Genomic DNA, 72,089 nt, shown 5'->3' on the forward strand with positions numbered 1-72,089 from the left:
TAAACTAGTTGGGAATTCTGCAACTAGTCCTCGACAACAGCACTAGAAACTTGATGCATAAAATATGTAAGACTCAAAAATTCGGATATCGAACCCAAAGGATCAGTTGTATTCTCAATTAGTCGAGTTTCTTAAAATAACAATTGAGGTGATTAAAAAGAGGGTTTAAATGTTTTTGTTCTTTTTGGTTTTTAGAAGAAAGAAAATAAACAAATGCAAAGAGATGTTTTAGTGATGATAAGAATGACCAAGGGTTATGACTCACTAGTACCAATTTTCCGCTTATCCCAGTCCTAATGAAATTCCTTTGCTAGTTAACTATCGATTCCCAAAATTAATTAAAGTCTATGATCAAGGTCAAAAGATGCTCTTTGTCTTAAATCAATACCCCATTGGTCATGGATCTATCAATTTAAGTCAAAGGATAAAATTAATTATATGGATGATTAATTAAAGATTAACTAATCTATTTGAGATTACCCAAACAGATTGATCATGAAATTTGGTGCAAAACATTCTCTACCTAGATCTATCAATTTCATGCAGATGATCACTATTATGTAATTGATTAAGTATTAGAATGGTCGATTCCAAACAAATAGTAAAAACAAGGAAGAGAATTAATTAACATAAAACAATGAGGAATTCCATTAAGAGCAAGGAGAGAGTACATTTGGACAGTTACATCATAACCCCCGGACTAAGGGAAATAGTCGCTCATGATCAAAGCAAAACTAGAAATCCTATATGAGATAAATATAGGCATACCAATATGTAGGAGTGATGATCACGATCCGTCCTAATGGTGTTACCCACACTTGACAACTCTTTAAAGCCTTCTAGGTTATCTCAAATTCGAAAATGATAAAAGTGAATAAAAAATTAAAAATTACAAAGTCTAGAGACCTATATATAGTTTTCTAAAGATATCAGTCCAAAAAGATGCACTACGACCATGGTAAATCCACCATGATCATGGTCAAAGTGACGACTCTCATGAATTAACCACGACTTTGAGCCATTATGGATTGACTATGGCCCTCATGGTTGACCATGATTCTCATGAATTAACCACGGTCATTGTAAATTCACCACAACCCTCATCGTTGATGTTGTTCTAGAGGGTTGTTATCATCTTATTATGGTCATGCTACTTACCACGGTCATGGTAAATGCACCATGGTCGTGATTAACCTCAGAGTCTTCAAATCTTCATAAAATCATACAATTTCCAATTCTTTTAATCAATCGAGCAGTTGTACTTCTACAATACAAAACTAGTGTCCAAACGTGAGTTCTGCCAATATAATGCATGCAAAATAACACAAAAACTCACACAAAATATCACTCAAAAATAATTTCTCACTAAGTCTAGGATTTGAGAGGCTAAGTTTGATAAGAACATATTGGAGATTTTGGTTCTAAAGATGCCAAACTAAGTGTGAAACGCCCAAAATAAGGTTTAAAGCTATGTGAAGGGTTCTATGTGGAGCTTATGTATGTCTATGTTGTTACCTTCTATGTATGACCTTTAAATAATTGTTAGAATTTTAAATTAGTACATAATTTATAAGGTAGTGATTAGACTATGGATACTTTATTGAAGAAAATATTAGATTATATTGTTGTTAAGATGTTTGTACTTTATGAGGTGAATATATTATGGTTGAGTTGATGATATATGTTATGGTGAACAACTCTGATGTTAGCACTATCCTTGTACATTTCAAAATGAGTTAACTCAATCCTTTTGTAAGATTTTAAGAAAATGACTACTCTAGGAGGGAGAGTTAGATGTTAGAACTCTGATTCACTCAAGCGACCTAGGGTCTCACTTAGTCGATATCCTCCTTACTACTCACCCATATGTTTCCTTTTAAGTTTGATTGGCATGTCAAAGTGACCAAAATGATTTATAAAAGGCTTAGTTGACTCATTTAAGAATGTGAGGGATGATATGATTATTTGGGTGAGAACAAGTATTTGGAACCTTAAGTCAGACCATTGGAGATAGTGGGTATGAAGTTGTCCTATCTAGGACCACAAGGGACTCCAAGTATGTTTTATCATTGGTATTTTGTGTGTGTGCACAATTGATGTATAGTTGTTGTTGATTATGGGTATGCACGCAAGTTGAGGGTGCTTAGTGAGCTCTCAACCTATTGTTGGGGTGTTTCGTGGTGGCTAATGAGAATGACCCTATAAAATAGATGAGTGGGGGAATCCTTATAGATGTAAGGCCATGCAAACCTTATAGAGGTAAGCCAACACCCACACTTCTTTATTTTTGATACAACCACACTTCCTCTACAGGGTTAGCTGATGGGACTCCTTAATGTGGATCATGCATTGTTTTGATGATGTCGAAAAGAAATCACTTGATTGTCATCATAAAAAAGGGGGACAATGTGAATGTATGTATACATGATTTTGATGATGCCAAAGATAAGCGCTTCTCAAGTTTGATCCAAGTCAAGAATTCAAAAATTCAGAAAATAACTTCCAAGAGTCACAGCTCTTTAGAAAATAACTCCTGAGAGTCACATCTGTTCAAGAGATTTTTGAATGGTCATCAAAGGCCTATAAATAGGTGACTTGGGACACAAAATGTATGAGAGAGATATTTCAAGAGAACTTCATTGCCAAATGCTCTCTCAAAGAAACTCTTCGGCAAACACTTGCAAATCCATTAAGAGTTTCTCCATGGACTTCAATTGTAATATCGTTCTCTTCAAGAGAGAATTCTTCTTTCTTTCTTCTCATTCAAAGAGATTGATTAAGTGATTGAGGGTCTCTTAAGTTGTAAGGATTCTTAAACACAAGGGATAGGTTGTCCTTGTATGGTTCAGACTTTGTAAACGGATTTTTACAAAGGGAGTGAAAAATCTCAAGTGGGTTGCTTGAGTACTAGACATAGGCACGGACTTTGCCGAACCAGTATAAAAACTGTGTTTGCATTCTCTCTTCCCTTTTCTCATTTATTTTGTTGCAATCAATTTTGTCTTTCATGTTCAAAGAACATTATTAAATTGATTGTTGCTTCTTCTGCATTTTTAGCCAATCTCTTTTAGAAGGGGGTTAAAAGTTTGTTAGTGGGAAATTAATTCACCCTTTCTTAAGATTTCTGAGGCCACATGTCTAACACTTAAATGGTCAAATTATGCGACCATGGTAGGGGATGAAGCAAATGGAGGTCACTCATATGATGTAGAAAATGTTGAGACAAAGTTCGTCCAAGACCTAAATGTTTTAATAATGACAAGTCACTACGAAGCAAAACTAAAGTTAGGAGTGTTCAAAATCGAACCAAACCAAGTGTTAAAAAAAACTGAAGGTCTTCGGTTTGGTTTGATTTTTTTCTTTCCAAATAGCATGTTGCGATTCAGTTTGCAATTTAACACATGAAAATCAAACCACATTCTTTAAGAGAAACTAATCAAATGACATCCAACTTAGATTTCTACTAATAAAACGCTTAACCACTCCTCCCACTCTCTCTTCTCTCGTGAAACTGAGGAAGTGTAGCTTAACCTAAAATTGGAAACTCTATTATGAGCCCTGTAGTGGTGTGTTGGTGGCTCAGTGTGGATCCAGTTTCTTTGTCTCCATCTTTGGTAAGTCTTCATCTACGTTTATGAGTCACTTTATGTCCCTCTCCCTCTCTGCGTCTATATTGTCTCCATGCGGCTGTGCGGCCTCACCATATAGTGTACCTCTTTTCACTCTTCAAAATTCACTATATAGTGTTTGGCTACTTGCAAGTTGCTTAAGTGAAGTTATTATTAATGCAATAAATATAGTACTGGTTCTGTAGGCCTTTTCTTTGATTTCTAGGTCGCTTTCTCTCTGTTCATAGTTCATACTTCATATGATTTAGGCATTGACACTTGTCATTTTACTTATGTGATGTCTTTAAAGCATTAAGTTGTGAATCTAGTATATATATATATATATATATATTAGTGGTTTCTATTTTGCAGTGTAGTTTGTGATTGGTGTAAATTAAGCAAAGATTTCCAATGGTTGGTTAATTGTGACAACATTTGAAATTCTTGAAATCATTTAGGTCGACAAAGTTTTTGACTTAATTAAGATCTTTTAGTTTTAAATTTAAACAAATATAATTTTTCTAGATATTTTCTTTTACCTATAACCTTTAAAATGTTATTTTATGTGCCATTCAACTTGCTAGCACATATGAATTATTACAGTGTTAGTAATTCACTTTGTAGTTCTTATATTATTGACAAACAAAATCCTTATAGCTTAAACATTTTTGGCATATTATATCTAGTTAGATTCATTTGATATCAAGTATTTTATGCCCAAACAGGATTGAATTTGAATTACTATTGGGCCTTGAATTTTGAGTTTAAACTCTTGTATTTTTTATTTATAAAAAAATTATGTTTATGCCAAAATAAAACTCAACCTCAAGTTCCTGGATTTTCAAATCATTTGTTGTTTCTAGGTAAATATTAATCAACCATTACTATGGAGGTAGTCCCTTCCCCATCACTGGTTGAGTTAAATTTGTTTCGTATTTAATATATGTATCAAGTTCATGTGTTGTCTAAGTTGCAGGCTAAAAACACTCAATGTAATGATCAAATTTCAAATAGTCAATCTAAAACAAAGCTTCAAATGAACCCATAAGTGTGGAGAGTCAAAAAGGAGACTCCAATGTTCAAAAACCTCAAAAGAAAAGAAAAGTTATAAAACAATCAACATCCAACAATAATAGAGATCCAGGTAAATCAAAGTGATGTAAGCTCCATTGGCGCTTGTAAGCCTAGGATCTTCTTCATCAATGGTTCCTTTGCTTCTTGGAAGATGAATGACAGCAGAATGGAGAGGGAAGAGAGAGAGGAGACGCCACTTCAAGGAAAAGATGAGTCTAGAAGAAGTTCACCACCATAGGAGGCCATGGATAAGAGCTTGGAGAAAGAAGGAGATGAATGATGGGAGAGGGAGAGAAGAGCACGAAATTTTGTGCTCTAAAAGAGCTCTGAAATCTGAAGTTTAATTTTCAAATGATCAAAGTTGAAAAAATGCACACACATGACCTCTATTTATAGCCTAAGTGTCACACAAAATTGGAGGGAAATTTGAATTTCTATTCAAATTTCACTGGAATTTGAAATTGAATTTGTGGAGCCAAATTTTGAAGCCAAAATTTCACTAATTATGATTAGTGAATTTTAGCTATGGTTCAGCTCACTAATCCAAGATCAAGTGCAAGATTCTTCACTAAGTGTGCTTAGGTGTCATGAGGCATGTAAAGCATGAAGGACATGCACAAAGTGTGACTATACGATGTGGCAATGGGGTGTAGCAAGCAAATGCTCATCTCCCCCTCTAAAATTTAATTGGATTGGGCTTCTCACAATTCAATTAAATTTATTTCTCAATACACGCATCAAATATTCACTTAATGCATGTGAAATCACAAAACTACCCCTAATACAAAAAACTAGTCTAGGTGCCCTAAAATACAAGGGCTGGAAAATCTTACATTTCTAGGGTACCTTACCTATATTATGGAGCCCTAAATACAAGGCCCAAAAATAATGAAACCTTAATCTAATATGTACAAAGATAAGTGGGCTCATACTTAGTCCATGGACTCGAAATCTATCCTAAGGCTCATGAGAACCCTAGGGCCTTCTCTTGCATCTCTGGCCCAATCTACTTGGAGTCTTCTATCCAATGCCCTTGTGGGGTAGGATTGCATCACAAAGCCTTGTAGACCTAGATCTTGGGCATAGGAACATTTTACAAGAGATCCTAAAAGCAAAAAAACCTAGAGCTATATGTAATGGGTGTGTCAAGTCTTATGCTCCTGATGGTCATGTAAATGGTACAAGTAGTCTCATAACCATTTGTTAAAACAATGTCCCAATTATCCAAGAGAGTCTTTAGATCCTTCTCAAGAAACTCTTTCCTCTCAACAAATGAAAAAATATGGGAAAGGAACTAGTATTGTTCTTACCAATGTTCAATTTGATGTTGATGTACGTAGACAAGCTCTAGCTAGGATGGTTGTTGTGAACAAGTTGTCTTTTAAATTTTTCGAGGGAGGAGGATTTCACTTTTTCATTAGTTTCTTGCATCTTAAATGCCCAATTTCGGGTAGGATTACAATTGCTAAGGATTGTTGGAATCTTTAGTAATTGAAAAACAAAAGTTAAAAAGTATGTTGAATCATTCCCATCAAGGTATAAGTCTCACAATTGACTATTTGACTTCTATGCAAAATTTAAACTATTTTTGTCTTATTGCACATTTCATTGATGATAATTGGAAGTTGTATAAAAGAATTCTAAATTTTTGTCAAATTAAGAATCACAAGGGAGAAACAATTGGTAGGAGAATTGAGAAATGCTTGAGGGTCAGTTATTAGGTAAAGTGTTCACCATTACAATTGATAATGCTAGCTCAAATGATGTAGCAATTTCTTACCTAAAAAGTAGAATGGAAGATTGGAACTCACATCCATTAAAAGGAGAACACATGTATGTTGGGTGTTGTGCACATATTCTAAATCTTGTGGTGAATGATAGATTGAAGGAATATCGCTCTTCAATAGGAAAAATTAGGAAGGCAATTTGATATGTTTGTGCATCACCTGGTTTCATGAATATGTTCAAAATTTGCATTAAGGAAGCTAGGATAGTTGACAAATCTATTGTGCAATTGGATGTTCCTATTAGGTGGAACTCCACCTACATGATGCTTGAAAATGCATTGAAATTTCATAAGGCGTTTAAGAGATCAGGTGAGAAGTGTTTTAAATATGCGTCTTTGCATGGTGTTGTTCCAAATAATGAGGGTTGGAAAAAATGCAAGATGTTTTGTTAGATTCTTAAAAATATTTTTTGATATTACTTAGAAAGTGCTAGGGACTAGTTTTGTAACTTCTTCTCAATATTTCAATGAGCATTGCACGATATTAAATTCATTTCAAAAACGGGTAGGGAGTTTTGACAAATTGCTTGGAATCATGGCTGGAAAATGAAAGCTAAATATGATAAGTATTAGGGGGAACATTAAAAATATGAACATTTTCATTTTTGTTGTTGTGGTGCTTGATCCTCAGACTAAGTTTCAATTTGTTCAATGGGGATAAAAAAAATTATGAGAAGGAAGTTGCTGAATTTTTGTGGAACAAGGTAGATGAGACATTACATCACATGTTTGAAGTGTATATGCTTTCTATTAGTAGTGGACAATAGGTTGACACTTCTACACAACCCTTTTCTAAAATGGGAATGGAAGACTTTGATGCACTCGAAATACAATTTGCTATGGAATTTGAGAAAGACACGAGTCTTAATGAAAGTATGAATAAAAATGAAGTGGATTCATATCTCATGGAGGCTTTGGAGAGGAAAAGTAACACTTTTGACATCTTGATGTGGTAGAAGGCGAATTCTAACAAATATCCTATTCTTAGTCACATTGCTAGAGATTTGTTGGTTATGCATGTGTCTATTGTTGCTTCAGAGTCTGCTTTCAGCGCTGAAGGTAAAGTGTTTAATTGCTACATGAGTTCTCTTTCACCAAAGACAATTGAAGCATTAATATGTACAAAAAATGGTGTCAATGCTCCCCATGGTCAACAAACTTTGAAGAGCTCATAAATGACATTGAAAAACTTGAGCAAGGTATTACTTTAATGTATTTTTCACTTGTACAACTGTTTAATTATTATTGTCTAATTTTTCATTCATATTGATTTTTAGAAATTGGTTCGATCCCACCAATAATTGAATAGAATTCTGATATTGAGTTTAATTAGTAGCTACACTTGGAGTTAATTCACTTGATATGGTATGATATATAATTTATAAATTATGTTTATTTTCTTAAAATGCATGTAATTGTATTTATTGTAATTGATTATGCTTTATTTTATACAGGATGCAACTCTTGGCAATTGATGATTTTATGTTATGTTGTTGCTGTTGAAGATCTATTATTGTGTTATTGGAGATCTGCTTTTCAAGTTTCTATGGTTTTAGGCAATGTTGTAATTAGCCTTTTGTTGTTGGATATCTACATTTTTAAGTTTCCAAGGTTGGAAGCAAGCATTATAAATATTATGTAATGTTTTTTACTTTTAAGTTGAATGATTTATTATTTAAGTTGAATGATTATTATTTAAGTATTATTCAACTTGAAAATAATTTTATTTTACTTTAAGTTCAATTGTGGAACTAGTTATTAATCAAGTTTTGTCTAATTAATAACAAACTTTTTAAGCATGTTTTTAATACTCACTAGCTGAATTTTCAAACTACAAAAATCGAATCAAAGCAAACTGCAAAATATTGGTTTGATTTGGTACTGATTTCATAAATAATCTAAACCAAAAAAAACCTCACCGTACATAATTTTCTTATTTGGTTTGGGCTAATTTCACACCAAAAGCTACACTGCGAACACCCCTAACCGAAGTTACTGTAATTAGCTACTAATGGTTGCTTGACGTGTTCTTATTAAGACAAGACATATTCAAAATCATAGCACAAGTGTGAAGCATAAGCTTACAATGGAAGCTTCTCCATGACATAGTTTCTGCAATCAAAAGCAAGACTACCAGAAAGAGATTTATTCAAAAATTGGAAAGACAATCATGTTTTCTAGGACAAAGTGCATATATCAAAAGCTTTATATAATTAGAGGCATGATGTTGAGGATAGTGTAAAGGCAAATATCACAAGAAGGAAAGATGAAATTCGATTTAAAATTTTTTGTAACCTTTTTTTTATAAGAAATGTAATCGTCTCATACAACATAAATACAAAAAACAAGATTTTCACAAGCAAATAGAATTAGATGACAACTAACAAATTTTGTAAAACAATTTTCCAAAACAAAATCAAATTCAAACCCTTGGACAAATTAAATGGCTAAGATAAATAGATCAAACATAGGATTTTATATTGGTTCGTCTCTACCACTAAGATTATATATTGTTCTTGGCAACCCACAAAGTTTCACTAACTTTAACAAAGTTACAAATATTGTTTACAACTACTTCTGGCTCTTACAACAAAGTTTATCGCAAGCTTTAAACAACCCAAGTTTTCTTTTACTACGTACCAAGCAATTCCTGGCTCCAGCAAATCAAAAGATTTGATGTTTGTTTGTGTTAAAGGAGAAAGAATAAAGGCATATTGAGATTGAAATCGTGTGTCTAAATACAACACGATTCTAAGTTTATATAGGCTTATTGCACTTATTACAAACAAATGAAGGATATTTGATTTCCTCTAAATTAGTGATTATGTGCCTATAAACTATATTTATTACCATGAATGCATAATATCAATATTCATTCTCAACATTCACCTTCAAGCTAGAGCATATAGATCATATGTGTCAAGCTTGTTATAAATATAACCAATTATCGGTCCCCTTAGAGACTTAGTGAAGATATCTGCCAACTTATCATTGGAGAAATTGGGGTACATTTGTTTCATATTGAGGTTACGAGAATTTTGATTGAAAATATCCTTTATGATTTTTCCATAATGTTCTATTTTAGTTTGGCCTATAAATCCTTGAGCTTGACTTGATTTTATTCATTTTTTCTTCCATAAACTACTTTCAGGTTCTTATCTCTTCATTTTTTATTTGTTGTTTCTCTCATTCTCTATCAATGTTGTGAGTGTGTATTGATATTTTTTTCTATTTTATTTATTTATATTTTATTGTACGTTTATGCTTATCATTTTCTACATCTACAACTTCATATTTCATCAATAAAATAAGTGTTTTAATGCATGATGCAAATTCCAAATCACAATTTGCTTTATTCTAACATTTTAATATATTTTAATTAATGTGTGCTTCTAAAGTTTTAAATTAACATGTATTCTAATATTATTTCTTCATTTCACATCTTTAAGAAAGACTAAATTATAAAATGTGAGTTTTTTTTAAAGTTTCCTTAAAAAAGTCTTCTTAAAACTTGGTTTTGCTTATAAACAAATATTTCAATATCTTTGTAGGATTTTTAAAAAGATATTATTCTTATTTCTATATAATAATGAATTTTGAATTTCATATGTTATATATAATTTTATTATTTTTATTAAATATTGGTTGCCAATTATGGTTAATATTTAATGGTATACTTGTTCAATATGAATTTAGTAACATGAGATGAGAGGAAAAAGTGAGAAGGGAGAGAGCATGGAATGGAAATACCAAAACACAAAGGCATTCATTGAAATAATCTATGATCATGAAACAGGGACAATTGCAAGGGTCAACATTTAAGATGATAGTTTAGGAAGATATAAACAATGAGTTGCATAAGATAATCAAAACACCCTAACCTTATGGTGTAGATAGACTCAAGGGAAAATTTAATCGCCTACGTCTTCAACATTGTGAATTTTCAACTTTGTTATCGCGTACGGGAGTTACATGTGATAATGAAAATAACAAAGTCAATGCTCCTGGAGAAGTATAGAAAGATCTGTACACAATGAGTTAAACTTTATTTATTTAAATAAATAATATTGTTATCATTTGTTATATTATTTTTGTGTATTTGTATAACTATGATATTCTTGGTGAGATATTTAATTCTAGCAATGCAACCATAAGATTAAGTCAAACTTCTACTCAAGAGCCACCAAACTTTGATGAAGAAAGAGAAATAGAGGGCAACTTTCTTTCAAAAGGTGTGCACATTGGAATCAAAGTAGATGTTGTTGTTGAGGGTGATTCTCAAGATCTTGACACTAAAAGGAAAGGTAAAGGGTCTTCAAGTGAGCATCGTCATCGAGAGATGAGAAATTCTAGACTTGAGACATTAGAAGTAGCTTTAAGTCAATAGTCTGAAGCAATGAGTGCAAGGGTTGAAGCATCAATAGCTAAGGAAAATTGAGATAAAGCACAAGATACTAGTCCAATAATTGATCCTTATTCTGTTCACGCATTCATGAAATTGTTGGACTCCATAGAAGATATTTCTGATAAAGTTTACAATAAGGCTTTGGATAAGTTTACTAATAATGCTTGGAGAATCATGTTTATTCACATGTCGACAAATAGGAGGAACAAATGGTAGCATTTCTTAATGAGTAGTGTTGGAAGAGAAAATGGCTAGCATCTCGATGAGTAGTGCTGGAAGAATAAATGGCCAACATATCTTGATTAGTAATGTTTAGTGAATAAATTTATGTCAAATTGTTATGACTTTAGTATGAGTTTAAGCAACTTATTATTTTGTGTGGACTTGTTTATTTTGCAAGTGTTTGGTTGCTGGTAATTATTATTTCCTACATTTAATTTTACATTATTCCAAGTGTTTGAATGCTTTATATTATATTATTATTCATGTTAGTTAACATTATTTATTGTTTATTTTGAACAATTTAATATGTCTATAGACACTTCAAGTGAAAGTAGCAATAATTCTTATTTGAATGGCTCGGGAGATTTAATTATTGTATTGTTGATCAAGGAAAATAAATAAAATTTTATTACCAAGACACCGTGCAAGGCTTTTATGTTGATCGGAAAGATGTATACTCTTGAATTCTTGGTAAGTCATGAAGCTAGATGTTATGAGAATTTTAGAATGAAGGATGCATTTATGATTTTTACTGAAACTCTAGAGTGTGTTTGGATAGATAATTTTAATTGAGGAAAGTAGTTTACAAGAGAATTTAAATTTCTTTAATCTAAAATTCATTGTTTGGACGTTTTTTATGAAGAATTTAAATTTTTGGAATTTTGAAAGAATTTTAAACAACTAAAAATGTGGAATTTAAATTTCCTTCTAAAAGCTGAGAAATTGAAATTCTCTTCTTGATAGAAGAACCTTCTAAAACGTTTGTGTATTTCCTTTATAACCTTTGTCATACCCTAATTTCATTCGGAGACAATTGCTTGTCGACATGCGGATTTTTGCTGGTCACGTTGAGCTGCTTAAAGCCAATTGTCGCGTGACCTGTAAGATTTCACGATGTTTCGGAAGGAAATGAGCAAAAAAACTCAAAATGGGGGTGAAAATATCAATTCAGGGGGTGTCCTTCAGCACTGGGCCCATCTAGGTCCATCAGGAAGCTTCAATAGCTGCTCGCCTGGGCAAGCATGTTGCTTCTGGAGGAAGCCTTCAACTCGCTTGGGAGAGTTGAGCGGCAAGCTCCTCCCCTATTTTGGCTATAAAAGGGTGTGGAAGGCTGAGGGGAAGGGGTTCAACACCCTTGGCAAGCATATTTCACTTAAAATTAGTGAAAAAAAGGAGAAAGAAGAAGAAAATCAAGGCCGAGGCGCTTCCGTAATGCTTCTGTGATCAATTCCGTGAACGTTCTTCACCGTTCTTCATTCGTTCTTCGTTCTTCATCCGGTTAGTGCTTGCTTTAAGGATTTGAATTTGATTTATGGACCCTTAGGGGTCCCCTTTATACTTTGTGCATCGTCATCTCCTTATTCAGTCATCAGTGATCTTTTTCTTTGTTTAAAGCAAGTTTCGACCGATCGTTCATGCCATAATCTCGTTTAATTGCCGTTAAAATAAAATTCAACTGATCGTTTGTGTTGTAATCTCACTTGATCGATCGTTTGTGTCTTAAACTCTTTTCATCAATGTAAAATAAGTTTTAACCGGTCATCAACTCCGCAAGTTATCTTAAAAAGGGATTGAAGATTAATGAGTCAAAACCAAATAAAACCAACTCATAAACTTCTTCATTTCATAAAAAAAATCAAGAAATCGTTCAAAGGTCCAACGCCTTAACAATTCTCTCCTCTCAAAAATCAAGAGGTCGCTTCAAAGTCCAACGCCTTAACGATTCTCCGCCTTTCAAACTTGAGAAGATCGTTTCAAGGTCCAACGCCTTAATGACTCTTTCTCCTCTTTTCAAAAATCAAAAGATCGTTTCAAAGGTCCAACGCCTTAAACGACTTTTGTTCACAATTAAAATCAATCTTTCAAAAAAGATAAAAAAACAAATTAACCAACATTTAGTTCTTAAAGAATTACGTAGGTCTGATTTCCTCATCGCAATTGAGGAATACGTAGGAGCGAGGGAAACACCCTTGTCGACCCCAAAAAAGTAAAAAAATATAAAAAGGGAAAAATAAAAGGGAAAAAGATAACATAAAAAGGGAAAATACATAGCTTTGAAGCCATGATTTGTACACTTGATTAGAGGTTGCCGTCCCTTGTGACGAGCACGTGGGGTGCTAATATCTTCCCCATGCGTAAACAACTCCAGAACCCTCATTTTCAAAATATGCAGACTTTCGACCTTTTCCATTTTGGTTTTTCCGACGTTTTTTTCGAATAAATGTTGGTGGCGACTCCACGCGTTTTCCTTCAACGGAAGACGCATCATTTGGCCCATCCGAGAGGCCCTTTTCGCTCCCCCGCCGAAGGGCAGGTTGCGACAACCTTCATCCTCTCTGCCACCTGAAAGTTCCCAAAATCTCGTTCTAGAACTCATGACTCTTCCCTCACGCCGATGATCCTCTTTTTCAAAAAATACCATTTGAGCTCGCGGAGCGTCGATCGGGTGCGAGCGTAGGGGGACACATAGAACTGCACCCGTTAGTCAGCGGAGCAGCCATCGCTGTCTATCACGTGATGGAGGTGCTTGTCGACGCAGAGGGCCTGGGCCATGCCTTGCACCATTGACTGAATGTTGTGGTCGGGTATGGTGTTGTATGTCATCGTGTCCCAGTTCCCTTGCGACTCTCCATACCGCATCAATATTCTTCTCTTTGGAAGCACACCAACCATATATTCTCTTTTCTTTACATTCATTTTTTTTCACCCTCACAATTTTAATTTTTTTTATCCAAACACAAAATTTTGAAAATAAAAGAATTTCAATTGAAGTATTTGAAATTCTTAGAATTTAAAATTTCTCAAAATTTAAAATTCCCTCATCCAAACACACTTTAAGAAATTTTGAAAATTTGAGAGATGGAAAAAGTTAAGCATAGAGGAAGCCATTGTGATGTTCCTAATCATAATGTGTCATAACTTGCGTCAAGGAGTTGTTGGCGAATGCTTTCAACACTCCTTGCATATTGTAAGCATATAGTTCAAAATTGTTTTGAGAGAAATATGTAAGTCAGGAATGACAATTATTTGCCAAAGAAATCAGACAACTCCACATCCTTATATTGAATGAAACCTAAAGTATTTTTCTTATTTCAAGGTAAATTTTCTCTTCATATATTTAAAAAATTTAACATTTTTCTTTCTTTTTATACTAATTCTTATTCATGTTTATGCAGAATTGCATTGGTACCATTGATGGTACACATGTTTTAGCTTAGGCACTTGCATCTAAACAAATTGCTTTTTGCGGGAGAAAAATCTTGGTAACACAAAATGTGTTAGCAGTATGCGATTTTGGTATGTTATTCGCATTTTCTTTATTTAAACTTTAAGAGTTATTGAATAAATGCATTCTTTATTTTACAAATCAATTTTATCTTGTTGACTTTGGATTTCCAAATATTCTTGGTTATCTTGTCGCATTCCGTAGATAGAGGGATCATTTGTGTGCTTTTCGTGACGGGCAGGACAACCACGAGGTAAAAAAGAATTATTCAATCATAGGCATTCTTTATTAAGGAACATCATTGAAAAATGTTTTTGAGTACTAAAAGAAAGGTTTCCAATTTTGAAGTTGATGCCAAATTATCCTGTTAGAAGACAAAAACTTATTCATATTGCTTGTTGCACTATATATAATTTTATCATATTGCAACAAAGCATAGATACTCTTTTTAACCAATATGACAAAGAAGAGTTAATTACATATGAACAAGGTTTAAGTGTAGACCAAGAAGGTGTTAATATGAATGCTAATTATGTTGTTGAAATGACACAAGTTCGAGAAACTATTGTAAATCAGATGTGAGAAAATTATTGTAGGTAAAAAAAATTGATTTGATTTCTATTTTGTCATACTTGATCATGATTTATGTGTATATTTGTTTTGTTTGTGAGACTTAAGATTTGATATTAATTTTTATTTTTTAAAATAAATAGTATAACAATTTTAATAATTATGATTCAGGAAACATATTATATTTTTTAAAATTTATAGTAAAATCATTTGATGAGATTTTATTGCAAATAATTAAACCAAACATATTTCTAAAAACAGAAAAGAAAAAATTAAACCAAACATATTTTTTAAACTTGAAAATTTAAAAATGAAAATTATTTCCAAAAAATAAAAACAAAAAATATTTTGTCAAACCAAACAACTTAATATTTCTCATTTTCGTATTAACGTTAGTATTTTCCATTTTTCCTATTCCGGTAGTAGGTATAACATTGCCGGGAAGCCAAACACCGCCCGTTCCCCCGAAAATTTCAATTTCAATTTGCAGCTTTCAGTCAGGGCGCCACTCCAAAGAGCACAAACCGCTCGGTTCGTCGTGTCTCTTCAACTCGGCTCTCGCGAAGCATCAAAGCAACGCATTATGCGACGTTGTATGATGCATCATCATTCTCATGCCTAGCGCAAGGCGAAGAAGAAGAACAACAACGAAACACAACGCTTCTCGTTCTTCACATGGCTTCTCCTTCGCATCGCTCTCGCATCGATCAGGTCCTTCTCTTTTTCCGTTTCCGTTTCCCCAACCCTATACGACGCCGTTTCGACCCCGCATTACCTTCCTCGCATCACAAAATCAAAACACACAAAAAATGTTGAATTGAACAGTTTTTGAACCTTGCTGCTTAACTGTGGTTTACGAATTATGATTTAATTTTACTAATTGTGATTTTTTCGCTTGCGTTTGTTTGTTATTGGATTTATGTGGGCAGTTTTACGCTTCGAAGAAGAGGAAAGCAGCGTCGCCTGTTCCTAAAGCCGGGAGATTCGAAAAAGGTGCGAGGCATGGGGCTGATGAGTCTCCGAGTGCCAAAGGCACTTTGGAGGGTTACTTGGTTTCGTCACAGGACGGTGGTGGTGACGGCTGCGGTGACGCAAACACTGTTAAGGTTAAGAGAAACTTGACATCGGAGATTGGTGGTTCTCTTGACAATGAGCTTAATAAGCATACTGTTTCATTGGGTCAAGGGTGTGGAGATTCTCAATCTATTCAGCCGAGTGAAATTGGACAGGGTGTGGCGAAATCGGAGAGGAAACAGTTTGCTGCTGACTTTTTGTCTTTGTATTGCAGGTAGTTTACTCTCTGTTTGAAAAAAATGAATACGGATTAGTGGGTACCTCCACTTTAGTTCATGGAGGACTGGTGTTGGTACTTTGTGGTTTTAGTTCTCTTTTGTGTTGTTTTACTTGTCTATGTGTTTGTTTATTAGCTTTTTAATTATGCTATGTGCAGTGTATTGCATCCGAGTGTGGGTTTGCCGTTGGAGATGAAAATGGATGATCACAAGAGACATGGTTCACCAACATTAGTAGAGGGAAATAGTGTTTTACTGCGGAAGAATAATGACACTGCTGGTGAGCTATGTTTCGGTGGTGAAAATACATTGTTGAGTGTGAAGATCGATGAAGACATCAAGTCTGGTGTTGTTGGTAATAATAATTCTATGGGATGTGTTCCTGGCTCTTGTACGAAGGTTAAGCTCAAACTCATACCGCTTTGGATTTTTTTGTAGCTAGATTGATATTTTGATTGATTTAGGGTATATTTTTTGTTTGATGCTTTGGCTTGTGAGAGACAGGTTTCTGGTGGTGGTGATACTACTGGCTTTGAGACAGGCTTTAGGAAATGTAATAATACACCTAAACCATCAATGAAATTGGCTGAATACTACAACACACCGGGGTCTTTGATTGTTAAAGCAAGTGTTAGGGAGACTCCAAAGTCAACACGCGGCAGCTCATCATTTTCGCCTGGAGAGGCATTTTGGAATGAGGCAATTCAACTTGCTGATGGTTTGTGTGTTCCCATGGGTAATGATCCTTCTAAGGTTATGGGAGAAAGTAATGTGGTGGAAGAGGAACCTGAGATGAAGAACTCATGCAATTTACAAAATTATGATGGCAAACCAAGGAAAATATTGGATCAAAGTAAAAACAGAATCCGGAATAGGGAAATGGGTGCTCCTTTAGGGTTAGTTGGGATGCACACTAAAGATTCTGTGAAAGAAGCATCCAGCCTTCCTGTTAAACATTTTGATTTTTCGTTTGAGGACAACAATTTGGAAGAAAATACCTTGCAAGACTGTCGTGTTGGTGATTCAATCAATGTTACTTGTGTGGCTGGTAAACAGTATGATTCATGTTCTATGATAGGTCATACATATGAAAAGATGAATGAAGTGCAAGAGAATACTTTAGTAGATACATTAGGCAAAAGGGTTTGTCAGGATAATGTTAGCATGACATCTAATTCACCCCACAATGAGGTCAGGACACCGATTAGTGCACATGCATCTGATGAAGCCAGTACTCCTTCAACTAGTGTATCACTTAATGATCATTTTGACCTAAACAGCTGGCTTCCTCCTGAAATATGCAGCATATATAGAAAGAAAGGAATCTCAAGACTTTACAGTTGGCAGGTACACATTTTATATGAAGATGCTTCTCATGTCATCACTTCTTTGTAGTGCTTTACCATCTAAATAAATGAATTCCTTGTGTTAATCATGGCTGCTACTTTGTTTTTTTTTCTTCTACTACTAGTTGTTTTATCTTAATTTCTTTTCAAAAGTTGTGGCTTTGTGGTTGAGTTGTAACTGAGTTTGATTATCCCTTTTGGTCTGGAATTTTTCTCATTGCTCCTTAGCCCCGGAGTTTAACGTATCTACTGAGAAGGTTCTTTAAAATGGTTTATTTTAAAATCTTATTGTTTCTGGCATATGTAAGTTTAATAAGGCTTTTTATTTATTTTCCTTTTTTTAGGTTGATTGCCTTCGAGTGGATGGTGTCCTACAGAGAAGAAATCTTGTATATTGTGCTTCTACAAGGTATTTATTTTTTCTCAAAATAGCAATTAATGTGAATCTTATGTTATATTTTTGTCCTATTCATTTATTTAAAAGTTATGGAATTATGTGGGGTGGAATATATAATTTTGGGAGGGAATGGTTTTATGGTTTCTGTTCAAACGAGGTGGACAAGTGCATGATAGATTTCATTTACATAGAATGCTAGAGTCTCAATTTTGGTAATGACCATTAATTTATTGATATACAACATCATTGTTTCATTTCATATTTCTTTTGCTGTACTGAACGTCTCATCTTACTGAATCCGTACATGATTTTATAATTTTTTCTCTTACATTGATTGGTGAATTCTTTATGCTGTTTCTTTGTAATTCTACTGCATGTTCTCCATTATGTTTTCAGTTCTTGACATGACACGATTCTCCTGTCTCTTTTTTGTTTTCCTTTGTTATTTTTTTCACTTTCTGTTTTTACTCTGTCCTTGTTGTGATACCTCTGGTCTTTTATTTGAGGAAGGCATGTATTAAATGTTTTTCTTTGTTGCCACAGTGCTGGTAAGAGTTTTGTTGCTGAGATTTTAATGCTGCGGAGGGTGATAATAACTGGAAAAATGGCACTACTTGTTCTTCCGTATGTATCAATTTGTGCAGAAAAGGTTCTCTTTTCTAGCCCCTTAAATTTAGAAATTACATTTATGGCTGTGGTCTTGTGGGTTTTGTTTGAGGCATTCAGTTTTAAAATATTTCAAAATTTTGAATTTTCTTGTTTTGTATTTTCATTTGGATTCATGTAGGCTGAACACCTCGAACGTCTCCTTGATCCACTTGGTAAACATGTTCGTAGTTATTATGGAAACCAAGGTGGTGGAACACTTCCTAAAGATACTTCTGTAGCTGTCTGCACTATAGAGAAGGCAAACTCACTAGTTAATAGATTATTGGAAGAGGGGCGTCTATCAGAAATGGGAATTATCGTAATTGATGAACTGCATATGGTATCATCAATTACTCTTTATTTATGCCATGAGCTCTATTACTTGCTACTTTCCCCTGTATTTTTCTATTGGACTATTATGAAAGCTGAACAGCAAATGGTACACTTGGATGGTTCTCATGGTTTATTGTTGTCTACATCTGTTAACAGGTTGGTGATCCAAGAAGAGGTTATCTACTTGAACTTATGTTGACAAAGCTTCGTTATGCAGCAGGGGAAGGTATTCCAAAATCAAGTGATGGAGAAAGTTCCGGTGGAAGCAGTGATAAGGCTGATCCTGCCCAAGGTCTGCAAATTGTCGGAATGAGTGCAACAATGCCAAATGTTGCAGCAGTTGCTGACTGGCTTCAAGTAAGCATAATTACAAGCACCCTCATGCGCATAGATCATTGTTGGGCTTCCTCTGTCTCTTGGCCAACTGTCGTGTTTTGTTGTGACTTTTGGTTGTATAATTGAGTTAATCTGTTTAAACTTGATCAGCATAACTTTATATAAATTGGTATTTATTCTTTAAAAGATCTAATTCCTCCTAATTTTGCTATGTTAGCTACAGCATGTTTGGTACTCTGAATCATACATTTGAAAGGAAAAAAATGCTACATGCAATTGAACAGTAACCGGAAATAGAGGAAAATCAGATTTTGCAAATATTAATTGAACCATCCGTCTATAATTTTTACTAGAAAACCATTTTTTTTGTGTAGGACCACAGTTATCCTCCATAGGGAGGCAATCTTGTTTGAGTTGGGAACATCCTCAGCATGGTGAGGCTAGCTCTCTGCTGTTTTTTTTTTTTCATACACAAAGCTCTATAACCTTGCATAAGAGGAATCCAGCATGTATCACCTGAACCAACCACCCATTGGTAGCAGAAAACCAAATTTAGTGACATTAGTGATTTATTTAGGATTATTGATGAAATAGAAGAAAGAAGATATAGGAAAGTGCTAAAATGGGAAATCACATAATGATCAATCCTGGATAGTGGCTCGCTCCGAGAACACTATAGTAGGATAGCAGATAGCAGGATGACCACTATTTCAGATATTATAATACAAACTAAATAAATACTTAAAAATAAAAAAATTTACCCAAAATAGACAAAATTAAAGAAATTCATAATAAACAAGTCGTACTCTAAAATAAGAACATGTGAATGAAGTCAAAATGAAAGATGATGGTGGAATTAAATAAGAACTTCAAATTTAAAATTAGGTAAGTGTGTACTGTGAATTATGAAGGAAGAGAAACAGACCTGTATGTGTGAAGGAAGAACAAACAGAACACAAAAAAATTGATGACTATTTATTGCTGGCATATTTGACGTCACATTTGTATGAATACTTCTTTTTCTGATATTATCTTATAAATCTGTCTCAAATTTGCATCAAGGCAGCACTATACCAGACCGAGTTCCGGCCAGTTCCTCTAGAAGAATATATAAAAGTTGGTAATTCCATTTACAACAAAAGTATGGAACTTTGTAGAATAATCTCAAAAGCGGCTGAACTTGGTGGTAAAGATCCAGATCATGTTGTTGAACTATGTAATGAGGTTGGTGGTCTAGAGTCTTAACTGCAACTTCTAAACCTTGTAATACTGAAAACTGAATAATTATGAACAATTGATATTCTTTAAAGGTTGTTCAAGAGGGACACTCAGTTTTAATATTTTGCTCTAGCCGGAAGGGTTGTGAGTCAACTGCAAGGCACATTGCAAAGTTCCTTAAAAGCTTTACTGTTGATGCTAATGATTGTGAGTTTGCCGATATTACTTCTGCTATTAACTCCTTGGGAAAGTGCCCTGCTGGGTTGGACCCCATATTACAGGAAACTCTTCCTTCTGGTGTTGCATTTCACCATGCTGGCCTTACGGTAATCTTCCATTCTTTCTTTTTTGTATCATGGCTTCCACTAGAACTGTTATTGCATGCTTTTTTTGGGTAGTAGAAGTTGATATTTGATTCCAGTTTATGTAGATAATGAAAAAGTTATTTTCATTTAACCAACCTTCAAGGCCTAAGCCATTTTTTGCTGTTTCATAGGTTGAGGAACGAGAGATTGTTGAAACCTGTTATCGGAAGGGCCTTTTACGTGTCTTAACTGCCACGTCAACCTTAGCAGCTGGGGTAAATCTGCCAGCTAGGAGGGTAATTTTCCGCCAACCTAGAATTGGTTGTGATTTTCTAGATGGGACGAGGTACAAACAGATGGCTGGTCGTGCTGGTCGAACTGGAATTGATACAAAAGGAGAAAGTGTATGACTTTTTCTGTTTTGCTTTCAACTATTATATGGTAGTGTCTATGTGGTTTTTCCAGGCTGCTAGGTGTTACTAAGCATAAGCATACATGCTACCTTTTCTTTTTGTTATTTTTTTTTTGTTTTGAACTCTCTCTTTGTTGTACTTAACATATGATTTTTTTTCTCTTTCCCTCATTTTTCTTTTTTACATTGATATCGTAGTTTATTTGGGCATATCTATGTCTCATTGGCTGCTGTGTTGTTTTAATTAATTAGGTCTGAGTTGAGTGGTTTTTTGTTTTTTGATTTACACAGATACTTATCTGTAAACCAGAAGAACTAAAAAAGGTTTCGGGACTGCTTAATGAAAGCTGTCCTCCATTACATTCCTGTTTGTCCGAAGACATGAATGGAATGACTCATGCAATCTTAGAAGTAGTGGCTGGAGGAATTGTTCAAACTGCTAGCGATATTAACCGGTATGTTAGATGTACCCTTTTAAATTCTACAAAACCATTTCTAGACGTGGTGAAATCTGCACAAGAATCCCTTCGATGGTTGTGCCAAAGAAAATTTCTTGAATGGAATGAAGACACTAAACTCTACAGTACCACACCTCTTGGACGTGCATCTTTTGGCAGTTCTCTTTGTCCACAAGAGTCACTTGTAAGTTTTTCTCTCTATATGTTTATTTAGTGCCATTGCTTTCCCCCCCTTCTTAATCCACTCTGGGTTTATTGCAATCTGGCTTTTCCTGTTTGTTTGTTTAGAATATGTTAGACATGTGAAAAATGTGATGTTTGGATATTTGGCATGTTTATTGTGTGTACAGAATAGTTCCTTATAATTTTTTTTATTTTTATTTCCTGTAATTATAATGGTAGGATTATTTCCCTGTAGTTACTAGGTTAAAACTAGTATATAAATGTGCTCTCTCACAATTATCATTATCATTAAAATAAAATATTCATTTTTCTTATATATTTTTAAGTTGATATCAGACCTTTTGATTTGGGAGTCTGCTTCTGTGTGAAAATTGTTAGCTTGGCTGCAGCACAGCCATAGTAGCCGTCTTCATTGAGGCAATCTTAGGCACCTTCATTATGTTTGTTTCATTCCTTGACAGTTGACACCTTTGGGTAAGTACTTATTAATAGTATTTGCTCTTGCTATTGAGAACACCATCGATACTATCATTGCTGATGCTGACCATGCTCGCTCAGATTGGTGACCACGACCAGGGGTGTGCCACCTAAAGATTGGCTGGATCCCAAAATATCACAACCCATCTAACGCTTCACGTGCTCTCTGATAGGAACCGGTTCTCTAACCAGATCTCTAAATGGGACAAGCCCTTTAAGGTGTATCAACACATACCCAAGACCAATTAGTGCATGACTCTCATGCTTGGCGGTAATAGGGGAATTGATCAGTTAGTTAATGGAAAAAGGGTGTGGGTATTCTGTTATAAGGGAATACTGATGTCGGGATCATCAAGGAATCATTATAGAAATTGGGAGCACAGAGAATCTTCTCTCTTGTGCCGGGGAGCTTGGCTCTTGGATATTTCCATTTCTTCTTCTTTTCTTCTGTCATTTTCCTTTTCTTGCAGGTACCAGTGATACAACATGTATCATTGGTGCTTTCATTGAGTTTTCCCTTCTCGTATGTGTACAAGGATAACCTCCCAATGCCTCGATGCCGTTGAAGCCGAACTCGATGCCATTAAATTTACCTTGCAATCCCATGAATCCACCATGACTGCCCAATCGACCACACTCTCCTCCTATAAGAGAGTAGTGAGAGAGTAGTATTTTATCCTCTTATACCTCCCTCTTTTCCACCATGGGGGACCTTTCTAAGTCAGTATCCTCTCTCTGCGAGGAAATGTGAGTCCTTCCCTCATTTTTTCGGGTCGGTGGGCTAGTTCCATCACCCCTCAGTGGCTTGTGGTGCTTATTTTGATGATGCCATCCTGCTCTCCAAGCGTGTGGACCTTCCTCCCTTCATCGGCGACGACCCCGTGGGGTGGTTGGCCAAGGCAAAGATGTATTTTGTTGTCCACAATACCCTTTTTGACAAGTGCATCTCCCTTGCTCAAATCTGTATGGAAGGGATGACTTGGCACTGGTTCAAAGACCTTTCTGCTTCTGGTAGGATTTTTATCAATGTTGTTAATGGCGGATGGTGGTTCATGGCGGAAAGCCAAAAATCCGCCATAAAAATATGGCGGATGGCGTAGCGGAAAATGGCGGATGTCATGGCGGATGGTTCAACCATTTAAAAGAGGACTGAAAAGAAAGAAAAAAACGTGGTGTAAAATAAAATAAAAATAAAAATGGGACTGAGAAGAAGAGGTACTGGACAGTTCACTTGGATTTCTGTTTAAGTCGGAAACAGTGTTAGAGTGTTCATTAGTAACATAATTTGGTTCGGCATTTGAAAGAGGGGAAGATGATCTGACATTTTGAGAATTAGGGAATTCAATATTAAGGGATCTAGAGGGATCAACACTTATAGAATTAGAATTAGTTTCAGCATGTTGAGAAGCATGAGTGAGTTCATTAGGGGAAGGTGAAACAAGAGGAATATGAGCAGTAGGTAAAAAATCACTCTTAGAAGAAGTGACAGAGTTGGATAAAGGTGGAAAAAGATCATTGGAAGGATATTTAAGCTCATTGAAGATAACATCTTTGGAAACATATAATTTGCCATTAGGAGAGAGACACTTGCAGCCTTTGTGAGAGGTGGAATAACCAAGAAACAAACACTCATGTGACCTGAAATCAAGTTTGTGTTTATTATAGGGTCTAAGAAAAGGATAGCAAGAACATCCAAAGTTCCTCAAAAAATTGTAATTAGGTGACTAGTTGAACAAAACAGTATAAGGAACTTGAAATTTACGCGAAGCAGTGGGAAGTCTGTTTATCAAATAAACAATAGTTTGGAAGGTAAAATCCCAAAAATTTTAAAGGGAGAGAAGCTTGTTGAGAAGAGTAAGGCCTAACTCAACAATATGCTTGTGTTTTCTTTCCACAACACCATTTTGATGATGTGTGTGAGGGCAAATTAGCCTGTGAATGATCCCATGGGTTTGAAGAAATGAGGTAAGAGGTCTAAATTCACCTCCCCAATCAGTTTGAATACTTTTAATTTTGGTATCAAATTGGAGTTCAGTCATGGTTTTAAATTGCTGAAAAAAGAAAATGTTTCTGATTTATTTTTAAGAAAATAGATCCAAGTGAACTTAGAATAGGCATCAACAAAGCTGATATAATAAGAGAAACCATTTGAGGATGAAGTATGAGATGGTCCCAACAAATCACTGTATATTCAAGAGGAGCAGAATATACAGTTTGAGATAGAGAAGATGGTAGTCTGTGTGACTTTCCAACACAACAAGCAGCACAGAATTCGAACATAGTTTTATTAACTATGGGTATATTACAATGATTAAGCACAAACCTTAGAACATTAGCATTAGGATGGCCCAATCTAAGGTGCCATATAGTTTGAGAACTAGTGCTAGGTGCTGTTTTAACATTAGAAACAGCATTTACAAAGGAATCAGAAATTTGTGTATTAGAACTACTAGAAACAGAAGTAACAGCAGAATCAACATTGGAATTTGAAAGTAAGCAGGTGGCTGAGGCAGGATCTTTGAGTGCAAGATGTGGAAAGATGTAGAGGCCATCAGGACCCAATGAACCTTGAAGTAGGACTTCATTGGTTCCCAGTGATTTCACAGCATAATGATTAGGATAAAATTCAAAGAAAACATTGTTATCCTTAGAAAAGTTGCTGACACTGATTAAGTTTTTAGTGATGGTAGTTACATGTAATAATTGTTTTAAGGACAAACTGACTCTAGGATTAATAGGGGAAATAAACTTTGTGTAACTAGAAGACTTAATAGAAAGGCCTTGGCCATTACCTATGTATATTTGATCTGGTCCCTCAAATGGACCAAGCTGCTGGATGTTTTGAGACTCTCTAGTTACGTGGAACGATGCACCCGAATCAGGTATCCAAGTAGTAGATTTAGGATCTTGATTTTCAGAATTAATCAGCATTGCACTAGGTTGGGAGTCTTTGTGAGAATTAGTTCCCTGATTTTGTTCTGAACCGAAGGTGTTTAAAGAATTGCTTTGAAACATTGGTTCCATCAGCGTGAGAGATGCGTTTGGCTGAAAATCAGAATCATAGCGAAAATGACACACCGCTGCTGTGTGATCAAATTTGAAGCAAACTTGACACTGAAAATTTGCATAATGACCGTGGCCTTTGCCGCCACCACGACGACCTCCAGTAGGGCCAAAGCCATTGCCTCCGTGACTGTAGCCACCGCCGTGGTCAGAATCACTGCCTCCATGACTGTAGCCAATGCCACGATTGAAGTCACCACGATTTCCAGAATAATTGGATTGATTTTGTGAACTGAAATTATTCGAGGATGAATTGTAAGAATTTGAAGATGAATTGTAACCTTGAGCAGCATTAATTGATGGTGAATCAGCGAAGTGCTTCTGAAACTTTTTCATGTGTGCCTCATGTGCGAGCAGCATTGCCTCTACTTCTCCAATCGGAAGTGGTTCAAACTTACTTTCAATCACTGAGATCACTGGACTGTACTCCTCTGGTAGGCCTTCAAGAATTGCATCCAGGTGTTCATGAGGAAGAACATGATCTCCACACGATCCAAGCGCATTGACTATGCATTTGATGCAGAAAAGAAACTCATGCATTGTTTTCTGCTCCCAAAGCTGATATGAATGAACACATCAGATAATTCCAGATAGGATGGAAACTGAAAGAGTCGATTGGAGCCACGATAAGAGAATCTGATCTTGTTGTTCCCAATCAGTGTATGCTGGATTTTCATTTCCAGCTTCACAATCTGCCTCTGTGAGAAAGCGCATTGGGATTTGAGGACTTGCCACGAAACGTTGAAGTTTATGAGCCTTGATGACAAGTTCTACCTGTTGCCTCCATAGTAGGAAGTTAGAATCATCCAACTTTTGAGAAAATCGGATGAAAAGAAGCAGTAGTGGAAGTGAAATTCTGATTAGTCGCCATGGATAGACCTCAAGCTCTGGAAACCATCAGAGTTTGAGAGAGAAAAGAAGAAACTGGAAGATATTATTGTTGATTCAGAATTGAAAGGTTAGTTACAAACTGATTCTGTTTCTCTATTTATAGAGAGAACAAATATGATTACACATAACCTAACTAAGGCAATTAACTAACCAAAGTTAGTTACTGTTCTAACAGAAATAACAACTTCTAACAAACTAACAGAAATAACATACCACAGCTGTCCTAACTGTTCTAACAGCTGTCCTAACTGAATCACAAAGTAAAACTTACTTAATACACTAATTCCTTTCTTCCCCCATGACTGCTAATTGCAAGTTAACCAAAGCTAGCTCATATTTATTTAGTGATCCAACTCTCTCTATAGATCTGTTGTTGGTGCTCTCCAATACGCAACCATTACAAGGCCTGAGTTGAGCTATGCTATGAATAAGGTCTGTCAGTTCATGGCTAATCCTATGGACTCTCATTGGACAACTGTTAAACACATTCTAAGGCATCTCAAAGGCTCTATTCATCATGGTCTGCATTTCAAGGCTGCTCCTTCCTCTTAGACTTTCACTATCAAAGCCCTGTTTGATGCTGATTGGGCCTCGGATCCAGATGGTAGAAGGTCTACCTCTGGTGCAGTGATTAATTTTGGTCACAATTCGGTCTTTTGGTGGTCCAAAAAGCAACAAGTTGTGGCTAGATCTTCTACTGAAGCTGAATACAAAAGCTTGGCTCAAGCTACAACTGAAGTAACATGGATTCAAACTCTTTTAACAGAGTTATCTGTTCCTTTTCAAACCCCAGAGATTTACTGTGACAATCAGAGTGCCATGGCTATCACTCACAATCCAGTTCTTCATTCTCAGACTAAGCACATGGAGATTGATGTCTTTTTTGTCAGGGAAAAAGTCTTAGCTAAAGAGCTCAAGGTGTATCATATTCCTGCTATAGATCAATGGGCTGATGCCCTCACTAAGCCTTTATCACCAACTAGGTTTCTTTTTCTTAGGTCCAAACTCAATGTAGTTGAGTCTATTTCTGATTCTCAACCCCATTGAGTTTGAGGGGAGGTATTAGTGTATAAGTAAGTTTTACTTCTTGTTTAGTTAGAGCAGCTGTTAGTACCGCTGTCATTTTCTGTTATTCTGTTAGTGCAGTAACTAACTATGGTTAGTTAACTGCCTTTGTCAGGTTCACTGTAACCATAACTGTTTTCTCTATAAATAGAGAAACAGAATCTGTTGTAACCAACTTTCCATTCTGCATCAATAATAATATTTTCTATTCTTTTATCTCTCTCTCAAACTCTATGTCTTGTTTTCTTTTTCTCTCAACACTATGAATGAGGATCATTTTAGACAATTTCTAAATAAGGTATGAAGTCTCTATGAACCTTCTATGTGATAATGAATCCCTCATTAGCATTGCACAAAGAGGAAAAATTGGACACTGATCTTGTAGCTACAATGTATGACCTTCCATGGTCTTTCTTGCATGCTGAGAATGATATGATAGATATTCATTCAACAGCTTCTGGGGGAGGGGGGGTTTGACATGAGAAAAATATGATGATTGGACATTTGATCCGTATCGTGTGTAAATAATATATCCCTTTATTTTTTGTTACCATTTTTATTTCTTGTGATGTTGGTAGGATTATTTCCGTGTAAATACTAGGTTAGAACTATATATATATATTATGATAAAAAACAATATTCATTTTTCCCATATATTTTCAAGTGTTTTGATTGCCCATTGGAGACTTTAAAATATGGGTAGGTAATTTGTAGTATAGTCATGCTGTTATTGGCAATAACCCATTCTGTTCTTGATTTCTTAGATTGTGTTAGCTGATCTTTCAAGGGCAAGGGAAGGATTTGTCCTTGCATCTGACTTGCATTTAGTTTACTTGGTGACACCAATCAATGTAGATGTTGAGCCAGATTGGGAATTGTACTATGAGCATTTTGTGAAATTGTCTCTGCTTGACCAGGTTGGTTTTCGTTAAACAGAATTTCTTTTCTCTTTTTGGCAAAAGATGTTACTAGAATTGCTTGGAGTTCATCAGATTTATATTAGTTTAATTTTTCCTACAAAAAAACATGGCATATTTGTAAGTATTATTAATTAATTATGTTATGCCTGCAGTCAGTTGGCAATCGAGTAGGTGTGACAGAACCATTCTTGATGTATATGGCACATGGTGCACCACTACGTGCTTCAAACAAGTCAAGAGATAATACAAGATCATTGCACAATCAACGAAGAAATCAACTTGGGATTTCCAGTGCAACAGCTAACTATGATGATCAAACACTTCGTGTCTGTAGAAGATTCTATGTTGCTCTCATTTTGTCACTTCTAGTTCAGGTGCTTTTCTCTATTGCATTACCTCAAATATTTCTACTATTACTACTAATTTCTAAAAAGAATATTTCTAGAGAATAGAGAAGATGAAAAGGAAGGAGAATAAAGAATCATTCTTGGTAGATGTCATAGGATGATAGGACTGCAACCAAACACAAGTTAAGGCAAAAAGTGCCAACATGTAGAGCTTTCCAATCTCTTTGCATGTGTAACTATTAGTCATATCCCAAAGGAAATTCTAGCAACAGTTTACCCACAAAAACCAAGCATTCCTCTCCAACTACAGTAACAACTAGAGCTATTAAAATTGGTCCGGTCCGATGGCTGATGTGCCTGGCTGGACTCTCTCAAAATTGAGTTCCAAAAAGAACTAGGTCAATTTGGCCTGCCTCAATGGGCCATTGACATGTTGGGGAAGTATTATAAATATATACTTTTTAAATTTGATATAATTTTGATAAAAAAATAAAGTGGGCCAGTTTGGCCTGACCCGATAGGCCAGGCTAGGAAATGTATAACCCAAAAAGAATTCGGGCGGGCTCAACCTGACCTGATTTTCACACCTTGGCCCACTGGGCCGGGTTGGACGACCCATTTTGACAACTCTAATGGAACATGTATATCCCGCTGTATTAGAGTATTTACTCTAATACCCTGCCATAACATATTTCCCCGTATACTGCCTCAGTTGCCAGGGCCCTCTAAGCTTGATTTACAATGAAGGGAACTTGGTTATAGTTTTTCATCTTTCATATGTTAAAAGTCTGGAAAAAGCTCATATCCATTGGAAGAAAAATAATGAAGTATTTATTGTCCTATTGTTATTTGTTAAAAATCATATATTTTTTTTTCTTACCACATTTTTCTCCTTCATTATTTTCATGTAATGTTTTACTCTTGTAATCCCCTCAATTATCCCACTTCCTTTTTTTTATTTAATATTTTTTAGTACATAACCTAGTGTTAGAAATTCTTTTTTCGGCATAAATTTAGAAATTTCTATACTACTGCCTGCTTTTTGGTTGGCTTTATTGTCAGCCTCTTACTTTGATAACCAATTGGCTTCTAATTCCCCCCTTGCAAATCTGTTCTTGTTTATTTAGAATATTTGAGCATCCTTTGGTACATGTAGTTGCTGTTTTTCTAGTGCCCAAACATTTAGTGTCATGCACAATAGTGTTTCAAATTCTTTTATGACTACGAAGTTATTTTCTCTACTGCATGGTTTTCTGTTGGTTTTATTGTTTATCTCTTATTTTGATCACCAATTGGCTTCTAGTTATTCCCCCCCCCCCCTTATTTTTGTGTGGTCATCAATAAAAGATAGAATACAGAATGACATTATATGATAGAAGATTGGTGTAGCATCCATTGAGGAAATGATGACAGACAATCCGGTTAAGGTGGTTTGGGCATGTACAAAAAAGGCCACAAGAGGCGCTTGTTAGAAGAGTAGATTGCATGATTTTTAGCTTGGGGAAAAGGAGAAGAGGGAGACCAAAAAGGATGTTGGAGGAAGTCATCAAGGGAGATCTTAAACTAAATAGTATTTTTGAAACTTTGGTTTTTAACCATGCCGAATGGCGTCATGTGATCCATGTAGCTGACCTCACATAGTGGGATAATGCTTTGTTGTTGTTGTTTTGTTAGAATAGTTGAGTATACTTTGACCTTTTTGAGTTTTGATGAATGTTGGGTGTTCTCTGGCCAAATTTTTGGTGATTGACATAGTGGCTTTGCTAGAATTGAGGAGACTTTTAGTGGCAAATATGCAATCTTTGCTACACTTTGGTGCATATGGTTGGGGCATAACCCATTTTAGGAGGTTTCTTTCCTACATTAAGTGATTTGGGATAAAATTAGTCATTTTACTTCTATTTGATATATAATGCATGATCTTTTGAAAAGAGACTCCCTAGCAGATTTGTTGAGGGATTGGACAACTATGTTGCATTGATGTTTTTTTTATTTAATGTTCATGTTTTCCTTTTATGTAAAGAAGGATCCGTCATTCCTTTTTAATTGTAATTATCTTCATTTTCTTGTTGATTAATGTTTTTTTGTCATGAAAAGAAATATTCGTGTTAGTTTATATTTTCTTAGTAGTTAGTAGTTCTTAGAATGTGGGTTTGATCCTTTGTAGCCAGTATATGGCTCCACTATGTATAATTTTTAGCAAATGGAACTTATTTATATTGTTATGATTTTTACTCTGTATATAGCTCCACGGAGTAGTTTTTTATGCTGCTGCCAGGCACTGAACTAGTTTCCCCCTTTTCCGTCAATCTCCAGTCAGTCCAGTGCCCGCTCTCTGAAATTTCAGCTTGGGTCTTGCTTGTAATTTTCTGGAATATCCTTTCAAGCAAGCTGTTCTGTTTTTTACCACATACTTTGTGATGCTTTTGGTGCCAGAAACTTCAAACTTTAATGGCCTGTCACATTCTGGTATCTTCATCATTGAAGGCCAGACTGATGTCATTTTGTGGTGAAAAGTTCATCCTAAGATGGTAGACTATCTTTAACTCTTTTATGGTTCCCATTCTAAAAAAAATACTTTATCATCATATCCAGAGGTTGCTGATTAGCCTTTAAGTGGAATAACTTTTAGTAGAAATCTCTCCACATTTAGCTGACCACATTTTAGTTTTGTGACAGCCATTTATTTCTGAGTTGAGCTGCTTTCCAGGCTGAATGTTGACTGAATTGTCTCAATTGCTTAAACCACCTTTAAATGATCTGTTTATTAGCAGGCTATGTTTTAGAACTTATGTGTTATTCCCTTTTTCTTTAGGGTCTCCTGAGCTCAATTTTGAAGTAATTGATTCTGTTTGAGGTTTTCAATTGATGTTTTGAATATGTTTGGTCTTTAAGTTACCTTGTTTACAATTGTTGTCAAGGAAATGTGTCTCTTTTGCAGTGTGCTTTTTTCCGTAATTGCTTTTTGCATTCCTGCACTGTATTTTTTGAGCAGAGTCTATCTTTCCACTGCTTCACTACTTTTCTGCCTGCTCTTTTGGTTGTGCATCAATGTAGCTATATTCTCATTTTGTTGCCTTTCCCAAGTGTTTGCTTTCTGTCTGATTGTAGTTGCAAGTCATTGTTTCTAAGCCCCCATTAGAAGCTGTAGTTTATAGAATCATTATGTTTTTAAGTGGCCTTTTATGTGTATTTATTTTGTTAAAATTATTTGATTAGGTGGAAGAGGAGGAAAAAGTGGAAAAGAGAGAATGATTGTCAATAATATTAGATCTTGTTGGAAAAATTGTAAATGATCTAGATAGGTTAATAATATTTTTTAATCATAGTAATTTGGATATTGGAATACTTAGTGATTCTTGTAATTTTGATTTTTAGTGCATGTTGTAGAGCCTTTGCTGTGCGTGGGTTTGGCTATATGTCTCTTGTTTCCTCTTCATCTTAACAGATCTGATTTGTGATAGATCAATGAGTTATATTAGAAAACATATCTCCTGTTATATTGATAGTCTAGTTCAAGTGCTTGTGTAATACTAGCAATTGAAGAACTACTAATATAACAGGACTCCTAGTACATAGCTATCTCTAATATTCATCTGTAACAAGCTATGCGATTTAGTATTTTGTGTTACAATATTAACACATCCTATGTTAGAGTACTTCTTTGTATGCTCTGAGTGCTATTGGGCTGGGCTAGTGATGACTGCACTGAACTTGCACTATACCTACGTTATTCATATAAATAGGCTAATAAGGGTATTAGGCGAGCTTTATGTTTTAAGAGTCTCATCAGTAATTATTGTTACTCTTTTCTGGTTTGTCTTCATCTCTCTTTTTCCCTTTCCATCTAAGGCTTGGAATTTCATTAGAGCTTATATTGTTTCTTGAATAAACGTGATTTTATGTAGGAAATTCCTGTGGGTGAGGTTTGTGAAGCATTCAAAGTTGCCAGGGGAATGGTTCAAGCCTTGCAAGAGAATGCTGGTAGGTTTGCATCTATGGTTGCTGTGTTTTGTGAGCGACTTGGGTGGCATGATCTTGAAGGCTTAGTTGCTAAGTTTCAAAACCGTGTATCATTTGGAGTTAGAGCAGAGATTGTAGAACTTACCACTATTCCCTATGTTAAAGTAAGCATGCTCAAGTTCTATGATAGCTTGACATACTCATTGATATAATTTCTATTGTTATTGGCTTGTACTAGTAATTTTATGCTCTGTTTCTTTCATTCAATTTTCAGGGTTCTCGAGCCAGATCACTCTATAAAGCTGGTTTACGTACACCCCATGCAATTGCTGAGGCATCCATTCCTGAGATAGTAAAAGCACTTTTTGAATCTTCATCATGGGCCACAGAAGGTGATCTGTGGATTAAGTTATCTGAATTCTTTTGTGTTGGTTTAAGTTTGATATTTTGATCTAGGTCCCTGGAAACTATATATGGTAAATATGAAACTAAAATAACTGGATTAACATTTTTTCAAAGTGAAACCCCATTGGCAATGTAGTCTACTTTTAATCTTTTCAAGTTTATCTCTTTATGTAGATTTTGTTTCTTAAATTCATTACATCAATCTTTTAACTTGGAGTCTGTGAAGCTGCTTTTGACTTTTCATATATTGAGAGTTGATTTTATTTCTTTTGAAGGTTCTGCACAAAGGGGATTTCAATTTGGTATAGCAAAAAAGATAAAGAATGGTGCCCGCAAGATTGTTTTTGATAAAGCTGAGGAGGCAAGTAACGCTGCTTTCTCAGCCTTTAAATCACTTGGGTTCAATGTCCCACAGTTTGATCCTCAAATATTATCTACTGCTGCTCGTGATTCTATCAGGCTAGGAACTGGAAGTACCTCTGGAAGTGACACAACTGATACTAGTCATAGTTTTGTTAATGCAGATTGCATTGATAATACTAATAAATTTACTTTAGATAAAGAAAAAGAAGACTTAATAAAATTATCTGTTAACGGTACTGTGGCTTCTGTAGAAGGAAAATCAAGAAGCAGGATGATATGTAGCTTGTCCAGTGTTCCAGTTGCAGGACCTAAAATGGATGAACTCAATAGGACTTCTGACCATACCAAAAATGCAGACATGACCATTCTCTCTGTTCAATTGCAGAAACCAAATGATAAATCTGGTGTACATGATGGGTGCGATGCTCATTGTACAGAGGAAGCGCATAAGAATGGAAATTTGGCTAGTGGTAATGCTGGTAGTTCCAGCCAGAAAGGTCCCATTAATGCAGTTAGTAGTCCTGGTGGGCTTGATTCATTTTTGGATCTATGGGACTCTATGCCAGAGTTCTATTTTGATATCCATTATATCAAACGATTGGAATTGCACTCTACTGCTCCCTTTGAAATACATGGCATAGCTGTTTGTTGGGAAAACTCTTCTGTGTACTACATTAATCTTCCCAGAGATATTCTGTTGTCTGACAGTATAAAAGATGGCTGTTTATCCTTGAGTGCATGCAGTCATAAGAAGAAAGTTTCATCTTCTAATTCTAAGCAAGATCTAGAGATTGCTAGATCTAGATGGAACAGAATTAGTAAAATAATAGGGAAAATAAATGTCAGAAAGTTCACCTGGAATTTGAAGATTCAGATGCAGGTGCTGAAAAGGCCAGCATTTTCAGTTCAGAGATTTGGTTGCTTGGACACACTTGGAAAAAGTATGGACCTTGAAGTTGTAGACAATTCTTATGTGTTATTGCCCCCTATACATGTTAAAGATGCAATTGATATGTGCATTGTGGCTTGGATTCTTTGGCCCGATGAAGAGAGTAGCTCTAGTCCAAACCTGGATAAGGTAATGTAAATACTTGTACTGCATACATAAATGTACAAACATGTTCACTTGTTTGGCATCAATTTGTGATGATTTCGTAGTGTATCTTACTAGTGTTAACAATTATGTTGATAATATAGGAGGTAAAGAAGAGGTTATCCTCTGAGGATGCTGCAGTCGCCAATCAGAGTGGCAGGTGGAGGAATCAGATGCGAAGGGCTGCTCATAATGGTTGCTGCCGTCGGGTTGCTCAAATACGAGCATTAAGTTCTGTTCTTTGGAAATTACTTGTTTCTGAGAAACTTGTTGAAGTGCTTATGGATATAGAAATCCCATTGGTAAGAATTTATGAAGCTTTGGTATACTCAAAGACTGGTATTATGTCTGATGTCTATTTTATACTCAATTTTCTTTGTAAGCATGTCAGTATGCGTTACAATAAAATATAAATTATAATATCGAATATTTATCAAAATAAAACAAAAATCTAATGTTGAACAATTTTTGGATTAACTTAGAATGCTCTCATCAATATGTGACAGATACATCTTAATCATTCACTTAACACAGCTTGGTCCGTTCTTAAGGATTTTGTTTTTTTCTAACACCTGCAACATGCACAAAAAATTAAAAAGATTATATTAGATATAAAACCATATATGAGCCTTCACCTTACATGTTAAATTTTATCTTTTGTGAGGTTCTTGACATGGTATTACGTATTAGTCTCTATGACCAAGTGGCCTAGAGTTTGATCCTTGGTACCTCTATACTACCAAATAGAAGTTGGGTTTCAGCTCAATGTAGCTGCTAGCTGGGGTTGTGCATTATCTATAATTCCAACCCGCTTTGGCATGAAGGAGCATATTCAATGTAAAATTGTGCATAAGTCACCTAACAGCTTAAGTTTTTGGGGAAGTTAGTTCCTGCACAAGTTATTTGTTTATATTGCATATTGATATATTTATGTAGACTAAATGTTTATTTATTGATGTAGTTTACCTTTAGTGAAGAATGTAAATAATGTATTATGTTTTAAACTTTATATATTTGGTGACATGTCTTAAAAGGGTTAGGTTAACATTGTCAATCTTGACACCAAACACTTATTGTAGAAAGTGATTTTGATGATCTTTACAGTTAAAGTATACATACTAATATTGATATTGCATGGAAACTTCAATAAAAATGAAATTATACAAAAACAAATGTAACTAAAATGGTTGATGTGGGCTTTTATTTGTAAAGTGTGCTGTTACTGTTGTATGTTAATTTTAAGACATTTGATAGAGCACAAAACAATTTTGGATTATTGTGGGCATGATACATACATATGAAAAAGTTATTTGATCTCTCTCTCTCTCTCTCTCTCTCTCTATATATATATATATATATTATGCTGTACTTTTAATTTAATACTTGTGCTGAAAATATGAAGCAAGAAGGATGAGAAAGTGATCAGTTTAGGAAAAGGAATCAAGGAAAAAGGAGTAAGATTATTATTAGCTATACCAAGTTACCTTCTTGTTTACTTTAAGATTTTATGTATACAATTAATTTAAATGATTATATTAGAACCGAGAATACATTGGGCTAATCAACCTGTATAGCTAGTTCAAGGGAGAGGACAGCCAAAGTAAGGGATACTTTGCCTTTATACCTATGCTGATGTGGGATCTTTACAGGTTACATGCTTGGATTATCTGATACTACTAACATTTCTGTTAGGTGAATGTTGTTGCTGACATGGAGCTTTGGGGAATTGGTGTTGATTTGGAGAGATGCATCCAGGCTCGTAAATTGTTGATTAAAAGGCTAAAGCATCTTGAGAAGGAAGCTTATAAACTGGCTGGAACGACATTTTCATTAAATATGCCAGCAGATATTGCAAGAGTGCTGTATGAACACTTGAAGCTGCCCATACCTGATGTGCGGAATAAGGGAAAGCAACATCCGAGTACTAGCAAGCACTGCTTGGATGCACTGAGGTATTAAACAACTTTCCCTTTCCCATTTGTATCCCATACCATAATCCGTATTAAAAGAAAATTTTTTAATGATTTTTTATGCTTTCTTGTTCTGTTAGTAGTCACTTTAGACTATAAATACAATAGTAATAACATTGACCACTCCTAGGTTTGCAAATCAAAGTCCACACCTCTAGTTTCATATTGCACATAGATCTCCATTTTCTTTGATTTTTAATCTCTACAAAACGATGTGTGGATTGAGGGGGTTTTTAATCCCAATAGATTGGTTGTATAAGAGAGTTGGAAACCTGATTGTGAGGAACAGAGGAAGGCATGCAGTTGATAAGATAACATGCCATGAGAAGCACATCACTTCAGAAGAGAAGAGGAACATTATGGTGAAGAAGGGTACGGGTAGTCCAAGTGCTAATTCTTTCTTTTGATTTTGCTGTGGTGTGTAAGCAGTTCACAAGTTGTTTGATGAATAATGCTGTGAAGTCATAGACAATTGAAACTGAGAAGACTTATATTCATGTGCATTATTAGTGTCCAAAATTTTAATAGAGGAACCAAATTGATTTTGAATTTCAGTGTAGAAACCTTGAAATATATTATAAATGCCATAACAATTTTTCATTAAGAATAACCAAGTACAGCAGAAAAAATCATCAATGAAGGTGACAAAATAATAGTAACCTAAAGTCGAACAGACAGGACTGGACCCCAAATATTAGAGTGAACCAAAGCAAAAGGTGACAAAGCACTTTATTGACTCAATTACTATATATCTGAATACCATATAGAAGGAATATATCTGAATAAAGCAAATCCCAAGTTATAGTAACTGTATCCCTAATTTTCGGCAACTGCCACACATATATTTATCATGTGTTAAATATGCTATCTAACAGATATAAAACATTTGACTGTGCTTTCATATCATTAAGAAAATTAGTTGATAATGTAATTGTAGCTCTTTTATGTGATTTGTATAATTTTCCTTTAGCTTCTTGATGGTCATAGGGAATATTAAAACAGGGCAACAAAAGAAGCATGTTAGAAAGGATTGGTTCTATGCAACTTGTAATATGTTTGTATGGGGGTTACTTACTGTCATCTCTGACAACTAAATTATGTTCATATTTTCTAGTAACATTACAAGAAATCTTCCCTATCATTTCTCTAGTTATTCATATATCTATGAAAAAAATATTCAATTTCCTTTTTAATATTCATTATATCTCCGAATAACTAAAACGTAGACATTCAGGATGAGTGTATATTTACTATGCTGGAGAGTGTAAATTAATTTTAAAAAAATATTCATTATATCTCCGTATAGATATATCCCATATATCTATGATTGCTATTTAAAAGTTCTATAACTTTTCAGCTCTACTAATATGCGTTGTGTGCAACACGTAGGAATTTAGATTTGTATTCTTTATTTGCAAACCGTGTTCTAGGAAATTTGATTATTATTTCAGGCATGAACATCCCATTGTTCCAGTCATTAAAGAACATCGAACAATGGCAAAGCTGTTGAACTCTACGTTAGGATCAATTTGTTCCCTGGCTAGGCTATCTGTAAGCACACAGAAGTATACATTACATGGTCATTGGCTCCAGACGTCCACGGCAACTGGTCGGCTTTCAATGGAGGAACCTAATCTTCAGGTTTGGGTTATTTTATTAACATGTCTTCTTTTTCTTTTTCTTTCAGTTAACTGCTATATTTAACGATAGAAATACAATATAAAGCAATTTTCCTCACCTTATGAAAAGGTATCAAAACCTCTATATAACCAAGTAGTCCAGAGTATGACGCTAGTTGCTTTCATTTTTTTAAAAGTAATTTACACTCGCACTTCTATGTTTTATGCAAATTGCGCCCGATCCCATCCGTTATTTGACATTACTTTTACCCCCTTATTATAACACCGTTAATGAACATGCTGTTAACTGCAGTCGAAAGAAATTATGAAATAAATTATTATATATATATATACATATTAATTTATATATATATATATATATATATATATATATATATTTATATGTATATATATACACACACATACACACATTAACTTTTGTTATAATCACTCAATGATTTATTATTATATAAGTATTGTATTAATAAAAGTAAGGAGTATCTGGCACGATTTGCAGGAAACACAGTGAGTGCAAGTGTAATCGTAGGCCCTTTTTCCAGTAAAGTGTCAATGGCGTTTGGTGGGAGGGGTACACGGTATTATTCTTGGTAAATAATTTGGGGGGTTTTTATAGGGTCAAATAATAGAGGGGTATTAAACGCAATTCGCTAAAAACTCAGGGAGTACAGGTGCAATTTCCTCTTTTTCTAATAAAGAAAAGTTTAATTTCGACACAAGGAATATGGGTTTGTGGTTTGTCCATTATCTGCGCATAAATTCCAGAGGGCTCTTGAATGAGGGAGCATGTTAGAAATATAATATAAATGATTCATGTGTCTTCACCTAATAGCTTAAACTTTTGAAGTTGGTTTATTACATTTAATGTTATGTACTGTCTTGTTGAGTGCTGCAGTGTGTTGAGCATGCAGTAGAATTCAAAATGAAAGATGAAAATGAAGGTGATGCTGACGAGAGTTATTGTACAATTAATGCTCGTGATTTCTTTGTTCCTACTCAGGTGATAGGCTTTTAACTTTACTTTTTTGTTTCTTCTGTACTTGTGTTCTTTGTGTTGAAAATCCCACATTGACTAGTGATATGACCTAGTTAGTATATATAAGTGAGGTGCAAACCTCACCTTACCTGCTGATTTTGTAGGAATAAGTTATGCCCATAACCCATTTTTTAAGATGGTATCAGAGTCTATCCCATGTTGGACAATCGTGCCACCTGCTATCAGACCACCAACAGATGTCCAGTCCTGCAAACTTCACGTTTGAGATGTCCAGTCCTTGACGTGAGGGGTGTGTGTTGGAGATCCCACATCGACTAGTGATATGGCCAAGTAGTGTATATAAGTGAGGTGTAAACCTCACCTTACAAACCGGTTTTATAGGGCCGAGTTAGACCCATTATCCACTTTCTAAGACTTTGTTTGCTGATATTGTAAAACACCCTTTCCAATGTCACATTGACAAACTTAAATATTCGTGTATATCATGAAAAGAATTTTAATGTTGTAAACATACTGCTAGACACCTACTGATATTCTAGTCACTTTTAAAGCAGAACAAAACAAACTTCTGTTGCTTGATCCCAGGCTCTGGATTTAGAAGACACTTTCCTGATTACTATTGGTCCTTGCATCCTAGAATCTTTTTGATACCCATAGTTGATATTTCTTTGGTTTTGCTTTAGTGCAAGACACCTATCTTGACAGCCAGCCTTTTCCTAAATAGTGAAGATCATATGTAAGACTTTTTGATTTCTTCAGTATCTCTCCATCAATTGTCATAGCAAATACCTTGCTTCCATAGTCCATCTGTCTGGCATAAAGCTAAATTGTATTTTATTAATGTGAGTTTCTTATCTTAATCTCTCCATGCAATTATTTTCCCTAAAATAACCACAAAATTATTTCAATCATGGAACTTTTAGGTAAGATTCACAAGTATATGCCTGATTTTTCTGAAGTTGGTTTTTGTAAAAAGATTCTCGTCAAGTTCAGAAAGCTTATGCCATACTCAAGGGCACATTTATTACCTATATGTTATGTAGTCCTCAATTGAGCATGGAACATAAGCTTTATTTTTGGGAATTTTATAACTAAGGAGGAAGGGTTTCAAGAGAACTCAATGCTCTCACCTCTCTTCATATTTCTGGCTAATGAGAGAAATGAACGACAAAATTTGGGATAGCTCTCATGTCCCATAGTTTAGGCATGGCAATAGGGTGGGTTAGGGACGATTTTTGCTTACTCCACCCCCGACTCCCCATTTTTCCCCCGCCCCCGAAACCCAACGAGGCTGTAGATTTACCCCCCATCCCCGTCCCGATGGGATCGGGTTTTTCCCGCCCCGTCCCGCCCTCAACATGCTTATAAAATCCTATAAAAAATACAATTTTTCATGGAATGAAAAATACAATTTTGAATAGCAACCACAATATATTTTTAGATCATACATGACAACATAAAATCCAATTCAACAGTATTATAAAATCCAATCCAATAGTTTTAGTGTGTTATATATATGCAAAGATATTTTTGTAAATTAATTATTAGGGGGACGGGTTCGGGGGCATGTTTGGGGCAGGTATTAATAATCTCATTCTCGACCCCAAACCCGATTTTGGCTGTCGGGGAAAATCCGACCCCGACCCAGTCAACTTGGGATTTTTTCCCGTCAAAATCGGGGTAGGTCCAGGGCGATCCCTGCGGGTTCGGGCTCCATTGTCATGCCTACCACAGTTGGAGCTATGATGGAAAATAATTTTTTGCCTCTTCCAAAAGAATAAGAGAGAAAAGTAGTAAACATATCAAACAGTTTTTTATTTTTTTTATTTTTTATATATTATTATTATCCTTTGAGAAGTATAAAATGATACTTCATATATGCTAGGTTGTTTCTTAAAAATAAAATAGCCCAGTTTCATATACGTTTTTTTGTCAGTCTCTGATGGGTGAATGCAATAAAACTAATGTCACGTGTGTACTGAAAATGATTTAATATAAGATATCCTTTTTTATATGGTTTTTTAATTTCTGTAGAGTAAATCTCTTCACATGCAATTAACCATCTGTATAATAAGGTGTATAAAATTAAAAAGGAATATATAATGATATAATGTGCCTATTTGAAATTTTAATTCCACTCTAACTCCCAAACAAGAAAAAAAGAATTCCCCTCCCGTGTCATGTACTTTTGAACAAAGGGAACATCCCCTCCCTTACCTCCCAAGATTTTAAACTTTTATGTCTTCTGTTCCATCCTATCTCTCTAAATAGGTGAAGAAAATTTCCCTTAAAGCTTTTTAACCAGAGGAAGGCAACTTTCCCTTCCCGTCATCAATATATCCCATAGACAAGTGTCCTACAGAGAGTATTCACTGTCCGCAAACTGCAAATAACTTCACACTCCTAATTACACAACCTACACATATGTACTTCTAATGCATAACTACCAGAAGTCATTTTCTATACATAAATACCATCTTGCAGTTTATAATACAAAACTACCAGCAGTTATTTTCTGCACGTTACTGTCATCCTAGAGTTTCTAATACAGAACTGCCGTTTTGTAATTCATCACTCCCTCTGCTTTTTCCTTTAATTTTCTATGTAACTTTCTGGTCTTGTGTGTTTTAAATATTTGGTGTACCTGCGGTCTATCCTCATTTATTTCTTTCAATTGCAGGACAACTGGTTACTGTTAACAGCAGATTATTCTCAGATAGAATTGAGATTGATGGCTCACTTCTCTAAAGACTCTTCACTTGTTGAACTTCTCAGTAAGCCTGATGGTGATGTCTTTACAATGATAGCAGCAAGATGGACTGGGTGTCCTGAGGTTTCTGTGTGTTCTAAGGAGAGAGAGCAGACCAAAAGGATGGTGTATGGCATTCTTTATGGTATGGGGGTCAATAGCCTTGCAGAACAACTGGATTGCACTTCTGATGAAGCTGCTGAAAAGATTGCTAACTTCAAAAGCTCTTTTCCTGGTGTTTCTTCCTGGCTTCTTGAAGCCGTTGCGTCTTGTCGCAGTAAAGGGTAAGGAGACCTTGTTCCACTCTTGCGTATCCCAACTCAAATATCCCTTTTGCAGTGATACAATAACTAACATACTCTTGTTGTGGTAAGCATTGGTTATTCTTGTTTGGACAATTGTATTGATTATTTTGTGCCAGTGCTTTTGTCTTTCCTTTTACAAATTGATATTTTTTGGTAGGATTTAAGATATTCTTATTGCAAATTGATATTTTTTGGTAGGATTTAAGATATTCTTATTGCAAATTGATATTTTTCTTGGTATTTAAAATATGTAATCTCTTAATTTGCACACAAGTTGATTCTTGTTTGTGATCTCTACATCAAACCATATTGGAAACTGCTTATCAATGATAAAAGGTGATTTATTATTGCACTGTATTTATACATTCTAGTGAAACTTGTGTTACTTTTGGGAATTGTGGATTCATTTCTATATGCATGATCCAGATATGTTGAGACTCTTAAGGGAAGAAAAAGGTTTTTGTCAAAAATAAAATATGGCAGCAGTACAGAAAAATCAAAAGCTCAGAGGCAAGCTGTAAATTCCATTTGTCAGGTGTAGTACAATTTTCTCTCTCTTCCTGGTTGAGGATGATTATTTCAGAACATGTCAGTATTTTTTGTGTTGTTTCATCTCCCTCTACCCCTCCCAGGGATCTGCGGCAGACATAATTAAGATTGCAATGTTAAGAATTTACTCTGCAATTGTCACTGGATTTGATAGTCCAGATTCCAGTTCTTCACTAGCAACCAAGTTTCACATGCTTAAAGATCGTTGCCGGATTCTGTTACAGGTAAATTTTAGAGGATTTGTATCCTCTTACTCTTGTTTGTTTAATTGTTTCACTACTTATATAGTTATATTGATTGTTAATAGGTACACGATGAATTAATGTTGGAAGTTGATCCTTCTGTGATAAAAGAAGCAGCCCTACTATTGCAGACAAGCATGGAGAATGCGGTCTCACTTCTTGGTTCGTATTCCATTAACTATATTCTTTTGGGACTTTTTTTTTTTTTTTTTGGGGGGGGGGGGGGGAATGGAGGTTGGTAAAATGAATTGAAGTTCTGCTCGTATGGTGAAAAAACATTCACTATTTACATTTATGCTTCTGCAGTTCCTTTGCATGTCAAACTTAAGGTTGGAAGAACATGGGGATCTTTGGAGCCATATACATCCGATAAATTCAACAATGCCACTCTTGTGGCTGAATCCTGAAGCACAGAGGTTATTTTTATGACCCAAGGATAAAGTATTTGATGATGTTGAGGATGCATTCTCCATAATTGATTCGGAGGTTTGGTGTGGTGGGGAATTATCCGAATGCCCAAGGGAAGAATTATGACGAAGAGGCTTACGGTGTATAGTATCTGGAGTCCTCGCTGAGTAATAGACAAAAGGGTAATGTTTTGTGTACACCCATATGCTGAAAAAGAAATAGAAGATAGCGAAGTGATAGATGTCACAAGTAATGTGACACGAGAAGAAAACGATCCAGGCAGTGTGTCAAATGAGTGTTTGTAATATTGACGTGTCCATGTCATTCAAAATAAAATGAGTTTCAGTGCCTAGCCACTGATAGCACTGCTATTTTTCATTAAATCCTTTTTTATGATAGGAATACAAATTTTTTTAGGGATCTGTATATACTCAAGTATCTGGCTGTAGGGTTGAGTTGGAAAGAAAAATGAACATGATCTTCTCTCCCCATTGTATCATTCAAAGCTAATGTAAAGCGAATTCATTTTACATTTGTTTAGTGATTTATTGAATTCCCAAATCTCATTTCACTTCCTTTTTAGATGATAGAATACCAAATAAAAAAAATGCACATTCCATCACATGCTTGCCTATTTCTAATAAAAGTAGGTAAATTTAGTGAAATAAACATTGACGTGCAAATAAGTGACCCACCCCAGAAAACCATGGACACAGATTTTCATGTGAATGAAAAAGCTATATATATATATATATCACATATTAGCACATTTAATACATCACTAGTACATATACATATATTGAGATAACAGTAAACCTGTAAAAGCAAACATGCTGACAACGTAGGATAACATAATGCAAATACTACGCATTCAGTTTTAAAAGCTCATTTCATGCTATTAAAACTGCCAAATTATTCACCAACATCAGAAATGGGACTCGTGTGTGTTTCTACTTGGGAACAAAGACAACATGATCCTGAGGCAGGAAGTGGCAGACAGGAACAGTTCCTGGCTGAACCTTAAGCACTTGAAACGCCAAATGCTTGGGATTCCACTTTGATGTGTCAGTATGGCACACTGCAACTGCTTTGACCCTGCTTCCATCAGCACCCTCCAATGGGACAGAATAGGCTTTTGTGGTTTCTGATTTGTGGCAATAAAACACTGCATAAGGGTAATTCTCCTTGTGACACACAACACTAGCCTTGTCCTCACCCAACCTCTTAACCCCTGGTGCCATTGTATACTGTTGTAACTCATTATCTTTTTTTGTCACTTCTGTGGAAACAGCATCAACATTGTTGCTCCCGAGCTTGGTAGTGGCGAAATCAACCATGGACTCAAGTGAAGTCACGCAACGCTTTTCCTCTCCCTTAATGCTAGGTCCTTCACACTCATTAATAGTGTTCTTCACAGTTTTAGCCTCATCTGACCCGTCCTTGATTGAAAACTTGTTTAATACATCATTCACCTGTTAAAATAATTGTTGTGAATCAGTATCAATCAATTATCTTTTTTTTTAATCATCAATTGACAGTTAAAAATATAACAACTAATATAACTAGATTACGGATATTTGTATGGAATTATGATAAAATTGATTATGTGATGGATTGAGTCAATCATTAGTAGATAGTCCGTAAAGAGCTTCCTACCAATGAGGAATTGACGATTTTTCCCACCAAATCACTTTCATGGAGATGAGTGCGAATTTAGGTTAGTGTTTGATAGCCTTTTATACATTATCCCTATACTAACATGCTATAATCTAGTATCTATGTACATTGTTCTATTACTTTTTTTTCCATCATCACCTTGTTTGACGAAAAGGGTATGGAATCAGAAACTGATCGAGGCAAGAACGTGGCATCACCATTTGAGGTGTAGTAGATAGTGAAGTGAAGGTTCAATTTTGTTCCGTGGTGCAAGTCCTTTTCCAAGAAGAAGAGTGCCACATTGGGGTCATCATGTAATTGGGTCTCGCTGGCTGCATAGTTGTAATCAAATGGAGAATGTGGGCCCACTCCAACGTGAACTGGCTTACCCTTTGGTCCTGTGTGCACATTCACTCCACCGTCTCCACCACCAACATTAACATCAGTGCCATCTCCTGGTCCTTGGTTTCCCTTTTCTACACCAACATTTACTCCACCTTTCCCTACATCCACAGAGGTGTCTTTCTCTTCCTTCCAATCTGCATAGTTTTTCAGGTTTCACTTAAAAAAGAGTAATCATCGAAATTGGTTATATACAATTCACTATTAGAGATATAGTTAGTTGGACACCGTTTTCATTATTAATATATTCTATTGTCTGTTTAATATGAACAATTCTGAAATATAAGAAGAGTTTTTTTTTATTTTTATTTTAAAACCATCCGACCATAGCCCTATTGCTTGTGATTTTATTTTAATATTTGACGCTTATGCTTTACTGTATCGTAATTACGTACAACGGACTATCTCTTTGGAACACACTTTTTTTTTACAGCTCTTTGGAACACACTTACTTCTTCCGAGTAATAAAATTAATGTGGGTCTTTTTAGTTTGAGAATGTGATCCACCGAAAATGAGACCCACATATTTAATAAAATTCACATGGATTTCATCTAATCATAAAAGAAAGTGCAACTTAGTGATAATGTTAGTGTTATTGGTATTTCTCTAAATGGTGTATTAAGAAAGGTGTATGGCTAATATTTCTCTTTATCTTAACACAACAGGACTAGCCTGTAGCCCTCCTACTAGGTGCGTGTTCCTGTCGTATTCACAACATACCCTGTCTAGTGTCTGTACATATATAAAACAGAGATATTGAGGTGCATAAACTAAAAAAAAAAATTTGAATGAACTAAAATAATTGTGAAATGTTCTTAATTATTTAATGATCTTTTGTGCCAAATTATTGATAGAATAGAACTTGAAATTAAGCAATCGAAACTAATATTCCATGCATATGTAAAGCCTACGAGAATTGCCAATAATCTGACCAGGTTGTAGCAAATCAGTGATGGCTTTCGGCATTGGTGTGGTAGGAAGCTTGGACTTCCAGTAAAATGCAGGAGGTAATGCAGCATCAGCATTAGTTGCCACAACAAGCTGCATTTCATAACACAACCTCTTCAGTTTCTCTTATCACAATCATTTTTTTTTGGTTGCAATGACACAATCATTTTCACATGCAAATAGAGACTTAGAAGTTTACAAAAGAAAATAAATAATAGATAAACTACTTATTTGGTCCTATAGATGCTATTATTTTAGTTTTAGTCTACATGCATAAAAGTTTAAGTTTTGATCCCTATTGTTAACACTAGATAAAAACATTTTAATGATATAAAATCGCTACAAAAACTTTGTAGTAGTGATAAGTTGCTACAAAAAATTATGTAGGGATTAAAACTTATAATTTTATTGTGTGTATAGGAACTAAAGTTTAAATTAGACATAACTATAGCGATTAAATAAATAGTTTATTTATAGATAAATTAAGCCGCTACTATTTAAAGAAAAATGAATGCGTGTGAAGAGGAGTAGGGGCTCACCATGAGAAAAGTAATGATGGGAAGAATGTGAAACTCCATATTAGGTATTTGGAGAATTGATCAAGTGAGGTTGAGAAACAAAGTGGCTCGTAGCCTTTATATATATAGTGAATGGTTTCTTAAGTGGCTTGCATGAATAGTGATTGAGCACCAATTATCAACTAGATTTATTGTGAACTTAAATTCAATTAAACTACCCGTGGTTCAACGAATTTTAGTTGCTTTCATGTGGCAAGGGACGGATGGGTAGAAAAAGAGAGGGGAACGAGAATTGATTAAATTCAAGTAAATACAAAGAGAGTTTGGTTGAATATATGGCTCAAACCAAGGGAAGAAGATAAAAAGGAGTTCCATAACATGTATTTCGTGATCCCCAATTTAGCTTCTCTCACAGTTCTACTTAATTTATTACAAGAGACGCTATAGATTTTTACTACGAAGAAGGTTGAGATGCATGTGTGATTTTGTGAGGCCAATAGATTATTTATGCTTCAAATTGTGCACTCTTAAGCTAAGATAATTTTAGCTCTATTCAATTAACACTATCAAATCCTTTTAGAGTACATGGGTTGGGGTACCCTTGCACCCATTTACTTAATGATATTAGTATTTTGCTGGAAAAAAAACCTACCAATCTTTTTAGAGATTAATTGGGAAACGTTAATTATTAGGTGTTATAACTATGAGACTCATTTGAATTTTGAGGAGAAATCTTTTCAAAACTAATACAAGTAACCAAAAATTAGGAGCACCATAAAGGATATAAATACTTTTTCTTTCAGCAAGGTTTGAACCTTATTCACCAAGAAAAAAATACATGTAAATTATCACTATACTAAATCATCTAATATCAAAACTTATATAAATACTAGTGATATATTTTTCTTTCTTTGTAGAAGTCTAAAACAGGAACTTGAACCGCCATATATACATAGGCCAACCCTGTTAACACGGCGGAACCAGAATAAACTACCAGGTGGCCGATAATCCATCACATAGTAACAAAAATAACAATGATAAACTTAGCGTGTTTAGAACAACGTTGTTAAAATTGATTTTGTAAAATTAATTTTGATTAATAAATTTTTGTGATCAAAGGTAAAAGTTAGTCAAAGTTACTTTAACTCATAATTAATTATAAATTCAAAATCAATTTTAAAATCTGTTACAACATAAAATGAAATATGTAAAAATTAATTCTAGACTCAGTAAATTTTACAAGGTGAAACCAAACACACATTTATACTATTAACCATTTAAAATTTAGACTAATAAAAAGTAAAAGATCATATACCCAATGAAAAGAAATTGCATATGTAATCAACTTTAAAGAATTTAAAAGTAGTTTTAGAACATAAAGCTGAGCTAAGAAGTTTAACTTTAGATTTTTTTTTCAAACATAAAAATAGTGTTGAAAAATAATCTAACAAATTAAAATAAAATAAAAAGTATAAAAGTATAAAGACAATAATTTAAAAATAAGAATAAAAATTTTAAGAATAAAAAGTTAAGAGCTAAATAATATAATATTATTCTATTATATAATATTTATTAGCCAAATATATAGTAGACAAAGTATAGGTAATATAATTGTTAAATGATCAACAAACAAATAAGAGTTTCTCTTCTTAATATATACACAGACAAATATTTTTTTTTTAACTGAGATATATAACTAATTATCTATTTATAATATATAAAAGTTGAACTTCTTCCTGTGATGCTGCCATGCAAGTAAAATTGATGATTTGGAGAAAGGAGAATATTCTCTTTTGTGTCTATCACTTCTCTTTTTCTTCTTTCTTCTTCAATGTTACTCACAACATAACAAAACTTATATCAAAACATTTCAATTCAATCTTACTCTTCACTATTACGTTGTCACGTCAGCAAAATTCATGATTTGAAAAATGAAGATCATTCTTCTTGTGTGTCTATCACTTCTCTTTTCCTTCTTTCTTTTTCAATGTTACTCGCAATATAACAAAATCTATATCAAAACATTTCAATTCAATCTTACTCCTCACTATTTTTTGCCACGTCAGCAAAAATCATGATTTGAAGAAAGAAGATAATTTTTCTTGTGTGTCTATCACTTCTCTTTCCCTTCTTCCTTCTTCAATGTTACTTACAATATAACAAAATCTATATCAAAACATTTCAATTCAATCTTAGTGACCTCTAACTGCTTCTCATGTTCACAAGTCTCATTCTTCAATGTTCTAGATTACATTTTATAATCATTTTCTTTTATATTTTATATATCATTCAACTTTTTCATATTAGTAATTTTTAAATTCTAATATATTTTCTACTCTATAAATATAAAAAATAAACATTTCACATCAACAAAGTTCATGATCTAAAATTAGTTTTCAAACTAATTTATAAAATAAATATGTTGGTTAAACAAAGTTGAAATTTATTTATTGTTCACATTAGTCTGGAAAAAAATATATTTCACATCAACTTTAACTATTACAAATATAAATTTATTTACTATCTCCAATATTACATATCATGTAATTTTTTTAAAATTAAATTACTTTAAACAAATTTTATATCGATTAAATTTATTTAGTATTTTTAATTTTAATCCGATTAGCACTTTTAAATATATTGCACTAGGAAACTCCACTAGATGTAGCGATACGGGATAATATGATTTCAAAATTCAATCATATTTTACGAGAGGAAAACTTATACATTATACATAATTTAAGAATTGTCAAAACAAATGATGTATACAACCCTATCAAAGAAACATTCAAAAGATAATATATAAAAGCTGAATTCCTCACTATTACGCTACCATGTCAATAAAATTGATGATTTGGAGAAATGAGAAATTTAAATTATTTTTTCTAAATTTAATTTTTATATTAAGTTATATATATATATATATATATATATATATATATATATATATATATATATATATATATTTAAATAACATTTAAATAAAAAATGATCCATAATTTTCTATCCCTTTATTTTTATATTAGCATGTTTATTTAATATGATATTTATTTATTTATTTGAGATGTTTGTTTACTATTGTTTGCATTTCAAGTCATTTAATAAATAAATAGTTTGAATTCAATTAAGCATATTTCATACTTTTTGCTTACAATAATTTTTTTATATTTTATTTACTATAATAATTTTAATTTACTAACAATTATATTTTAATAATTGTTTTTCATATGAGTATTCAATCAACTCAACTTCGAGTATAATGATCTATATCAACTTAGACAATCCTGATTTTGTAAAGTTCAAAACAGAGTAAAATGAACTTCCTTCTTTTATTTTATTTTATTATACACATTTTGTAACATTTAACAAACAAAATTATTAGTATATTCTAATTCTTTGATTAATATAGTTAAAAAATTATAAATTTTATTCCAAATAACTACTTTGTAGAAAAAAATGGAGAAACATCAAATAAAAGAACTATATTCTTCAAGTTCTACCCACGTTGATCTTGACAAGACAATGTCAAAAAATAGAAGATCTTTGTAAGATATGATATCCATGAAATGGGTATGAGAGTCACCGATATGCTAACCTACCATGATCTTCATATTCATAATATTCAATAATACTTTATTTTTTTCTTAGTTTTAACATATATAAAATAATAGAATAATGTGTTCACAATTCATGCAACAATCAATGAGATCGACGATATGTTTGGTTGGAATTATGTTGCATGTAAGAGATGCCAAAAGAAAGTTACAAAAGAGAAAAATCAATACACTTGTAGAGAATGCAAACAGCCTGATGAAGAATACCAGACTTGGCCAAGGAGAATCACTCAGAGGCCAAATTACTTGAAGGATTACGAGAGCCATTAAGCCGACAGTAGCGCTGAATAATTAATTATTATTGCATTATAAATCAGTTAGTCGTGTTGTTGTGCAGTTGGTTAGTAGTGTTGCGCGCCTGCATGTTTGTTAGCAAAAGTTGTTAGTGTCCTTTAGTGGGAGTCACGCGTTGGAAGATTCTAGGTGTAGCCAATGATTAGCTTATAAATAATCATTTCCATAATGAAAGAAGCATGCAAATATTCAGTAACTTTTTCCCTTTTCTCTCTCTTCTTATCGGAGATTATTCCTTGGTCTCGAATTCAAGGACGCGCCCCTAACAAACTGGTCCGACCTGCCGCCGCATCCATGGCAGAGCACAATACTCAGTCCAAGACCACAGACCACCTCGAAGAAGCTATCACCTGCCTCACCCAGAACCAGTCCACCCTCACAGATGCCCACCATGATCTCACCCTTCGCCTAGACTCCATCCAAGACCAACTCCTCCAGTTTCAGCTTCACCTTCCCCCACCCCCACCCCCACCCCCACCCCCACCGTCACCCCCACCCTCCCCAACACCAACCCCACATACCCATCCCTATAGACACTCCCTCAAGCTTGAAGTACCACACTTCGACGGCCAAGACGCCATTGTTGGACTAGCGGCCTCAATAACTTAAGAGGGATAGGCTTAGAATGCAGAAGAAGCAACAATCAATTTAATAATGTTCTTTAAACATGCAAGAACAAATTGATTGCAACAAAATAAATGAGATAAGGGAAGAGAGAATGCAAACACAGTTTTATACTGGTTCGACAAAGTCCGTGCCTACGTCCAGTACTCAAGCAACCCACTTGAGATTTTCCACTCCCTTTGTAAAAATCCGTTTACTAAGTTTGAACCACACAGGGACAACCCATCCCTTGTGTTCAGGAATCCTTACAACTTAAGAGACCCTCAGTCCCTTAATCAATCTCTTTGAATGAGAAGAAAGAAAAAAGAATTCTCTCTTGAAGAGAAAGATATTACAATTGAAGTCCATGGAGAAACTCTTAATGGATTTGCAAGTGTTTGCCCAAGAGTTTCTTTTGAGAGAGCATTTGGCAATGAAGTTCTCTTGGAATATCTCTCTCATACATTTTGTGTCCTAAGTCACCTATTTATAGGCCTTTGATGACCATTCAAAAATCTCTTGAACAGATGTGACTCTCAGGAGTTATTTTTTGAAGAGTTGTGACTCTTGGGTGTTATTTTCTGAATTTCTGAATTCTTGACTTGGATCAAACTTGAGAAGCGCTTATCTTTGGCATCATCAAAATCATGTATACATACATTCACATTCTCCCCCATTTTGATGACGGCAATCAAGTGATTTCTTTTCGACATCATCAAAACAATGCATGATCCATAGCCATGGGGTGGATCTTTAAGATCTCCCAATTCTTCAACTACCACCATACCCCGGACGAGGAATGCATTACCGTGGCCTCTTTTTACATGGATGGTCCGGCACTAAGCTAGTTTCAGTGGATGCATCGAAACGGTCTGATCACTTCATGGCCCTCACTACTCCATGCGCTGGAGACTCGTTTCGCTCCCACGTTTTATGATGATCCAAAGGGCGCACTATTCAAACTCACCCAAAGAGGCTTAGTCAATGAGTTCTTACACAAGTTTGAAAGGCTTGCCAACCGCATCGTCGATCTACCACCCTCATTTTTAGTAAGTTGATTTGTTTCAGGCTTAACGCCGGAGCTCTGCTGTGAAGTACAAGCTTTGCAACCCATATCTCTTCCGCAGGCCTTCTCTCTTGCCAAACTCCAGGAGGATAAGTTGGAGGACCATTGCCGCCCTTACCGACCTCGTCACACACCCATCACCACCACTCCACTACCACACCCACCTCTCTTACCTTCACCACCCAACCTGGCCTCCACCCCTTCCCATTCCAAACCCCAAGTTAAACATCTAACCCCAGAAGAAATGGCCCGCAAACGCGAACAAGGCCTATGCTATAACTGTGACGACAAATAAGGGCCCAACCATCGTTGTCGCGCTCATTTCTTTTTGTTGATTGCCGACAATCCTAGCACCACTATCCCACTCGAAACCTATGTTACCAAACCACCTATCCCACCTTCTTTTGACCCAACCCATGCCCTCATAAGTTTCAACACCCTTTCCGGTACCACTACCCCTGAAGCCCTTCACCGGTACGGGTCTATTCACCATCATTGACTAACGGTGCTCATTGACGGCAGGAGCACACATAATTTCGTCCAGTCCAGAGTGGCGAAGTACCTTCAATTGCCCATGATATCAACCATACCTCTTCAGGTCACCATCGGTAATAACACCATCCTCCCTTGTGACCACATCTGTTACCAGACTCCACTGCTTTTATAGGGTTGTTCATTCGCCGTTGACCTCCATGTACTTCCCATCAATGGTTGAAACAACTCGGGCCTGTCATCACCAACTACGACACACTGACCATGCAGTTCCACCATGTCGGCAGTTCTGTTACACTTCAGGCGGATGCTCCGACCACCCCGACAGACGCATCATCCCTCCAACTTCGTCGCCTTATACAGACCCATTCTGCCTCAGCTTTCTTCCATATCTCCATTTCTCATCCCCCCTCGAATGAAACCACCCCTCCCTTACATCATCCACTTCCTGATATCCACTTACTCCTCCTAAAATACTCCCACCTTTTCTAGACCCCCACATCTTTACCACCACCCCGCCCGATATCCCACCAAATACATCTACTCCCTAACTTCGACCCTGTGAATATACGCCAGAAGATCGAAATTGAGCGACAGGTGAATGAAATGTTGACTGCAGGCCTCATCCAACTCAGTCATAGTCCATTCTCGTCGTCAGTACTGCTGGTGAAGAAGAAGGATGGAAGCTGGTGCTTTTGTGTCGACTACCGAGCCCTCAACTCCTTGATCGTGAAAGATTGTTTTCTCATGCCCATGATCGATGAGCTCCTAGACGAGTTGAGCAATGCTTCCTGGTTCTCTAAACTGGATCTCCGGCAAGGCTTCCACCAAACTTTAATGGTGGAACAAGACATCGTGAACACAGCTTTCCGCATGCACTTGGGGAACTACGAATACAAAGTCATGCCATTCGGCCTGTGTAATGCCCCTTTAATGTTCCAGGCCACTATGAATGAGATACTTAAGCCCTTCATCCTCCATTTCATCATTGTGTTCTTCGGTGATACCCTCGTTTATCGCCCATCCTTCGAGGATCACCTTCGCCACCTCACATAGGTATTTGAGTGTCTAACACAGGGCCAATTCTACCTCAAGGAATCGAAGTGTTTACTCGCACAGCGAAAACTTGAATACTTGGGGCATATCGTCTCCAATGCAGGTGTTGCCCCCGACCCAGCAAAAATCCAAGCTATGGTACACTGGCCCATGCCAACCAACACTCATTCCTTTTGCGACTTTTTGGGTCTAACGAGGTTCTATAGCAACTTCATCAAGGGCTATGCTTCCATCACCACCCCCTTGACTTCTCTGTTACAGAAGGAGAAATTTCACTGGAGCGACGCCGCACAGACCGCTTTCGATAACCTCAAGCATGCCATAACTCAGGCCCCAATTCTGGCCCTTTTGGATTTTTCAGTGCCATTTACGCTTGAAACAGATGCTTTTGGCTTAGCCATGGGTGCCGTCCTCATGCAACATGGCCACCCCTTAGCATGTTTTAGCAATTTCTTTTGCCCAAGATTGCAATGCGCCTCCACGTACGTCCGGGAACTCCATGCAATCACCACCGCCATACGTAAGTGGTGCCAATACTTGTTAGGGCACCCATTCATTATCCTTACAGACCATAAGAGCTTGTACAAACTTATGAACCAAGTTATCCAAACGTCGAAAAAGCAAGTTTACTTGTCCAAGCTGCTTAGATATGACTACTCGATACAATACAAGTTTGGCAAGGCAATTGTTGTCGCTAATGCTCTATCACGACTTCCTCAATATTCCAGTGGGCAATGTTTAATCTTGTCCATGCCTCATCCCCTATTCCTTGATGCAATACGTGCTTACATCCGCACCCACACTTCGGTCCAGGACCACATTCACAAGGTGACATCATCCACCAATTTCGTACAATACAAGTTTGGCATGGAAAATGTTGTCGCTGATTTCAAGTTTCATGGCAGGCTACTTTTTTTCAAGAACAAAATCTGGCTGGACCCAGACCACCTATTTCGTACTTCACAAATAGAGGAGTTCCATTCCACCCCCATCGGCGGCCATATAGGATTCGCTAAGACTCTACACCGACTTTAGGCCAACTTCCACTGGTCTAACATGCACAGTGACGTTCGCAAATTCATTCGCCAATGCTCCAATTGCCAACAAATTAAATACGAACCTAAACGTCCTGCGGGTCTGCTTCAACCCCTGCCAATACCGGCCTCACCATGGGAGGATCTATCTCTCGATTTCATTAGTGGCCTCCCTCCGTCGCAAGGATACACTACCATACTTGTAGTGGTGGATCACTTCACTAAAGGATCTCATTTCGGAGCATTAGCACCCACTTATATAGCACACAAGGTCGCTACTTTTTTTTCTCAACATGGTCTGCAAGCTTTATGGCTTCCCTCAAAGTTTAGTTTCAGACCGCGATCCCATCTTTGTTGGACGCTTCTGGTGTGAACTATTCACCATATCTGGCACAGAATTATGCATGAGCACTTCCTATCCTCTAGAAATAGATGGGCAAACCGAAGTTCTAAATCATACATTAGAACAATATCTTAGTTGCTTTGTACATGATGCCCTGACCAAATGGTTCTTATACCTGCCTCTTGCCGAATGGTGCTACAACACATTCGTTCCTTCAACCACGGGCATGACGCCCTTCGAAGCCACCTATGGCAAGGCTCCACTTTCCATTACCACATACATTCCAGGATCGTCACAGGTAGAAGCCATCGACAACATGCTAACCACACGCCAAGACCTTTGGACCTTATTAATAGCTCGCTTCCAAAAGGCATAACAGGCCATGAAAACTCAAGCTGACAGCAAACGTCGTGATGTTACATACAACGTTGGTGATTGGGTATATGTTAAGCTTTGCCCTAACCGCCAAACATCCTTGTCCAGGACCACTTTCCACAAGCTTTCCAAACAATATTATGGGCCCTTCCAGATCACTGAAGCTATTGGTGTCGTGGCTTATCGTTTGACTCTCCCAGTTTCTTCCAAAATTCACAATGTATTTCACTGTTCCATCCTCAAACCACATCACGACCCTGTCACACAAGTCATAGACCCTCTACCTCCTCATGCCAACGACAACCATCATCTGATTGAACCACTACACATACTAGACACAAAATGGGACACTACATGTGTCCTACATTCTTTGCTGGTCTTGGTTTAATGACACGGGATACCACCGGAAGAAACATTGTGGGAACAGTGGGACGCATTACGTGAAAATTTCCACCTTGAGGACAAGGTGTCTTTGCAAGTAGCTGGTATTGATGAAGAATACCAGACTCGACCAAGGAGAATCACTTAGAGGCCAAATTACCTGAAGGATTATGAGAGCCATTAAGTCGACAGTAGTGCTGAATAAGTGTACATCGAGGTAGTTTCTTGAATTTCAAGATTAGAATAAAAAGCTTTTACCAATTTAGAATACACAGGAAATTTTAAAGACATAAAGGGAATGAGATTTGAGTTTTGAAATGCTTGAATGCATTCAAAACTCTCATCAGAAAAGAAATCCATATCTATGAACTTAGGATCTATGATAGAAGGAGAGGAGAAAAGGTTTGTGTACCGTATATGTTGTTCTTCAGATGAGAACAATGAGGAGGATGAAATGGAGGAAGGAATTGGAGTATCCTGAACCTCAGAATGCCTTTGACTTCTACTTGAAGAACCTTTGTGCTTCTTTGATGGTTCCGCCATTTGAGAGACTCTTTCGAAATTTCAATCGGTTGAAATGAAAGAGAATGAAAAAAAGATGAATTTTGGGCTTTGTGGGGAGTGATTTGGATAAGAAATGAGTGAGTTATGGCAGAAAGAAGAATTGGGAACGAGGGTTTCGCGAGAGAAACTGGAGGTTTCTGATTTCGAAATCTGAATTTATAGGAGCAGGGACGCGTTGTAATCGATTACAACATTTGGTAATTGATTACACTCTTCCTGACTTGCTGTAATCGATTACAGTATTATAGTAATCGATTACTAGAGAGCTTTTTGGGAAAACTAAGTTCTGAATGAATTCTCAGAGTGAAAGGATTTGAAAAGGGGTCAAAATATTTTATATCTAAAAACTCTTATATGAAAATAAATATATATAACATAATAGATTAAAAAATAACTTGTATGAATGACTTTTAAGCAAGTAATTCACATATCATAAAAAAAATCATGCAAGAATCATATGTACTATCAACTATTTGTTTTTAATAATAAACTTCATGCTTCAAGAAAGAAAATAACTCAATCAATCATATAAGCACATAGCAATCAATCAAGAAAAAAAAATTGTTAGTCATCATATAAACAAGTTAATTGAAAGAAAAATTTCAATAAACTAAATTTAAAAGAAAATGGTTTTGATGTTACCTTTTTCATGATTCACGTGCCTAGATCTTTAAAGACGGAAATCAGACTTTTGCTTTTTGCTTAATCTTCTTGAGATATGTTCTCATCACTTTCATAGTCCTTGGATAAAAGGTTGATTTCCTTCTCCGAATCATTGGATGAGTCATTGTCATCCCAAGAAATATACACCTTCTTGGATCTTCTTTCTTTATAGCTTTTCTTCTCATTCTTCTCAGACCATGACTCATTTGAGGGACAATTTGCCTTTATGTGACCCGGTTGATTACACTTGTAGCATTTAAGTGTAGGAGAAACTTCTTGAGATCTCTTCCCATTGTTGAAGTTATGGCTTCTCTCCATTCTTCTATTTTTGACGAATTTATGAAACTTCTTCACCAAGAGTGAGAAGTCCTCTTCATCATCAGATTCTTCTTCTTCTTCTTCTTCTTCTTCTTCTTCTTGCATTGAGGAGGAGGCTTTGAGTGCTATGCTTCTTTTCCTTTTGTCGGTCTCTTCATTTTGGTTGAGACGTTGGAGTTCCATTTCATGTTCCTGCAATTTGTCAAACAAAGTGGCAAGAGACATAGAGGAAAGATCTTTACTTTCAGAAATATGAGTTACCTTGGGTTGTCATTCCCTACTTAAACATCTTAAAACTTTATTAATTAAATCTTCATTAGGGAAGATTTTTCCTAAGGAGGCAAGATGGTTGACTATGTGTGTGAATCTTTTCTGCATACTTTGGATGTTCTCATTAGGGTTCATCCTAAATAATTCATATTCATGTGTAAGGGTATTGACTCTAGATCTTTTCACATCAATGGTGCCTTCATGTGTAAGTTGGAGAGTATCCCACATCTCCTTTGCATTTGAACAGTTTGACACTCTAAAATACTCATCTATTCCTAGGGCTGAAGTGATAATGTTTTTGGCTTTAAGATTATATTGGATTCTTCTTCTATCCTCATCAGTCCACTTATCTCTAGGTTTTTGTGTTGTGGTGCTAGTGCTTGCATCTACTATGGTAGGTATGTAAGGTCCTATTTTTATTGCTTCCCAAATGTTTAAATCTATGGCTTCAATAAAGATTTGCATTCGGGTTTTCCAATAGTGGTAACCCTCACCATTAAAGATAGGTGGCCTGTGGATGGAGTTTCCTTCAGGAAATAGAGAATTTGAGGAGGCCATGAATCTTGAAGTTGTAAAACTTTCTACAAGATACCTGCTCTGATACCACTTGTTGGATCAAGTGGCCTCGGAATAATTAAGAAGGGGGGGGGGGGGGGGAGGGAGGGTTGAATTAATTATGAACGTGTCTTGTCTAATTAAAAATCTATCCTTCTTAATGTTACTAGATTCAATTAGGCTTTTACTACTAAGTTAGGAAAGTAAAGAACAGAAATAGAAACTTAACCAAAAGTAAAAGCGATAATTAAAAGTACACAACGGAAATTAAAGAGTGTAGGGAAGAAGAAGACAAACACAAGATTTATACTGGTTCGACCATAAATCGTGCCTACATCCAGTCCCTAAGCAACCTGCGATTGTTGAGATTTCTTTCAACCTTGTAAAATCCTTTACAAGCCAAAGATCCACAAGGGATGTACCCTCCCTTGTTCTCTTTGAATAACCAAGTGGATGTACCCTCCACTTGAACTGATCCACAAGAGATGTACCCTCTCTTGTTCTCAGTATAACAATCCCCAAGTAGATGTACCCTCTACTTGTACCACAAAGGATGTACCCTCCAATGTGTTGGGACAAAGAATTCTCAGGCGGTTGGTCCTTTGAATCTTTGTAAAGGGGAAACAAAAGATATCTCAGACGATTAGTCCTTTGAATCTTTGTAAAGGGGAAACAAAAGATATCTCAGGCGGTTAGTCCTTTGAAATCTTTTGCTTAAGGGGAAGGGAAGAATCAAAAGAATTCTTAGGCGGTTAGTCCTTTGAATCTTTTGTAAGGGAGAAGAAAGACACAAAATAATTTAGGCGGTTAGTCCTTTTGTTCTTTTGGCAAAGGGAGAAGAGAATGAAAAAGATGAATAACACAAGTTTTTTATCAAAGAAATTTTCTTGAAAGAGAAAATATTGAACAAAAACTTTTAGAAAGATGAAGAGAAATGAATTAGAAAATTCTGTTGAAAGTGTTGAAAAAGATGAAAGAAGATATTGAAAGATTGAATGAAGGATGTTAAAAGAGGATGTTATCAAGATAGATTATTTTTGAAATTCATGCCATGGTCACATATTTATAATCTCTTGATGACTCAAGTCAAAGTTTGTGACTCTTGACAATTTCTTTAAAAACTAGTCACTTAAAAAGTCGTGACTTTTGAAAAAATCTTCAGAAACAAGTCACTTGAAGAATTGTGACTTTTGAAAATTTATTTTTTGAAATTAGTCATTGGTAATCAATTATCATTAAGGTGTAATCGATTACACATCAACAGATGTGACTCTTCATTTTAAATTTTGAAAATTAAAATGTTTAGAAGCTCTGGTAATCGATTACAAGTATTGTGTAATCGATTACACAAGTTTAAAATGATTTGAAAATGTTTAAACACAAGTTATAACTCTTGAAATTTGAAATCTTAACATTTTAAAACACTGGTAATCGATTACCAGAGAGTAAAACTCTTTGGTAATGATTTTGTGAAAACTTCTTGTGCTACTCAATGTTTTGAAAAACTTTTTAAGACTTATCTTGATTAAGTCTTCTCTTGATTCTTGAGTCTTGAGTCTTGAATCTTGATCTTGATCATCCTTGAATCTTGATTCTTGAAACTTGATTCTTGAATCTTGATTCTTGAAAACTTGATTCTTGAATCTTTGGATTTTGCTTAACTCTTGATTCTGTGGCATCATCAAAATAACCTTGGAAGGCATTGCTTCCACAACAGACCCTCTACCTCCTCATGCCAACGACAACCATCCTCTGATTGAACCACTACGCATACTAGACACAAAATGGGACACTACACATGTCCCACATTCTTTGTTGGTCTTGGTTTAATTACACAGGCTACCACCGAAAAAAACATTGTGGGAACAGTGGGACGCGTTACGTGAAAATTTCCACCTTGAGGACAAGGTGTCTTTGCAAGCAGCGAGTATTGATGAAGAATACCAGACTCGACCAAGGAGAATCACTCAGAGGCCAAATTACCTGAAGGATTATGAGAGCCATTAAGCCGACAGTAGCGCTGAATAAGTGTACATCGAACAACCATTGGGATACAAGGTGAAAGGAGAAGAAGACAAAGTTCTCAAGCTAAAGAAGGCACTTTATGGACTAAAACAAGCACCAAGAGTATGGTACAGTCGCATTGACAAGTACTTCCAAGAAAATATCTTCACAAAGTGCCCACACGAGCATGCCCTTTATGTCACGATCAAAGATGGAGATATCTTGATCATGTGCATATATGTGGATGACTTGATCTTTATGGGAAGTAATCGAAGTATGTTTGAAGAGTTCAAGAAAACAATGATCAAAGAGTTCGAGATGACCACTATTAGACTAATGTCATACTATGTCGACATTGAGGTAAAGCAGAAGAAAGATGAAATCTTCATTTCACAACAAAAATATGCAAAGGAGATGCTCAAAAAATTCAAGATGGATAGCTCCAAGCCAGTTGGTACACAAGTGGAGTGCTAAATGAAGTTATCAAAGTTCGACGAAGCAAAAAAGGTGGATGCTACAAATTTCAAGAGTTTGGTACATAGTTTGTGATATTTGATGTGCACAAGACTAGACATTCTATATGCTACTGGACTCATCAGTCGATACATGGAAACTCCAACCACTACTCATCTCAAGGCTGCAAAATGAATTCTTCGCTATATCCAAGGAACAATTGACTTTGGGTTATAGTTCTCAACAAGTAATGACTATAAGCTTGTAGGTTATAGTGACGATGATTGGGCTAGAAATGAAGATGATCAAAAAAGTATTAGTGGATTTGTGTTTTTCATGGGGAATACGACCTTCACTTGGATGTAAAAAAGTACTCGATAGTCACTCTTTTGACTTGTGAGGCAGAATACGTAGCAGCTACTTCATGCGTTTGTCCTGTAGTCTGGCTTAGGAATTTGTTAAAAGAGTTGGACATGTCACAAGACGAGCAGACCAAGACCTTTGTGGATAATAAGTCAACCATTGCTCTAGTAAAGAACCCAGTGTTCCATGATCGAAGCAAACATATTGACACTCGTTACCACTACATAAGATAGTGCATAGCAAGAAAGGATGTACATCCAGAATATGTGAAGTCTCGAGACCAAGTAGCTAACATCTTCACCAAGCCGCTCAAGCAAGAAGACTTTATCAAGTTAAGAAGCTTACTTGGAAAGGTAAATCAAGTTTAAAAGGGGGGGGGGTGTTGAATAATATAAACTTGATTTAGCCCATTAATCAAGTGTTAGGCCCATTTAAGTTTATGGTACTATTCCAAAGAAAATTATAGAGAAGTGTAGAGTTAAGTAGAAGTAATATTTAATTGGAAGAAGCGTGTAGAACTAAGTAGTTGGGACAAGTGTGTAGAACTCTCCCTTGAAGCGTGTGGAATCTTTGTTGATGTATATAGAAATCTCTCTTGGAGCCTATAAAAAGGGGGGAGATTGTCATTTGTAAGTAAAGCCAAAAAAGTCAAAACAAAAGCATTTCTCAAGTCATAAAAACTATCATTTTTCAAATATTCTCTCCATTTCTCTCAAATACTTTCCATAACATTTTCCTTTCCAACATATTGTTGCCGCTAGCACCACTGTTTCACCATTGTTATCACCACTATCACCGTTGTTACCATTGTGACCACCACTATTTCACCCCCACCACGACTATAACCACCAATATCATTGTCGTCACTCCCAGCCTGCTACTCAGCCACCGCCATTATTTCATAATACATCAAGATATATAAGATAATATGATTGACTTGTTTATTTATCTTCAATTTGAAACATCTTTTTAAAAACTAAAAAAAAAGTATAAAATGAAATTTAAAACTCAACTTAAATTGATTTTATTTTTTAAAACTTTGGAAACTACAAAACGAGAAACCATATCCCAAACGGGCCTTAGAGAGCGGGTTTAGCCTTTGGTTTTCAGGATATGAGCTGGTTGGATGAATCTCCATCCCAACTGGGCATTCATATTGCCAAAGATTTCTATCTGATTCCTTTTATTCTAATAAAATTCTAGCTTTCTATTGTCAACAATAAAATTATTCAGTGCGTGCATGTAAGAAGAACAAGGAGCGTTGCCTAACTAATGAAATGCATGCATATGTACTGTTTCCAGAAAACAATTAATGAATAACTTGACATTTTTGGGGAGATTTTTAAATAGTTGTAAGTTTTAAAATTTTTAAAAACAAGAAGCTGTTTTTAGTTTTTAAAATTTAGATTTGTTTTTTAATTTTGTTTCAAATTGAACTCATTTTAAAAGTTTCAGATCAACTTAAAATTAGTTTAAGGATATATATAATTTTTTAAAATTTATTTATTGTTTCCGACAAACTCCAACATAACTGGTAGATATTTTAATTTCTTAAGAATACTGATAAGCATTTAATTCTCTAACCGTGTGTAAGAAAAAAAATTTATTAAAAAAGATAAAACTTACTTCAGTTATCTCTGTGTCAGGCTGATTTGTCACATAATGTTGGATTTTTAATATAATATTTACATTTATAATAAAATAGATCTCATTACTATTAATAAATAATAATAGAATAAAAAAATTGTAAATTTTTATCGAAACATATTAATATTCGATAGAATAATATTGAGATATATTATAAAAAAATTTATACTTTAGATTAACAACTAATATTAATCTCGTATATTTTCCACGTTCAGATGAGTACCTTTAAAATTTTCCTCCCATAGTGATTTATTGGAGTTGAACAAATTAAAATTAATTCCTATAAAAAGTTACATGTAGTATACATTAAAAAAAGAGAGTCTAAACTCTTTAATGGCCTGCTTGTTTACCTTTGAAAATGACTAACAACTGTCGTTCTGCCCCTAATAAATTTGAGTAGTTGTTTGTTATTTGATGCAAAGAATTATCCTGTTAAATCATATCAATACAATAAAAACTGAGACATGCTTTAAAAAGTTTGAGGGTAGTACTATATAAATTATAATATTAAAACACATATAACTAAAATTAAAATATATTTTAAGAGTTTAATTTTTATCTACTATCAATAAAAAAATTTACACAATCAACTAAAAAAATATATATTTTTGAAAGAATTATTATAAAACTCAATAAATATACTTTACGTGAAAATTTGTCATAAGATGACATTGTAAGAAAAAAAACCTTGTACTCCCATCTAATTAAATTCATATATTTAATGAATTTATTTAAAATAAATAATATCAATGTAAATATTATATCAATAAAATATTATCGATTAAGTTAAAAGAAATTATTAATAATACATCTATATTGAAAGAAATATAATTTTACCCTCGTTGCCCATCTGTCCAAAAGTACTTATGACAAATTAAAGTCGTCGAAGCAGCGACAGTTGAAGTTATTAAAAATGTATGACAAATTTGGTAGTCGATCGATCGGATGCTATTTGAACTTTCGACCGACCTTATCAGGAAACCATTCTTTCTAGAATATTTATTTTAGTAATTTTATAATGTCAATAAAAAATATTACATATAAATAAATATATGAAATATTATAAAAAATTAGAAACATGTAATATGTTTTTATTCAAAAGCGATTAAGAAAACATTACTAGAAAAAAGTTATAAGGGAATTTAAAATTATATTTTTTAACATTATAATCATTATATCCAAGGACAGATTTTAAGAGAAGTTATATACACATTTAATTTTCCCTTTAAAAATTTAGGTAGTTATATAATTTGTTATCATAACTACGTGTATCAATAAAGTCCTATACAATTGAGTTTCTTAGAGAAGTTGTATTCATTTTGGTGATCTATCAATGAAATTAATTTCTGAAAATAAAAACTGATTAAAGATATCTTTAATATATAAAAGGTATACAATTATGAATGTTGAAGTGTAATTATTTGTGACCCATATCCTTAACCTGAATTTTGGATTCGCGTGATTATATCTCGGCTATATAAATGCTGCGTGAGGCACATAAGGATCCTCATTCCTATCTCAAGTCTCACTTTTTTCAGCTTCTCTAAATTCTCTGTCTACTTCACCAAGCACTTTTGGTTGCAGCTTTGGTTAATTTCCAATATGGTGTTTCCTCTCCTATCTATCTTTGCTTTACTCAATGTGAGCTTCACTTTCCAAACTATAATATTGAATTAGCACGTGCTTGTTATTTTTCCCACTTTGTCTTCAAGTTGTGGTTCCTTTTTATTCAATATTCATGAACCCCTAAAGCTTTGATATATCTTGTGATACTAATTATTTCAAACATGTTTCCATATTAGATAATAGTAATGTTTACGTGGCCTTTATGCTAATGAAGGTTTTGTATTTAATTTGCAGCTTGCAGTGGTGGCAACCCATGCAGAAACCTTGCCCCCTGAAGTTTACTGGAAGTCGAAGCTTCCCACCACTCCAATGCCGAAAGCCATTACAGATATCCTTCACCCAGGTCAATTCATTTAGTAGCTATTTTTTAATTAGAGAAGTTGAAGTTGTTTTTGAATTTCATACCATTTTCATACGTTACATTCTGAGTCCTAACATCATTAGTAAAAAAAAAAAAAAAATAGTACTATTTGGAATGACTTTGTGACTAAAGCAATTGTTTTCAAACACTGACTGGTTTGTTACAGTAACACATCTTTAATACTCTTTCTCATTATTCTGTTATTGAATGAAATTTATGTGAATCTATTGAATATGTGAGTTTTATTTCTTAATCAGTACTAGTAGATCTGCTTCTAAATTTCAATTAATAGTATAAAATATATTAGAAAAGAGTGTTAGATATAATATGTTACAAGATTTATCATCTCCTAACAAAAAAGGAAAACCTTTCACGCACGTGATCTTAGACAAAAGAAAATCTAAACACCTGATAATGATAGAAAAAATCTTGCACATGATCTTAGACAAAGGAAAATCTAAACACCTGATATTTTAATTAATAATTATCAGTGATGAGCATATCCAACGCAGGTGCTTTATTAATTGCTTAAAATTAAGCAACATTACATGAAAAAATAATAAAAGTAGAGACATAGAATAGAAATAGATATAGGCAAATATTAGTTTATTAACTTTGTCAGAAATGTCTGTAAGAGATTCGAACCCGGACTTCTCCCTTCTTCTATTCTCTCTTAACCCCAAGTCATTCTTTCCTCCCACCAAATTAATTTTATATCTCCAAGAATATGACTACTCTTCAGCAACTGCACAATCAAATTCTGGCATTAACAATCTGAATATACGCAGATTTGGCAGAAGACAAAAGCACCTCTGTGGCCGTAGGAAAGGGGGGCGTAAACGTTAACGCAGGGAAAACAAAGCCAGGAGGCACATCAGTGAACGTAGGAAAAGGAGGAGTGAACGTGAACACAGGGAAAGGAAAGCCCAACAAAGGCACATCAGTGAACGTAGGCAAAGGTGGAGTGAACGTAAACACAGGACCAAAGAAGGGTAAGCCAGTGCACGTTGGAGTGGGCCCACATTCTCCATTTGATTACAATTACGCAGCCAGCGAAACCCAGTGGCACGATGACCCCAACGTGGCACTCTTCTTCTTGGAAAAGGACTTGCACTACGGAACAAAGTTGAACCTTCACTTCACTCGCTACTTCACCTCAAGTGTTGATGCCTCGTTCTTGCCTCGATCAGTTGCTGATTCCATACCCTTTTCATCAAACAAGGTGATGATCGAAAAAAATAATAAATTAAATATGTTTTTAGTTCTTTTAAATTTTATATTTGTCTCTTTATTCTAGCTTTCTGAATTAAAATTTCTATTTTTTAATTCATTTAATTCGCAAAATATCTTTTTTAATTACTCTTGACTGATTTTTGACAATAAAAAGAACTAAAAAAGTATTTTTTGAATTTTAAAAATTAAAAAAATATAAATTTTAATTTGAGAGATCAGAAAACATAAATCCCTAAATTTGAGTAACTAAAAATATATTTAAGACAAAAATAATAAAACAATGTACATAAATACAAGATTATAGCATGTGAGTATAACCATAATACCTAAAAGGCTATCAAACACTAACTTGAATTTGTACTCATATTCATGAGAGTAGCTTGGTAGAAAAAATAGTCAATTCCTCTTTGAGAGCTTTATGCTCATTCTAAGGAATTGTTAAAGAGAATGTGAATATGTAAATTTTCGTAATTTATGGAATAATAAATTTACAATTTCTTAACTATAGATAGAGCTCTCTCAATTTACTAATAATTGGTCAAATCCATCACTTGGTCAATCTTATCATAATTTCATCCAAATATCTGTAATCTATCTATGATAATTGATGATATAAAAAATAATATATAATTATTTATTGATACTAATTCACAACAATTATTTTAATAGGTGAATGAAGTGTTAAACAAGTTCTCCATCAAGGAAGGGTCAGATGAGGCTCAAACTGTGAAGAACACCATCAGTGAGTGTGAAGTGCCTGGCATTAAGGGAGAGGAAAAGCGTTGCGTGACTTCACTTGAGTCCATGGTTGATTTCGCCACTACCAAGCTCGGGAGCAACGATGTTGATGCTGTTTCCACAGAAGTGACAAAAAAAGATAATGAGTTACAACAGTATACAATGGCACCAGGGGTTAAGAGGTTGGGTGAGGACAAGGCTAGTGTTGTGTGTCACAAGGAGAATTACCCTTATGCAGTGTTTTATTGCCACAAATCAGAAACCACAAAAGCCTATTCTGTCCCATTGGAGGGTGCTGATGGAAGCAGGGTCAAAGCAGTTGCAGTGTGCCATACTGACACATCAAAGTGGAATCCCAAGCATTTGGCGTTTCAAGTGCTTAAGGTTCATCCAGGAACTGTTCCTATCTGCCACTTCCTGCCTCAGGATCATGTTGTCTTTGTTCCCAAGTAGAAATGTTTGTTCCGTCCCAAAATAATTATTATAGCTCATGCTTCATACCTTGATTTTATAATAACACTTCATATATGTCAACATAGTTGGATCTAGCAACAATATTGTATGTTTTTAACATGGTCAATTTAAGTTGCATGTGCCCATGATGCATTAGCACCATGCATGTATGTTTAATTTAAACATAATAATATATGCTATATTGAGGCTTTCTCTCATTCTCTCTGATTTGATTATTGTTGTTGCTAAATCGATCCAATATGTTATAACTAGACGATCCATTAATGTCCAATGTTTTTATGATAACAATGATATAAATTATTGATAGACTAATCATTTATTCTTAAGTGAAATAGAATTTACTATATATGAGCTCACATGGTAAAAAGATCCTACCTATCTTATTGTTTTTTTTTAGTAATCATCCGATGATCACAAGAACTTTTAATTGTTTTTGTTTTTTTAAGTACTATCCAACATTCAACACTGTTATAAACAAACGTTCAATCATTTGTGAAAATTAGTGTGTATACTGGAACACTTTTAGTTATTATTATGATTTCTCTTAATTTATTTGTGAAATTATGAAGGAAAAAAATTAATTTAAAACGAATTGTCCAACAGCCTTCTTAAAATAATGAATAACTTTTTGCCATTGCTTAAAAAAATGTTAATATAGAAGACATTTCAAAACAATAAATCATATTAAGATAATACTTGCTAATACGTAAAATTAGGTGTCCGTCAACATCATATTTTTAATAAGAAATAATTTAATTTATAAAATACTTTATTTCCATTAAACCAATACAAAATAATAAAAGTTTATTTGTACATTCTCAATAATACCTCGTTAAACAATTACAATATACAATTATAACACATGTTTACATTCTTGAAGTCATATACTTATTACATCCGAGTCACATTTGGAGAATGATAGCAACATAAAATTAAAACCTAATATATCCTCTTTTGTACAAGACAAGACCGAGACTGAGAGCTGAAATTCTGATACTGGGGACAGATGTCGTACAGGATGTCACGACATCACGCTTCAGAACATGCAGATTATATGTGTCCGTATGAACATATTAAACAAGTAAATAACACAAGAGAATTGTTAACCCAGTTCGGTGCAACCTCACCTACATCTGGGGGCTACCAAGCCAGGGAGGAAATCCACTAAAATAGTGTTAGTTCAAGGTCTAACAGCCACTGTTTACAACCTTCTCACCTAACCACTACCCGTGCAATCTCTACCTAAGAGCCACTCTTAGATATGAGAACCCCGCTCACTCCCTCTCAACCACACTCCCGTGTTTACAAATAAATCAAAGACACACCAGAGATCAACTCTGAACAAAAGAGATCAACCCTACACACTAGAGATCAACTCTACACACTAGAGATCAACTCTACACACTCAGGTCCAACACTTGATGTTAGGGTACCATCAAGGTGGCTCACAAAACACTCAAGTCCCAAACTCACAAAATAACTCTTCAATCCCGGACTTGGTACAAAACTCGTGCAGCCTCCATGGTTATATAGCAGTGTGCGTATCTGGGCTGCAACAGCTTGTGCTGGAGGAGATCTATCATTCTTCCTGAAAATCTGCACTTAAAGATCTAAAAGATACAGTTTGATCTTTTAGTTTTTATCTTTAATCTTTAATCCCTGAACGAACTCTTCTACTTTAAAATTCGAACTTTAATTATCTTTTAATTCGTTCCTAAAGATAGATCATCTAATCTCTTGCTAACTGCACAATAATCTGTTAAAGATATAACAGATTTATGTGTCCAGTATTTTCGGGCAAGATGTCAGGACATCGTATCCGACATCGTGGATCCTGCAGCTTCAATGCTTCATTTGACATTTTATCTTGACTTATGCATTGTGCAGCAACTCCAGTATTTTCGGGCAGGATGTCAGGACATTGTATCCGACATCGTGGATCCTGCAACTTCAATTCTTCATTTGACATTTTATCTTGCCTTGTGCATTGTGCAGCCCGATCTTATTCCTTGACATAACGTTGGACATCATGTGCAGCAACTCCAGCTTTCCTTCATTGTCTAAGTGCTTATGTTTTAACAAAATCTTAGCCAATCTTTTAAAACTCCGTAGAGCTAAGCACTAACAAGAGCAATGACTCAAACAAAATCTAACCCTTATATACCACTTAATAACTTAGAAGGCATCATCAGCAAATCCTTCTTCTTCTCGAACAAGTATAATAACCCATTTGGTGTTCATCTTAGCTTTTCCATCCGATCTTCATTGTTGGCATCAAATTCTCCATCTTTCTCTTAAAAACAAAGGACTTATGGAGTGAATCACCCATCTCCTCTAAAACTACAAACAAATGATCTTACGGTCATAAAAATACATACTAACCACCACGAAGTGATCCTCTCAGTCTAACTCGTAATCTTATTCACGTTTCTAATAGATTCTTAAATTATCACATTACAAACCTACTACCATTAGAACTTTCAGAACTCAGTGGTCTTGTACAATTTAAGTTGGATGACTATTGGGAATGCACCCCTTGTCACAAAGTAATGACAAGATTCTTACCAACACGGTTATGGCTCGCATTTGTTAGGATTGCCAAGTTGGCACCTTGAGATGCATAAACTCACCCCATGTTTCACATTTTATTAAGTTTTATGCAATTTTTTCTTCTCTCAACATTATATAGGGTTCATCATAATTCATGTTCTCCAAGCAAAGGGCTTAAGGCTCATTCTATGTCTACTTCAAAATAATGTACTCCAATGTGCAAAGGTATCTAATGCTTACTAAGTCCAAATGATTCATTAGATTCACACTCTTGTTAAGTCTTTATTCATTGTTCATGAGGGTTGAATTCTAATATCTAGAAATGAACTCATGCGTTGAGTCCATTTGTTCCCCCCTCAAGAATTTCATAATCCTTAGCCACACCAATAATTTTCAAAGTCATCATACAATTTTCTTGTGGATCACAAGTCCTCTCGGTTTCCAATTCAGCCAATAACAATTCAATAATAACAATTAAGGTGCAAGAAATTCATACTTAAATCAATTCAACTCTCAATTAATAGATACTTAGTAAAAGTAGATTCTCCTAACCTAATATTAAAACCTGTTTATGCTTCTCAAGGTTCTCATACACTAAGAAAATTTCAATTGAAAATCATTTGAAAGTCATTCATACACATTCTACAAGGTTCCATGCTTAGGCTTGGCTCGACCTACCCTTAAGCTTGGCTCAACCCACGCTTAAGCTTGAAATCCAATAGCTCAACTTCCTTTGTAGGTCATCTCGTTTAAGTTTGGTTCAGCCTACGCTTAATCTTGGTTCTAACCATGCTTAAGCTTGAAAACCACCAACCCATTTTTCCTTCCAGGTCATTTTGCTTAAGCGCAAGTAGCTCTTTGTTAAGTGTAATGCCCTGAAATTTAGATAACTAAAAATAGATGTTTCATGTATTTCTTGTATTATTTGATTACTTGATTAATTTGGATTAGTTGAAGTGTTGTGTGAATTATCCTTATGCAACTGCTTGGTGTTGATGTTATTGATAGAGGGCTATCCAAAGAGCATAAGGACCTATAAGGATTTCATGAGTTGAAGGGTCCAATGACAAGGTCCAAAGCCAAGCTTCTACAAGAAGAGATGGCTAAGAGAATCAAGGATGGACTACTTATCAAAGGCAAGGAAGGAGGAAGCTACAAGGAGTTGAATTGGAGCACCTTCGAGATTTGTTGAGCGGCTCGCTTAGCAACACCAGCTTGCTAAATGCATTTCAATCCAAATGAAATAATTCGCTTAGCGACACCAGCTTGCTAAATGCAATTCCAGTCAAAGGAGAAATTGCCCTTAGCGCGAATGTCTCGCTTAATGGCAACCTTATGCGAGTTTAAGTTGGGCCAGCTCACGTAGGCGAGTGAAATTTCTCCTAGGCAAGTCTTGCAGGTTAGAAATACATCCAACAAAGAGAAAAACATGATTTTTGTACCCCTCTTCTCCCCAAACACTCACCTAACCCCTAAACCCCCCTCCTCCTCCACCTACGGCCATCGGTGACCACCATGAGCCACCACCACTTGTCGCCCGACCACCGCAAGGAGTGGAACCCTTTAATCAAAGCAGAACCTTCAAAACCTAACTTGTGGATTTGATAGAGAATGGATCCCCGACCCCCCCTTTGCGGTTTCTTCAAGGTAACCACGATTTCTATGCCTTCTCCTAGTTAGATTAAGCCTATCATTGTATCACTTGTGATTTGGTTACCATTATTGGATGTTTTTACATTTCCTTTGAAAAAACCTTGAAAATGAGATGTTGTAAAAGTTACTTTTTATAAAACTGATTTCATTTTTGTGACCTTTGTTGAACCCCGATCACATTGGCATGATTGGAATTTCAAAATGATGTCTCTTTGATGTGGACCCCAAAAACACCATTTTAGCCCCATTTAAAATTGAATGGGTATTTGACCTTGAATGTTAAAATTGACCTTGTCTTTGAAAACTATAAGAAATTGTCTTCGTTTTGGTATATAGAGATCCAAGCTTGGACCAACAGATGTGAACCTAAGAGATCTCAAAACTACGCTACAAGGAGATAACGAGGAGACATAGATAGGTGAAGGGTGTTAATGGCTTTTTTATAGCTTTCGATGCCATAGTTAGGGTTTGGGGACCCAATTATGGGGTTGTATGTTTGTCCCTGTTGCGTGCTAGTTTTCAAGGACAAATTGTGTTTTAAATTGATGGGATGTGATATATTTATTTGATG

At 35.2% G+C, this 72,089-nt stretch overlaps 3 protein-coding genes across 3 annotated transcripts; 2 read left to right on the forward strand and 1 right to left on the reverse strand.

The window, feature by feature from the left end:
- Positions 1-15,302: 15,302 nt before the first annotated feature.
- On the forward strand, positions 15,303-43,824 carry LOC114384960 (helicase and polymerase-containing protein TEBICHI). Its single transcript, XM_028344817.1, has 26 exons — positions 15,303-15,602; positions 15,821-16,179; positions 16,342-16,582; positions 16,688-17,530; positions 17,874-17,938; positions 18,470-18,575; positions 18,714-18,914; positions 19,064-19,264; positions 20,306-20,467; positions 20,554-20,787; positions 20,958-21,170; positions 21,470-21,820; positions 28,080-28,232; positions 28,388-28,609; positions 32,491-32,709; positions 32,820-32,937; positions 33,226-34,391; positions 34,511-34,708; positions 36,099-36,358; positions 37,828-38,017; positions 38,909-39,013; positions 41,691-42,043; positions 42,491-42,599; positions 42,697-42,837; positions 42,921-43,017; positions 43,162-43,824. The coding sequence occupies exons 1-26, from the start codon at positions 15,567-15,569 to the stop codon at positions 43,260-43,262; spliced, it is 6,444 nt and encodes a 2,147-aa protein (XP_028200618.1). The 5' UTR covers positions 15,303-15,566; the 3' UTR covers positions 43,263-43,824.
- Positions 43,825-43,980: 156 nt separating this feature from the next.
- Positions 43,981-46,939, reverse strand: LOC114383764 (BURP domain protein RD22-like). The gene is made up of 4 exons (XM_028343494.1): positions 46,810-46,939; positions 46,255-46,363; positions 45,079-45,458; positions 43,981-44,735 (listed from the first exon to the last, which is right to left on the reverse strand). Exons 1-4 carry the CDS (start codon positions 46,846-46,848, stop codon positions 44,214-44,216), a joined length of 1,050 nt encoding a protein of 349 aa, XP_028199295.1. The 5' UTR covers positions 46,849-46,939; the 3' UTR covers positions 43,981-44,213.
- A 17,439-nt stretch (positions 46,940-64,378) lies between these two features.
- Positions 64,379-67,512, forward strand: LOC114383420 (BURP domain protein RD22-like). The gene is made up of 4 exons (XM_028343097.1): positions 64,379-64,524; positions 64,744-64,852; positions 65,659-66,092; positions 66,773-67,512. The coding sequence occupies exons 1-4, from the start codon at positions 64,486-64,488 to the stop codon at positions 67,292-67,294; spliced, it is 1,104 nt and encodes a 367-aa protein (XP_028198898.1). The 5' UTR covers positions 64,379-64,485; the 3' UTR covers positions 67,295-67,512.
- Positions 67,513-72,089: the final 4,577 nt, after the last annotated feature.

The sequence above is a fragment of the Glycine soja genome, chromosome 14 (assembly GCF_004193775.1).
Source record: "Glycine soja cultivar W05 chromosome 14, ASM419377v2, whole genome shotgun sequence".
Classification (NCBI taxonomy): Eukaryota; Viridiplantae; Streptophyta; class Magnoliopsida; order Fabales; family Fabaceae; genus Glycine; species Glycine soja.

Coding starts and splice junctions, on each gene's coding strand:
- LOC114383420 (XM_028343097.1), top strand. CDS start 64,486: ATGGTGTTTCCTCTCCTATCTATCTTTGCTTTACTCAAT. Junction 64,525..64,743: donor CTATCTTTGCTTTACTCAAT/GTGAGCTTCACT, acceptor TTTAATTTGCAG/CTTGCAGTGGTGGCAACCCA. Junction 64,853..65,658: donor TACAGATATCCTTCACCCAG/GTCAATTCATTT, acceptor GAATATACGCAG/ATTTGGCAGAAGACAAAAGC.
- LOC114384960 (XM_028344817.1), top strand. CDS start 15,567: ATGGCTTCTCCTTCGCATCGCTCTCGCATCGATCAG. Junction 28,610..32,490: donor TTTTGTCACTTCTAGTTCAG/GTGCTTTTCTCT, acceptor GATTTTATGTAG/GAAATTCCTGTGGGTGAGGT. Junction 43,018..43,161: donor GAATGCGGTCTCACTTCTTG/GTTCGTATTCCA, acceptor ATGCTTCTGCAG/TTCCTTTGCATGTCAAACTT.
- LOC114383764 (XM_028343494.1), bottom strand. CDS start 46,848: ATGGAGTTTCACATTCTTCCCATCATTACTTTTCTCATG. Junction 46,364..46,809: donor CCATCATTACTTTTCTCATG/GTGAGCCCCTAC, acceptor TATGAAATGCAG/CTTGTTGTGGCAACTAATGC. Junction 45,459..46,254: donor CACTGATTTGCTACAACCTG/GTCAGATTATTG, acceptor AAAACTATGCAG/ATTGGAAGGAAGAGAAAGAC.